This window comes from Pan troglodytes, chromosome 19 (genome assembly GCF_028858775.2).
Source record: "Pan troglodytes isolate AG18354 chromosome 19, NHGRI_mPanTro3-v2.0_pri, whole genome shotgun sequence".
In the NCBI taxonomy this organism is placed as follows: domain Eukaryota; kingdom Metazoa; phylum Chordata; class Mammalia; order Primates; family Hominidae; genus Pan; species Pan troglodytes.
Genome location: NC_072417.2, coordinates 36,685,990 through 36,751,904, shown reverse-complemented (window position 1 = coordinate 36,751,904; position 65,915 = coordinate 36,685,990). Strand labels below are relative to the sequence as shown.

Genomic DNA, 65,915 nt, shown 5'->3' with positions numbered 1-65,915 from the left:
GATGTTTAGGTACACAATGACATATGTAAATGTAGAAACTTTATTTGTGTGTGGCAACAGGTCTAGAGTGTATACCAACTCTAGGGAGTTGGAGGTGCTAGAGAAGGGAGGGCTTCAATTTCTTGCTTTATGTATCAGATTATTTGAAGTTTTTTCAACAAATATATTTCACTTTTAGATTATAGAAAATGTTTATGTTACAGAAAATATTTAATAAATACTTTTTTTTTTTTTTAAGAGATGGGGACTTGCTACATTGCCCAGTCTGGCTTCAAACTCCTGGGCTCAAGTGATCCTCCCACCTCAGCCTTCCAAGTAGCTGGCAGGCATGCACCAGTGATATTTAATACTTTGACATCAAAGAGACTTAGGTTCATAAAGAAGATATATTGAGGACCTCAACTAATGTAGACAATGGTAAAATGGACATCAAAAGATGGTCTGTCAAGTTAAAATATTGCAAAGTTAAAAAATGAGCCTGCTGGGCACGGTGGCTCATGCCTGTAATCCCAACACTTTGGGAGGCCGAGGCAGGAGGATCACAAGGTCAGGAGTTCGAGACTAGCCTGGCCAATATAATGAAATCCCATCTCTACTAAAAATACAAAAATTAGCCGGGCATGGTGGTGCATGCCTGTCTGTAGTCCCAGCTACTTGGGAGGCTGAGACAGGAGAATTGCTTGAACCCAGGAGGCAGAGGTTGCAGTGAGCCGAGATCATGCCACTGTACTCCAGCCTGGGCAACAGAGCCAGACTAGGTCTCCAAAAAAAAAAAAAGAGAAAAAAAAAGAGCCTATTAGACAAAGCTTGTTTGTTTGTTTTTGGGTAATAAGAGTTGAGCTGATGAAAGTCATCTTTTGGGGCTGGGTATGGTGGCTCACACCAGTAATCCCAGCACTTTGGGAGGCTGAGGCAGGAGGACTGCTTGAGGCCAGGAATTTGAGCCCAGCCTGGGCAACAAGGTAAGACCCTGTCTCTACAAAAAATAAATTAGCCGGGTATGGTGGCATGTGCCTGTAGTCCTAGCTATTCAAGAGATAGAGGCAGGAGGATTGCTTGAGGCCAGGAGGTGCTGCAGTGAACTGTGATTGTGCCATTGCACTCTAGCCTGTGTGATAGAGTGAGACCCTGTCTCAAAAAAAGAAAATCGGCTTTTGGAGGCAGTGTAGCAAACCACATTCTACTTAGAGAATAAGAGAGGACGATTCTATAAGCTGTATTATCAGTTATCTTTAGCTTTAATCTTTCTTTTTGAGACGGAGTTTCACTCTTGTTGCCCTGGCTGGAGTGCAATGGCACGATCTCGGCTCATTGCCACCCGGTTCAAGTGATTCTCCTGTCTCAGCCTCCTGAGTAGCTGGGGCTACAGGCATGCGCCACCACACCTGGCTAATTCTGTATTTTTTTTTAGTAGAGACAGGGTTTCTCCACTTTGGTCAGGCCAGTCTCAAAACTCCTGACTTCAGGTGATCCACCCGCCTCAGCCTCCCAAAGTGCTGGGATTACAGGCGTGAGCCACCATGCATGGCCAGCTTTATTCTTATAATAAGTACCACCTAGGAAAACCATTATTCCCTATTTTAACAATATGATAATAATGCAAATGTTTAGTATAGATAGTATTTGCTTTTAAAGGGAGATAACTTTGTTTCTTGTTTTGTCAATTTGGCATCTTACTGTTTCTTTTTTTTAATGAAAAATGTTTAAAAATTATGTGGTCTTGCTATGTTGCCCAGGCTGCTCTTGAGCTCCTGGGCACAAGCAGTCCTCCTGCCTCAGCCTCCCACAGTGCTGGGATTATCGGCATAAGCCACTGCACCAAGCCCCATGTTACTGTTTAACACATTAACCTGAGAGGCACAGAATCTCATAAAATGTTTATTGATTTGGTCTTGGCTTATTGTGTAAACCATTTAATAGCCAAAAGTCAGAATTTAAACATCTAAAATACACTGAAAATGTGTTCTTTTCCAATAACATGGATGTTCACAACAGTTGGTGTTACGTTAGAGCTAATAATTATACTTTAGCACATTAACCTCAGAATTCTAAGGCTGAGAGTCAAACACTGCTAATTCATAGAAGGCAATAGCTTGTAATAATGAATCATAAAGCTCTTCTACTCTTTGTAGTTCAGTAGATAAAAACATCTGTCTGTAGTGGACTATTTTATCTGATGGGAAGAACACCCGAGGATCCGCCTTCAGTATAGAATCGGAGAGAAACTGCTTCACTAGCTCTTTTCCACTAGTCCGGGAGTCACCAATCATCAGTTCAAAATGCTTCCCCACTGCATTTCGATTCATGCTCAGCACCTGATGCTGCCCATCCTGGGCAAAAGTTTTATTTAATAAGGCATACAGCATGGCTTCCATGATATGAAAATGTAACAGTATTGGAAACAGAGATGAGTTCTGAATGGAAAGTCCTGTTTTTTCCAGAACATAGAAATCTGCTTTAGGCATCTTTGAAATGATCGAGGAAATCTTTTAAAAAAAGACAAAATAAAGGAGCAGAAATAATTCATTACATTTTATGTTTGGTCCCCTCTCTGTCCCACTTCTATTTAAAAATATTATAATTAGTTAATTTATACTATATTGACAATTTTGAAATAACTGAAAAAGCCATTTTATGAGCAGTCTGGTTCTGGTCATGGTTATGTCACAACAACAGCTAAGCTAAGCTGTTTAGTCCTCCTAAGTACCAGTTTCTTGATCTGTACAGTGGACTTCATAATTTCTAAAATATGTATTGGCTTTAAGATTAGACAACTTAAAACTGTTTTACTAAACCTTCAAACATTTTCTGGGATAGAGCATATGGTTAGAATAACTAGCAAGAATCAATCACCTCTGCAACTGACTAATCACATCAGATGCTTGACTGAACCACAGATTTCATATGTATAATCAAGGTGGTAATTCCTGACCATTAAGGTGATAATTCCTGACCATTTCGCAAGGTTTTGAAAACTCAAATGAGACAATGTGATGGCATTTTGAAAAATAAGCTTTATAAATAAAAGAGTGATAATGTTCTAGAACATTTAGAATGAAATACCATTGATTTTCTCAGTATCTGCCTTTGATGCATAAGGCATTTCTTGAACTAAAGGTTGAATTTTTAAAAATCAAAGGTGATGGAAAACATAATAGGAATAAGTGAGTAACAAGTACCAGAAGAAAACCCATCTTTACTATTTTATTACATTCCTTTTGGGACCAGAAGATTCAACTACACAAGGAGCTCTAGCAGGTAGGAATCTGGAGGTGCAACTGCCTTACCTCTTCTAAATAGACTGATGATGAGTATATTCCTCTCATTAAACTCCAACGGTCACTTTGCTGCCAGTCCAGCACTGTCAATTTACGATCAAGGTGAGCCCAGGCAATTCTTCGAGTACCAAAAACGATAGATATGATACTATTAACTGCCTAAAAGAAAAGACTGATTTAATTAGAAGTATAAACATTTTAGTTTTTTCTTTTTTTGAGATGGAGTCTCGCTCTGTCACCCAGGCTGGAGTGCAGTGGTGCGATCTCAACTCACTGCAAGCTCCACCTTCTGGGTTCATGCCATTCTCCTGCCTCAGCCTCCCGAGTAGCTGGGACTACAGGCGCCCGCCACCACGCCCGGCTAATTTTTTAATATTTTTTTTAGTAGAGATGGGGTTTTACTGTGTTAGCCAGGATAGTCTCGATCTCCTGATCTCATGATCCACCTGCCTTGACCTCCCAAAGAGCTAGGATTACAGGCATGAGCCACCGCGCCTGGCCAGAAGTGTAAATATTTTAGATGCAAACATAATCTACAAATTCAGAATGCCTAACTAGTTTATGTAATATAAACTTATTTATAGTTTATAAACTGAGAATTATTAAAGAAATGCAGGAGTAATTATTATTTTGTTTGAGATGGAGTCTCGTTCGGTCACCCAGGCTGGAGTGCAGTGGCACAATCAGCTCACTGCAACATCCCCCTCCCAGATTCAAGCAATCCTTCTGCCTCAGCTTCCTGAGTAGCTGGGATTACAGGTACCTGCCACCACACCCAGCTAATTTTTGTATGTTTAGTAGAGACGGGGTTTCACCATGTTGGCCAGGCTGGTCTTGAGCTCCTGATCTCAAGTGATCCACCCGCCTCTGCCTCCCAAAGTGCTGGGATTACAGGTGTGAGCCACCAAGGAGTAATTATTATTAAAAGGTAACCAGCAGCAGTCAGTTTATAGATAAAGGACCTATACTCATTCTCAGCACCTTGCCCAAAGTAGGCATTCAAACTCAAGTGTAGCCAAGGTCTGCACTAGATACTAGGAAACAACAAACATAACTGTACATTATAAGAAATGCCACCATAAAACTATTGTAGAGAGAAGTGGTCAGGGAAGGTTTACTGGAGGACTAGGAGAATGAGACAGTAAATGGGAAGTTATTTCACCCAGATGTCTGGAAAGATAGGCTGTTTGACATCTCACACTCTGGCAGTAGAATAAAGACCGAATAGGAAAAGGGCAGAGGACAAGGCAGATGTCTATAAAGGTAAGTAACTTGCTTTATCCTGAGTGCTACAGCGGCCACTAAAAAAACAGAATTTTAAGGACTAACATAAGATTTACATTTCAGAAAAATCACTGATGGTGTAAAAGATGGGCTGGAGGGAACTAAAGGTAGGGATCTGTGTTAGGTACCTGTTACAACATGAGAAAGTGTTAAGAATTGAAGACAATGACAGAAGGAAAAGAAACAGATAGTGGGAGCAGAATAAATATATAGGTTTAACGAGGAGTCTAGAATAATTCCAGTTTTATATCAGTGACTGAATGGCATCATTAATGATGACGAAAATAGGAGTCACATGACCGAGGGAAGGTGGGAAGAAATTTTTTTGTTTTGTTTTGGTTTGTTTTTAATGCATTAAGTTTGGGTTGCCTATAGGGCTTCTAAGAGGAGATATATAATAAGTAATTGAATATTTAGATTTTGCTTACTATCAAGTCTGGGCTGACGATGAAGTACAATGCTATCACCTTTCCCCAACATGGCTCACTTAGTTATATTAACAAACTAATATGTTCTATAGATACAGAGGCAAATAAACAGGAACAATTAGTTGTATACCCATCTCCCTTTCATTGCTAAGGACTGGATAAATATCTTAAAGACAAAATAGTGTAGATGCCCAAAATACAGACTTCCTTTTGGTTTTCTTTAGCTCAGTGACTCTCAAGCTTTACTGTGCACAAGCATTACTGAACCAGACTACACACAATACTTAGTGGGCAATCGATTTTTTCTTAAAGGATTTTACTGCATGACTTTTATCTCCATAAAAACTGACTTAAAATCCAGCCCCCTAAATAAGATGCAACTCCACTCTAATCTGGGTATAAATAGTTTTGGCCATGAATTTGGGTGAGAATCCTCCCTGAAGAATTTGGTTAAAATATGTTCCAGATCAATTGCAGCAGTTCTACTTGGAGTCCATGAGTGGACTTAACAGAATCTGCCAGTCCTCTGAAACTGTGTAGTATTCTGTGTATATGTGCTATATCTTTTTCTATGGGAAGAGGGTCCACAGCTTTCATCAGGTTTTCAAAAGTACCCATATTCCTCAAAAAACTGGGACCCACTGGTCCAGAAAAAAAATGGTGCTTATGATTTTTATGAGATAATGATTATCAAGCAATGTTACACAGGACATGAGTTCCTCTAAAGTTTAATACTTGAGTGCTGTGGCCGGGCGCAGTGTCTCACACCTGTAATCTCAGCACTTTGGGAGCCCGAGGCAGGTGGATCACGAGGTCAACAGATCAAGACCATCCTGGCCAACATGGTAAAACCTCATCTCTACCAAAAATACAAAAATTAGCTGGGTGTGGTGGCGTGTGCCTGTAGTTCCAGCTACTCAGGAGGCTGAGGCAGGAGAATCGCTTGAACCTGGGAGGTGGAGGTTGTTGTGAGATCATGCCACTGTACTCCAGCCTGGTGACAGCACAAGACTCTGTCTCAAAAAAAAAAAAAAAAAAAAAAAAAATTGACTGCTGTGTCAAATATTTGTAGTATTTATTTTTTTAAGACAATGGAAAAAGAATTGCTTTTAGAATGGTTTTTTTTTTTTTTTTTTTTTTTTTGAGACAGAGTCTTGCTCTGTAGCCAGGCTGGAGTGCAGTGGCGTGATCTCAGCTCACTGCAACTTCTGCCTCCCAGGTTCAAGAGATTCTCCTGCCTCAGCCTCCCGAGTAGCTGGGACTACAGGCCCACGCCACCATGCCCAGCTAAATTTTGTATTTTTAGTAGAGATGGGCTTTCACCACATTGGCCAGGATTGCCTGGATCTCTTGACCTTGTGATCCGCCCGCTTTGGCCTCCCAAAGTGCTGGGATTACAGGTGTGAGCCAGCCGCTTTTTTTTTTTTTTTTTTTTTTAATCTTACCTATAGACTTGCATGATTCAAGATAAAATGCTTTTTAAAGGAGAAAAGGTACAGAAAATAATTTTAAATTCTGCCGGAAAGACTGGTATAATGTTCTAAAGTCACTCACTGGCCATAACCTATCTTTGCTCCTTAATTTCTCATTAATCCTAACATCATCCTTAGACACAGCCTAGTATCTCCAACGACACTCCTCTTAAATAAGCCTTGCCTAGACCTGCTTCTCAACATCAACTGTTCTTTCTACCTACAATGCCCTCCTCTCCCATCCAAAGGATCTCTCTTTTAAGATCTAAATTGAGTTCTTCCAGTAAACTTTCCACAACAGTCACAGCCCATTGTTTTCTCTCCTCTCAACTGCCAATTTACTATCTGTACATCTCATTATTTGGTAGTGATCATACACTTGCCAACTAAACCTGAAGAACCCTGTCTTAGCCACTTCCCAACCCAATGCCCAGAAGAGTGCTTTCTAGAGTAGGTTCTCAAATATTAGGCAGTATAGCAGACATGAAGAATATACCTTAAGTCTTTCTCTTTCTATGTCTGGTTTGAGGAGCTTTCTCAGGAACCGGTTTTCCGGTGACTTTCTTTTTTCCCGTCCAGTCTTTGGACAAAGTATGGAGTTACAAACTTGAACTGTACTTTTATACTTAAACAAGGGCACATTCATTAAACTCTCTAAATTCTGAAATGGCCCAAAGTTTTCTCTGTGCTCTACGATATTGATGGACCTTCTTCCACGAAGCAATCGGAAAGCTTCAAGTTCTTTAGTAGATGCTGTATTCAACACATGCAAGATGGAAGCCTGCTGTTCTGAAGAGAAGAGCTTGTCAAGTGCATTTTCGGGCTCCTTTGCATTTTCATCACAAAAAGTAACATTGGGAGTAATTTTCTTAGGTGTAGTGGATTTTTTCCGACAGCAGAAATTATGTAAGGCCCAGAACAGGGATGACCTCGACGGGGTCAGAAAGCATCTCCACCTTTCTAAAAGGAAAATTTAGCAAAACATAAGTTGGATGTCCTACTTCCTTTGGGGTTAGTTGCAAGCTTGACTAGATCCTTTGCAAAGTCACAAATACTTTCCTGGAATTTAAGAACTAGTAGAGGACAATATTAAATTGTCTTGGAGAATCATCTTTTTTTTTTTTTTTGAGACGGAGTCTTGCTGTGTTGCCCAGGCTGGAGTGCAGTGGCCGATCTCGGCTCACTGCAAGCTCCGCCTCCCAGGTTCACGCCATTCTCCTGCCTCAGCCTCCCAAGTGGCTGGGACTACAGGCGCCTGCCACCACGCCCGGCTAATTTTTTGTATATTTAGTAGAGACGGGGTTTCACAGTGTTAGCCAGGATGGTCTCCATCTCCTGACCTCGTGATCCGCCCACCTCGGCCTCCCAAAGTGCTAGGATTACAGGCGTGAGCCACTGTGCCCGGCCCGAGAATCATCTTTAAAAGAGGATTAGTTTTTAAACTATATTATATAGAGTTTTAAATAGAGCTTTTGTTGTTTTCAAGTCACGAGAGATGTCTTCCGATATTTATGGATCAGTCCGAAGTTTTACTACCTAGAAAATTGTATTTTATACCCATCAGGAAGCAAGTAGTTGAAATAATTATTCCAACTGCTTAAAGTTTCTGATATTTTTAATTTAGAGGAATCTTTTTGTAACTAATATTTCCTGTTAAGGTTTGTCTTAGGCCGGGCGCGGTGACTCACGCTTATAATCCCAGCACTTTGGGAGGCCGAGGTGGGCGGATCACCTGAGGTCGGGAGTTCGAGACCAGCCTGACCAACATGGAGAAACCCTGTCTCTACTAATAATACAAAATTAGCCGGGCGTGGTGGCACATGCCTGTAATCCCAGCTACTCGGGAGGCTGAGGCAGGAGAATCGCTTGAGCCCGGAAGGCGGAGGTTGCGGTGAGCCGAGATCGCACCATTGCACTCCAGTCTCGGCAACAAGAGCGAAACTCTGTCTCAAAAAAAAAAAAAAAAAAAGGGTTTTGTCTTCACTTCCATTTTCACATTTTAGTATCTCATCTGGTGGAACTAAATAAAATTAAATTTTATACGTTTATAAGAAATGTTTCAGCTAAGTGATAGATTTAAGGGCAGTTTTACTTTCTTCCGTACACTTTTCAAGACTTCTACATGACGTTTTTGCAAGTATGAGAAACACCATACAATGCATAACTTTGTAAAACCAGTGGGAAGTCACTCTAACATCGCAGCCACAGGAAAGTAATGCGGCCAGAGGTAAGCAAGCGGCTGTGAGAATCTGAACCATCCGCCCACTCTGAGGAGCCACCCGTGGACCCTGAGGCCGGGGAAGCACAAATGTTCCGAAAACTGCCTCGTCAGCTAGGCTGGGGCCCCAGGAGAGGGGCCTGAACAAGGGACATGAGGAAGGAAACACTCTAGGACATGAGGGACATGAGGAAGGAAACACTCCAGGTTCCTCCAGAATACCTCCAGCCGTATTCCATTAGCCTCTAGGGTCAGAGGCTAATGACAGACGGGAAATCACCCCAGTGTTCCAAGCACCCTACCTCCCGCCGTGAAGAGGACAGACCCGCTCATCTCCAAGTTGAATCAGTAAGTCCAGTCTTCCTCCATTGACTTCCGGTTCCTGCGTGCTGCGCCCAAAAGCGCTCGGCCTGCACTCGGCGGAAAGGTTGTTGTCCAAGCGGCGTTCCGGGGCAAGGCCCGAGTTGTGTCCCGCTGAGCAGTGGGGCGTCCGCGTCTGGGCTGCGGGCTTCCAGGCGGGCGCCTGCCGAGGCCCTGTCCCCGGATCCCGAGTCCCTGGCTGGCCCGCAGTCTTCTTCCACTGCACCGGGGAAACGTTCTTGCCCCTACCGACTCCTGAGAGCCGCTGGGCCGAATCTCCAGGAAGGCGATTCCGAGGCCAGTTTTAGTCTGTAGTGGGTAAAGTCCCTCCTTCGTGGAGACTCCCTGGGTTTCTCCTAGACACTTAGATTGAGGAGCTCCTGTTGGGGCCCAGCCTGTGGCGCCGGGAGCGGGATCAGGTAGGGGCAGCGTAGACAAGGTCCTCAAATAACCTTTTCACCAGGTAGACTGGAATAACGGGGAGAGATGCGAAGTGTTTGAGGAGCTCAGCGGGGAAACAGGGCAGGCAAGGGATTAGGTAAAGGCGAGGGAGGAGGAGATTGCGTTGGCGCTGGAGCGGTATTCCTCTTAGAAGGGATAAAGGGAGATGAATGTAGCGCCGAATTTAGTTGGTCCTTGAATAATGGGTGGAGCAGTTGAATACTCCACCAGATAGGAAGCCTGAAGTCCCCGAGGTTTATGATTTGCAGTCAGACTGGAGAGTGTTCCTAGAAAATTGGCCATATACTGTATAGCGAATGTGAGGCTGGATTGCAGGTGAAGAGCCTGGGAGCAATGAGAAGTCTCGAAGAGAGTGTATCTTCCCAGGTGAGAGGCAAGCGTAAGGAATTTTTTTTTTTTAACAGTCTTGCTCTGTCGCCCAGGTTGGAGTGCAGTGGTGCGATCTGGACTCACTGCAAACTCCGCCTCCCGATTTCAAGTGATTCCCGTGCCTCAGCCTCCCAAGTAGCTGAGATTACAGGCGAGCGCCACCACGCCCGGCTAATTTTTGTATTTTTAGTAGAGACAGGTGTCACCATGTTGGCCAGGCTGGTCTCGAACTCCTGACCTCAGGTGATCCGCCCGACTCGGCCTCCCAAAGTGCTGGGATTACAGGCGTGGGCCACTGCGCCTGGCCAACCGTAAGGAATTGAACCTAGGAGATGTAAGGAGAGTGGAAAGAAAAGAATTATTTCTGGAAGATGGGGAGCCAGTTTTGTGAAAAACGGGGAATTCAGGAGGGGGGGAAAGGTGATGAGTTTGTGTTTTTATGAGGCAGCAATGGGTTGATTGTTTGTGTCTGGAAGGCAGTGGGGATGTAGGGGAATTATAAGTATTAATAAAATGTGCTGGTCGGGAGCAGTGGCTCCCAAAGTGTAATTCCAGCACTTTGGGAGGCCGAGACGGGCGGATCGCTTGAGCTCATGAGTTCCAGACCACCCTGGGCAACATGGCGAAACCCCGTCTCTACGAAAAAATTAGCCGGGTGTGGTGGAGCACGCCTGTTATCCCAGCTACTCAGGAGGCTGAGGTGGGAGAATCACCTGAGCCCGGGAGGTAGAGGTTGCAGTGAGTGGAGATCGTGTCACCACACTCCAGTCTGGGGGACAGAGCCAGACCTTGTCTCAAAAAAAGAAAAAAAATTGCTCATAGGAAGTCTAGGAACCTTGGCAGTTTCTGGGGAACTTAGGAATCTAACAAGAAATAACATCAACTTTTTTCTGCAAAATCCTCCAAATCAGGAGGAAATAATTTCCTCAACTGTAGGGCTTATTCAGTTTACTGAGATGTTATGATTGAATTGCATCCCTCAAAACAGATTTGTTGAAGTCCTAACCCCCAGTACCTTATTATTTCCAAATAAGGTCATTGTAGATGTAACTAATTAAAATGAGGACAGGAAGGCCGGGCGCGGTGGCTCACGCCTGTAATCCCAGCGCTTTGGGAGGCCGAGGAGGGGGGATTACGAGGTCAGGAGATCGAGACCATCCTGGATAACACGGTGAAACCCCGTCTCTACTAAAAAATACAAAAAATTAGCCGGGCGTGGTGGCGGGCGCCTGTAGTCCCAGCTACTCAGGAGGCTGAGGTAGGAGAATGGCGTGAACCCGGGAGGCAGAGCTTGCAGCGAGCTGAGATGGCACCACTGCACTCCAGCCTGGGCGACAGAGCAAGACTCTGTCTCAAAAAAATAAGTAAGTAAATAAATAAAATAAAATGAGGACACGCTGGACTGGGGCAGGGACTAATCCAACATGGCTGCTGTTCTTATGAGAAGATGGCTCTGTGAATGCCATGTGAAGATGGAAGCGGACATTGGAATGATGCTTTCTACAAACCCAGAAAGGCCAAGGTTTGCCAATAGTCACTAGAAACTAGGAGAGAGGCATGGGCCAGAGTCCCCTTAGAGCCCTTTGAAGGAACAAGCCCGGATAACACCTTGATTTTGGGCTTCCAGCCTCCTAAACTGGAGAGAATAAATGACCAGTTTGTGGTCATTTGTTACAGCAGCCCTAAGAAACTAATACAAGAGGCCATAAGGATTCCTGGTGTTGCTTTCAGAGATGGTCTGGTTCGCTAGCAAGACACAGTTTATCACTTAGTAACTGCATCACCATAGTCAGTTTCTTATCCTCTCTGAACCTCACCTTCCTCATTTGTAAAACGGAGTTAATGGTACCTACCTCACAGGGCTGCTTGGAGGATGCATGAGAAACTGGATGCAAAGAACCCAGCATAAGATAAGAGTTCAATCAATGTGGTTTTGCCCAGTAAAGCATCCCCCCTCTTCCTGAGAAATGATTATGAATGACCTATAGGGGAATCACCCTCCTTCCTGAAAGCATTTATTCAGAAATATGCTTTGACCAGAGCCAGAAATACAAAGGAAAGAGACAACTATTGCCTGATTTACTGTAAACCAGAATTGATGCCTCCAAAATGAAAGTCACCGTCTTCCCCCAAAAACTAGCTCCTTCTCACTTCCCTCTTTTTGTCACCCAGATGCAGGTGTCTCTGGCTCTTTCTACTCCTTCCATCATTATGTCTAGCCTGTTATCTAGTTTCTGTGTTTTTAAAACTTTTGACTGATCCAGGATACATGTGTGAAACAAAAGTTTCATTAAAAAAAAAAAGGCCAGGTGTGGTGGTTCAACACTTGTAATACCAGCACTTTGGGAGAGCAAGGCAGGCAGATTGATTGAGCCCAGGAGTTTACGACCAGCCTGGGCAACATGGCAAGACCCCATCTTTACCAAAAATACCAAAAAAAATTAGCTGGGCATAGTGGTATGCGCCTGTAGTTCCAGCTACTTGGGAGGCTGAGGTGGGAGAATCCCTTGAGCCTGGGAGGTGGAGGTCGTAGTGAGCAGAGATTGCACCACTGTACTCAAGCCTGGGTGGCAGAGTGAGACCCTGACTAAATGAAAAACAAAAACAACCATTGTATTTTTGCATGTGATACAACCTGATATTTTCTATTTCCTTCTTTTTTTTTTTAAGTTAGGAGTGCAAAAGGTTTATTGAAAAAAAAAAAAACAAACTAAAATCTGTTTTGAAGCCTGCAGGACATCAGGGGGAGATGTCCAATAGATAGAGATGCACGTCTGAAGCTAAGGAGGAGCACTGAGCTGGGGTGTATGTTTGGAGGCCGTCAGCCTGTAGAGATGGTACTTTACTCATGAGAACAGATGCGAGGAGCCAGGGAGAGGGGGTAGGTGTGAGAAAAGCACAGTGAGATAAGGAGAGAACTCCTTGGGAGCACCACCATTAGATGTGGTTAGAGGATTCGGATTCCCAAGAAGATTGAGAAACAATGTTCACATTTAAAAGGAAACAGGAGGCTGGGCACTGTGGCTCACGCCTGTAATCCCAGCACTTTGGGAGGCCAAGGCAGGCAGATCACCTGAGGTCAGAAGTTCGAGACCAGCTTGGCCAACATGGTGAAACCCCATCTCTACTAAAAATACAAAAATTAGCCGGGCGTGGTGGTGGGCCCCTGTAATCACAGCTACTTGGGAGGCTGAGGCAGGAGAATGGCCTGAACCTGGAGGCAGAGGTTGCAGTGAGCCGAGATTGCACCACTGCATTCCAGCCTGGGAGATAAGAGAGAGACTCCGTCTCAAAGAAAACCAAAAAACAAAAAACACCACATTGCAATACCACTACACACCCATGAGAATAGCTACTGGAAATCTCATACATTGCTGATGGAAGTGTGGGTTGGTTAAATCACTTTGAAAAACTGGCAATATCTACTAAAGCTGAAGATTTGTATATCCTGTGGTCCTGCAGTCCAACCCCGGGTGTATATCCAACAGAATGCAAACAAATGTGCACTAAAGGACATGCAACTAATGGAGCTATATGTATAAAATTGCCAGTATTTGCCAGTTGTCTATTTGCAAAAATGGCAATTTCACATGGTTAAACCTGATTACAAGAATGCTCATAGCAGCACTATTTGTATTAGCCAAAACCTCAATGGCAGATTATTGTGTATATATTGAATAAACGTTTCACCCAGTAACATGGGTAAATCCCACAAATATGATGTTGAATGAAAGAAGCCACACAGCTATATATAAAGTACAAAAACAAGCCGGGTGCGGTGGCTCAAGCCTGTAATCTTAGCACTTTGGGAGGCCAAGGCAGGCAGATTGCCTGAGCTCAGGAGTTCAAGATCAGCCTGGGCAACATGGTGAAACCTGGACTCTACTAAAAATACAAAAAATTAGCCAGGTGCGGTGGCAGGAGCCTGTAGTCCCAGCTACTCGGGAGGCTGAGGCACAAGAATTGCTTGAACCCAGGAGGTGGAGGTTGCAGTGAGCCGAGATTGAGATCGTGCCACTGCACTCCAGCCCAGGCAAAAAAGTGAGACTCTGTCTCCGGGAAAAAAAACAGACTAAACTAATCTATCATGATAAACATGAGATTACCTTTGGGACTAGTCACTAAAGAGAGAATGGGAATGTTTTGGGATGCTGGTTATCCTCTTTTTTAAAAAAGCTCTATATGCTAATTAAACACGTGTGTGCACTTTGTAAAATTCATTAAGCTGCATACTTGTGATTTGTGCACTTTTCTGTATTTGTTATACTTCAGCAAAATATTACTTAAAAGTTTAATTCTTGGATGGGCATGTTGGCTCACGCCCGTAATCCTTACACTTTGGGAGGCTGAGGTGGGAAAATTGCTTGAGGCCAGGAGTTTGAGACCAGCCTGGGCAACATAGTGAGACATCGTCTCTATGGAAAAATCTAAAAATAGCCAGGTGTGGGCTGGGCACGGTGGCTCACACCTGTAATCCCAGCACTTTGGGAGGCCAAGGCGGGCGGATCACGAGGTCAGGAGATTGAGACCATCCTGGCTAAAACGGTGAAACCTCGTCTCTATTAAAAATACAACAAATTAGCCAGGCATGGTGGCAGGCGCCTGTAGTCCCAGCTACTCAGGAGGCTGAGGCAGGAGAATGGCGTGGAGCGGGGAGGCAGAGCTTTCAGTGAAACGAGATTGTGCCACTGTACTCCAGCCTGGGCGATAAGAGCGAGACTCCGTCTCAAAAAAAAAAAAAAAAAAAAAAAAAAAAAGAAAGAAAGCCAGGTGTGGTAGCACATGCCTGTAGTCCTACCTACTAGGGAGGCTGAGGTGAGAAGATACTTAAGCCCAGGATTTTTTTTTTTTTTTTTTTTGAGACGGATTCTCGCTTTGTAGCCCAGGCTGGAGTGCAGTGGCGCGAACTCGGCTCACTGCAAGCTCCGCCTCCCGGGTTCACGCCATTCTCCTGCCTCAGCCTCCCGAGTAGCTGGGACTACAGGCACCAGCCACCTCGCCCGGATAATTTTTTTTGTATTTAGTAGAGACGGGGTTTCACCGTGTTAGCCAGGATGGTCTCGATCTCCTGACCTTGTGATCTGCCCGCCTCGGCCTCCCAAAGTGCCAGGATTACAGGCGTGAGCCACCGCGCCCGGCCAAGCCCAGGATTTGAGGTTATAGTGAGCCATGACTATGCCACTGCACTCCAGCCTGGGCGACAGAGTGAGACCCTGTTTCCAAACATAAAAAATAGAAAAGTTGTCTGGGGCTTGGTGCAGAGGGTAATGCCTGTAATCCCAGCACTTTGGGAGGCCGTGGCAGGCGGATCATTTGAGGCCAGGGTTTGAGACCAACCTGGCCAACATGGCGAAACCCCGTCTCTACTAAAAATACAAAAATTAGCCAGGCATGGTGGTGCTCGCCTGTAGTCCCAGCTACTCAGGAGGCTGAGGTGGGAGGATTGCTTGAGCCCGGGAGATGGAGGCTGTAGTGAGCTGAGACTGCGTCACTGCACTCCAGCCTGGGCAACGGAGCAAGACCCTATCTCAAAAAAATAAAAATAAAATAAAATAAAAAATAAAAAAGTTGAAGTCTTCAAATTATTTTGAATTAGATTTGTATCATATAAGGTTTGAATGTTTATTTAGTGATATAGTCTACTTTATTTAGTCCTCAAAGTCATTCATCACCTTATATACAGACTCCCGAGAAAAGGGCTGCTGATCCTTGAATAGATCATTCGGGGTAGGGAGCACGTGATGTATTTCTCTGAGTGCTCCACCCCCAACTCTCAGGGATATTTTGTAAAGGAAAGATAATTGTCCTACTAATCTTCGTCTGGGAAAAGTTTTGGATTTTTTTTCCTGCTTTTATGTTACATTTTATTATTATTTTTTCAGTATTATACACAACTAAAATGATTAGGCAAATGATCAAAATAAAACACAGCACTCACAATTTGAGACCCAGAATCAGAAAACTTGGCTCATGCTCCAATATTGCTACATATTTTCTATGTATCTCAGTTTATTTCTATAAGAATAGTTTTGTCTTTTGCAAGACAAAATTCAAAGTACCCCTCTTACAAGGTTGTTACGGAAATAAAATGATGTAAAATAGAAAGTCTTATACAATGAGAGGTTTTTTTTTTTTTTTTTTTTTGACACAGAGTCTCGCTCTTGTCACCCAGGCTGGAGTGCAGTGATGCCATCTCAGCTCACTGCAACCTCTGCTTCCCAGGTTCAAACGATTCTCCTGCCTCAGCCTCCCGAGTAGCTGGGACTACAGGCACCTGCCACAGTGCCCTGGCTAATTTTTGTATTTTTAGTAGAGAAGGGGTTTTACAATATTGGCCAGGCTGGTCTTGAACTCCTGACCTTGTTATCCGCCCGCCTCGGCCTCTCAAAGTGCTGGGATTACAAGCATGAGCCACGGCGCCCGGCCAAGAGATATTGTTAATTGGCAAATTGATTCTATATATTAAAATGAGGTGTGACTGGCCAGGTGCGGTGGTTTACGCCCGTAATCCCAGTACTTCGGGAGGCTGAGGTGTGCGCATCACCTGAGGTCAGGAGTTCGAGACCAGCCTGGCCAACATGGTGAAACCCTGTCTCTACTAAAAATACAAAAATAAGCCAGGCATGGTGGTGCACTCCTGCAATTCCAGCTACTTGGGAGGCTGAGGCAGGAGAATTGCTTGCACCCGGGAGGCGGTGGTTGCAGTGAGCTGAGATCACGCCATTGCACTCCAGCCTGGACCCCAGAGCGAGACTTTGTCTAAAAAAAAAAAAAAAAAGAAAAGAAAAGGTGTGATTGTCTAAGAGGAAAATACCCAGATGCTTGGTAAGACAATCCCTTATATGATTTATTTTAGGTATAACTAAAGAAAATAGAACTTCTGGATTTTGGGTTTTTATTTTTATTTACTTATTTATTTTTAATAGAAACAGAGTTTTGCCATGTTGACCAGGCTGGTCTGGAACTCCTGGGATCAAGAGGTCCTCCCTCCCCGGTCTCCCAAAGTGCTGAGATTACAGGTATGAGCCACCATGCCCAGCCAAACTTTTGGATTTTTAAACCCAGTTTTAAAACTCAAGTTCCATAAAGGAGCACCCCAGTGTTCCAATCCAGTTTACAACAGGTGTCACTCTAACCCCTTCAATTACAGTTGTGCCTAAACCTCTATAACTAACTTCTCATTTAGTGTTGCAGGTAATGATGTAAAATGCAAATAATTATCTTGGGTCTATTTAGGACCTCTTTTCTGGCTCTTCAGTTTTCACAAATGGATACTTCATCTCTCTGGATCTCTATTGGGTCATTGCATTTTATTCAGAATGCAAACTCCTACAAACTCCTGGACTACCTGTGTAATGGGGGTCTCAATTCCACTCAGTTCACCACCATTTTAAAACATTGTTGCAAAATCCACATAACAAAAAATTCATAATTTTAGGGTTCAATTCAGTGACATTTAGTACATTCACAATGTTGTGCACCTATCCCCATTATCTAGTTCCAGACCTTTTTTTTTTTTTTTGAGACAGGGTCTCACTCAGTCGCCCAAGCTGGAGTACAGTGGCACGATCTCGGCTCCTAGCCTCCACCTCCTGGGTACAAGCGATTCTCCTGCTTCAGCCACCCGAGTAGCTGGGATTACAGGCGTGCGCTACCATGCCTTGCTAATTTTTGTGTTTTTAGTAGAGACGGGGTTTCACCACGTTGGCCAGGCTGGTCTCAAACTCCTGAGCTCAAGCAATCTGCCTGCCTCGGCCTCCCAAAGTGTTGGGATTACAGGCGTGAGCCACCACGCCCAGCCCTAGTTCCAGAACATTTTTAACACCCTAAAAGGAAACCTTGCCCATTAAGCTGTCTCTTCCCAGTCCCTCTGCCCCCAAACCCACTCCCTCCAGCTCCTGGCAACCGCTAATCTGCTTTCTGTCTCTATGGATTTGTCTGTTCTGGACATTTCATAAAACTGGATCAACCAAAATTTTTCAGGCCCAGCATTTGCTAGGCACCAAGGATACAAAGATCAATATGACAATCTGCTCTTAACCAAATCACTGCTGACTGGGACAAAACAAGTTAAAAAAGAAAAACAACCATAGTCCAACGTGATGATTATTGTAATGGAAATATGAACATTTTGGGAACATAGTTCAGGGGGATGAGGATGAGCTGGAAGAAGTCAGATTTCTTTGAGGAGTCTCGCTTTGTCTCCCGGACTGGAGTGCAGTGAAGTAATCTCAGCCCACTGCAACCTCCACCTCCCACGTTCAAGCGATTCTCATGCCTCAACCTCCCAAGTAGCTGGGACTACAGACACATGCCACAGCTAATTTTTCTATTCTTAGTAGAGACAGGGTCTTGCAATGTTGGCCAGGCTGGTCTCGAATTTCTGACCTCAGGTGATCAGCCCACTTCGGCCTCCCAAAGTGTTGGGATTACAGGCGTGAGCCACTGCACCTGGTCAAAAGTAAGCCTTGAATTTAGGCATGGAGGCAGGAGTTTGCTCCACCAACCAATGGAGGCTGGGCTGGATGATGTTGTAGAGGAGAGAGCTGGGGTAGGAGAAGGGGCAGCATGAGCGACATACAATGGCATGGAGTTGGATAGCTCTATGTTCAAAGGATGTGGACAGATCACACACCAAGCACATCCCAGGGCCTTTGCCCAGGTTGTTCTCTTCCCCTAGGACACTCCTCTCTCAAATTGCTGCTGGTTGGCTTGACCCCTTCCTGCAGATCTTTGCTTAAATGTTACCTGCTCAGAGAGGACTTCCTTGACCTCTCTATTGAAATAGCAACTTTCATTCCTCTCTATCCCCTCACTCTGTTTCTTTTTCTTTATAGCACGTATCACTCTTGCACTATATTGTATATTTGTTTCTCTGTTCATTTCTTGTCTCCCTAACTTGAAGGTAAGCTCCACAAAGGCAGCTATTTCCCCAGCTATGTGGCCATATCTCAGTACCCATAACAGTATCTGGCACATAGTAGGTGCCCCATAAATAATGAACGAATGAGCAAACCCTGAGGCAGTACTGCAGTGGGGAGTCCCTTTGAGATCTGAGTGGTTCCAGTTGCTGAAGACTAGGTGATATTAAACACACAAATATGTTGGTCAACTCAATCACATTATTTACTCTGCATGGCTCCTTATCAGCTGTTTCACTTGTCTTCAAAAGGAATTATTTCTTTCCTTCAAAAAGCAAAACACTTTGTGATCCCAAGTCCTCTCACTTTATTGATTATTATTTTTTTACCGATCCTCATTTCTTTGTTTTTTAGCAAACATTTGTTGAATCCCTGCTATGTGGCATGCAGGTGCTAGGGATACAACAGAGAACACAACTGACCCTGTCCTCATGAAGCATAGAAGTGTGACAGACCAGTAAACCAGCAAGCAATTACAGTAGAGTAGTAGAGTATAATGCTTGAAAATACAGTTTTTTGTTTTAGTCTGTTTTGTTTTTTGAGACAAAGTCTCACTCTGTTGCCTAGGCTGGAGTGCAGTGGTGTGATCTCGGCTCACTGCAACCTCTGTCTCCTGGGTTCAAGCGATTCTCCTGCCTCAGCCTCCCGAGTAGCTGGGATTACAGGCACACGCCACCATGCCCAGCTAATTTTCTTTGTATTTTTTTTTTTTTTTTAGTGGAGACCAGGGTTCGCCATGTTGGCCAGGCTGATCTCAAACTCCTGGCCTCAGGTGATCTGCCTGCCTCAAACTTATGCCTGTAATCCCAGCACTTTGGGAGGCTGAGGCAGGCAGACCACTTGAGGCCAGGAATTCGAGACCAGCCTGACCAACATGGTAAAACCTCATCTCTACTAAAAATACAAAAATTAGCTGGGCGTGGTGGCACATGCCTATAATCCCAGCTACTTGGGAGGCTGAGGCACAAGAATTGCTTGAACCTAGGAGGCAGAGGCTGCGGTGAACCAAGATCGTACCACTGCACTCCAGCCTGGGAGACAGACAGAGGCTCTCTCAAAAAAAAAAAAAAAAGGAAGCATAATGTTAGGTTGAACTTTATGGCATTGCTATTGCCATTTTTGTAAGTCAGTTTCATGTGGTTCAACCTAATATATTGGTGAAAAGAGTCCAAGGCAAACTTGAATTCAAATCCCAGCTTCAGTATGCATGATTCAGTATACAACATCTCAGTTGTGTAACCTTGGACAAATGTACTAACCCTCTCTCTGAGCCACAGTAGTCTCATCTGTAAAATGGGTATAAACATAGTCTGTACCTCAGGGTTATGGCTAAGATTAAATGGAATAATGCATGTAAGGGGTCTGGCGCACTGCAATCCCAGAATAAATGGTGGCCATAATTGTGGGTGGTGGTTTTTTCTTTAGTTACTGTATTTTTCAAATTTCCTATAATATAGCTTTTTTTAATTCTAAAGCTAATAAACATAATTATTTAATTTTTTTGTTTGTTTTTGTTTTTTGAGATGGAGTCTCACCCTGTCACCTAGGCTGGAGTGCAGTGGCACAATCTTGGTTCACTGCCACCTCCAGCTCCTGGGTTCAAGCAATTCTCCTGCCTCAGCCTCTCGAGTAGCTGGGATTACAGGCACCCACCACCACGCCTAGCTGATATTTGTATTTTTAGTAGAGACGGGGTTTTACCATGTTGGCCATGCTGGTATTGAACTCCTAACCTCAGGTGATCTGCCCGCCTCGGCTTCCCAAAGTGCTGGGATTACAGGTGTGAACCACTGTGCCCAGCCAATTATTTAATTTTCAAAGGAATTGTGTTCTATGCCCTGAAGATCTTGAGTGGGGACCTTGAGGCTGTTACTGGGAATGTGGTTGAGGGCTTTCTTCCAGCCCTGCTGTGGCTTGGCTTGGCTGGACAAACACAGTGACCTGAGAACAGGGCTAGATGTTTCTTCTTGGTGGGACCCTGGGAGCTTTATTTACAAAGGACATTCTGTCCCACGGCCCAAATTGCTCCCTCACTCCAGCATCTGCTGTATTGACTGAGCCTTTTAGAGAGGCTGCTTTGACCCATCCTGTCCCTCAAACTCTGGGTCACAGTGCTCAGTGTCCACCTTGTTCATGACAGCCTTTGGCATGGTCCTCTTCACTTAGAAGTAGCTTCTGGGTCCTGAGCACAGAAGCTGAGCTCAATTTTCATAATGTTCAGTATCCAGGAGTGGGCTACAGAGTTTTGTTTTATTTTTGAGACAGAGTCTTGCTTTGTTGCCCAGGCTGGAGTGCAGTGGCGCGATTGTGGCTCACTGCAACCACTGCCTGCTGGACCCAAGCGATCGTTCCACCTCAGCCTACTGAGTAGCTGGGACTACAGGCATGTGCCACCACAGCCAGCTAATTTTGGTAATTTTTGTAGAGACAGGGTTTCACCGTGTTGCCCAGACCAGGGCTACAGTTTCTGTTTAGGTTGATGCAAAAGTTTTGGAAATAAATAGTGGAGGAAATATAGGGTACAGACTTTCAATTATAAGAAGAATTCTGGGGATCTAAGGTGCAGTACGGATGGGGATGGATGTGTTCATTAATGCGATTGTGGGAATCATTACACAATGTGCACATATGTCAAATCATGTACACATTGAATATATACAATCTTTCTTTGTCAATTAAATATTTGTTAAAATAGTGGGGATAATTGCACAACATTGTGAATATAATTGAATGCAATCAATGACATAATATTGTACACTTAGAAATGATTAAGATGGGTGGGGCATGGTGGCTCATGCCTGTAATCACAAAGCTTTGGGAGACTGAGGCTGGAGGATTGTTTGAAGCCAGAAGTTGGAGTCCAGCTTGGGCAACAAAGCAAGCCTCTGTCTCTGTGAAAATAGAAAAATAAAAAAATTAGCCGGGTTTGGTAGTATTTCCCATAGTCCCAGCTACTCAGGAGGCTGAAGCAGGAGGATCACTTGAGCCCAGGCATTCAAGGCTGCAGTGAGCTCTGACTGTACCACTGCACTCAAGTCTGAGTGACAAAGTGACACCCTTGTCTCTAAAGAAAAAAATGGTTAAAATGACAAATTTTGTGTTTAGATTTTATCACAATTTTTAAATTTATATATTTTTTTCTTTTTTTTTCTTTTTTTTTGGAGCAACCTTATTAACCGAACCACAATTTAAGTAAAAAAAGAAAAAAAAAAAAGTCCAGAATGCACTAAAGGGAGGTTTCATGAAATCACCTGGGACTGACTGAGCCACAGTAGGAGATCTGGATTTAGGCCCTGTTCCGCTTCTTATTTGGCTCCATGACCTTGGGTAACTTAAATCCTCTGAGGCTCAGCTTTCTCTTCTGCAAAGTGGCCTGATATGATGCTGCCCTCTGAGGGTGTCATGAAGCTAAAATATGATCAAATGTGTGACGCTCTTGTAAAAAAAACACTCAGTAATTGTTCATTAGCATTGTCCTACAACCACCACCATCAAAAAAAAAAAAAAAAAAAGAAAGAAAGAAAGAAAGAAAAGAAAAAAGAAAGGAAAAGAAAAGAAAGCATTATAAACAAAATACCAGAGTACATTGTTTTGCTCTGAGGATGCCTGAAATGCCACATTAAGGCTGTTTGATGGGAACCTCCAGAAACAAGGAAGGGAAGAGGGGAAACTAAAGGAATCTCTCAATCTCTGGATCCTCACTATGAATGAGATACTGTATGTTCTCTTGGATTGGCTATTTTTTTCTTTTTCTTTTTCTTTTTTTTTTAAATTTTTTTTTTTTTTTTTGAGACGGAGTCTCACTCTGTCGCCCAGGCTGGAGTGCAGTGGCGCGATCTCGGCTTACTGCAAACTCCGCCTCCTGGGTTCATGCCATTCTCCTGCCTCAGCCTCCCGAGTAAATGGGACTACAGGCGCCCGCTACCACGCCTGGCCATTTTTTTGTATTTTTAGTAGAGACGGGGTTTCACCGTGTTATCCAGGATGGTCTCGATCTCCTGACCTCGTGATCCGCCCACCTCGGCCTCCCAAAGTGCTGGGATTACAGGCGTGAGCCACCGCGCCCGGCTTTTTAAAAAATTTCTGAGATTCAACCAGAGCCTACTTAGAACTGGGTTGGCTTTTGTGGGACCTACAGGGAGGTGGCAGTGAGACCTAAGGTGTCAGAGAAGCAAAGGAGCACAGACTGGTGAAGGCTCGGGTGCCGAGGAAGCACCCCCAGCATCACAATTTTGTCCCAGTGTTGGGCAGAGGAGAAATGTCCTTAGCTTGTCTCCTCTTCTCCCTCTCTCCCTCTTTCCTCTGCCTTCATACCTTAAGTTGACTTTCCCATCTTTCTCCTGGGAGATTTATTTCTGTCCCTTTTTTCATCTAAAGCAACGGAAATGAATCATCTTTCAGCCGGTTTAATAAACAGCCCCATGCCCCCTGACCCCAGCTGACTCTCTCACTGGTTCCTCTGTGGCTGCTCCTGGGCTAGGCCTCACCCCCTCACAGGCAAGACCCCCTCATGGCTGGCTATTCTTGGTAATACTCTCCACCCTCCCTTCCTGCTCAGTCCTGGCAGCTTGACCTCCTCCACCCCAGGGATGACGGGAATCACACACAGCATTCCAAGCGACAATTCCACAAGCTGACCATAGGGGCAGGGGAAGCAAGGAGGCCACCATGTTTGGAGGGTTTCTTTGTGCCATTTCAATGACCCTATTAGTGGATCTTACACTCTCCATTTAACAGTTGAGGGTTTGGAGGCTCAGAGAAGTGAAGGAACTTGCCCAGAGACGAACAGTTGGGAAATGTGGAAAGGAGTCAACATTTAAAGCCTGAATTTCTGGATTCCTGAATTCATTCCATTACACCATATTGCTGTGCGTGTGTGTGCACGTGTGTGCTTGCGCCCGCATGTATGTTGAATGGGAGTGTGGGCAGGTCAGCTAGAACATCAGCTGCAATTCACCAGGATGGAAACCTGATTTTATCCTGAAGGTTAACACCTGTCTATCATATGCATATGGCTTAATGCATCTGTATGCATTAAGGCATTAACCTACACAGAAGATGGCAAGTATGTACAGTATGTATTTCACCAGGAGGCCCATGAGTCATTGCAGATGATGTCAAGGAGTAACGAAGATGATGTCAAGCAGTAACAAAGATGGGAGAGAGGGAAAGAGGAAATGAAATGCCCACATTTAAGACCACCTATACCCTGCCTTCACCTCGCGGTGATGGAACTTCACAGGTTAAAGTGCCTGGCTGTGTCCACCTTGGTGAAACCACACTTTTCTGGTGAACAAAATCATGCAACTATTAGTTGGACTTCTAAAAATGTGCAGGTATCATTTATAGGAGCAATATGGAATACAGACATAAAACTGCTGACGTCAAACTCCCTGGTGTGGACATGTGTATGTGTCTGCGGTCAGAGAGTGGAATTAACACAAGCATATAAATAACCGTGATGCAAGGTAGATAGAAAGTGCTCAGGTCCAAAACAAATGGACAGATACTACAACAGTATTCTTGGAGACCCAGAGGCTGGAAAGATTACTCCAGGCAGGGTATCACAGAAGGCTTCCTGAGGAGGTGGCATTTGCATGTAAATACGTCTCCAAATAGATGTAAGATCTTACATTAACAGAACGCTTTAACAGAAGTTAGATTCTGGTTAATTTTCCAAGAAGCGCTGAGATGCAGATATATGCCCTTGTTCCTCTTTCATAGACGTGGAAACTGAGACCCACAGAGGTTGAATAGGTTGTCCACAGTCTCGTAGCTACCAAGTGACAGGCCACGATTTGATCTCAGGCCAGTGTGTTAAACTCCAATTTGCGTGCTCCTGTCCCTCCCCGCGCGTCGGCGGAGCTCGGGGCCGGACTGGACCGGCCGAGGGAGGGGCGGACAGTCCTGACGGTGCGGGGCGGGGCTGGCGGCCGCCCAGGCCTGGCTGAGGCGCCGCGGCCGGGTCCCTCTCCACCTGCCGGGCGGAGCGCACGGGCCATGGGCTGAGCCCCGCTGAGCCCGCCGGGCCGGCCATGGGCGATCGCGAGCGCAACAAGAAGCGGCTGCTGGAGCTGCTGCGGGCGCCGGACACAGGCAACGCGCACTGCGCCGACTGCGGGGCGGCAGGTAAGGGCGCGGCGGCGCGGGCAGCGCAAGACCCCCGGCCGGACCCCAGGCCCACCCGACTCCTCCCCTCGGCCCCACCGGGTCCCGCCCTCGGCCCCCTGGACCCAGACGTGGCACCTGCGGGCCCGGACGCCTCCCACCCACACCGTGAACCTCTCACCCGAGCCCCGAGGGCCGTCTCCACCACACCCTGCCCCGGCCTCTACGAGCCCAGGCTCTGCTCCCCTCGCGGGACCAGATGCGCATCTTCCCACGTGCTTGGACCCCGACACGAGAGCCGGCAGCCTAGAGCCCTTCCAGTCCCGCTCTCTTCCCTGGCCAGGCACCCGACCGCCCGAGTCCGGGCTCTCGATGTCTGCGCACCCAGGCGCGCCCCACGCCCTCGGACTCAGACATCCCAGCCAGGGCTAAACGTCGGGCCCAGGCCGCCGACAGTCCTGTGCCCCCTGCCCGCTCCCAGACGCCCCCCGAAGGCCTCCCCAGCGCCCCACCTCGGGGACGCCGAGGGCCCACTAACTCAGCCTCCCCACCTGCAGCTCCGCGCCGAGCCCCGCGGTGCGCCCCCCGCGCCCTCCTCTCGGTTCCTTCTGAGTCCCTTCACTTCCACGTCGCGCAGCCTCAGACTCTCTCCCCGGGCCCTGAACTGCCTCCAGGATCTTCACCCCGGTCGCCGCGCAGCGGCCGGTGGGCTAACCAGAAGGTGCCAGGCTGGCCGCTTAGTTCGCCTTAGGTGGGAGAAGGGGCGCCCCACCTGCCCCAGCGCCCCGAGCCCAGCCCTGGTTTCTTCACCGCGCTTTCCGCTCAGCTCCTCTCCTGCCTCATCCCCTGCAGATCCCGACTGGGCCTCTTACAAGCTGGGGATCTTCATCTGTCTCAACTGCTGCGGCGTCCACCGTAACTTCCCTGACATCAGCAGAGTTAAATCTGTGCGACTTGACTTCTGGGACGACAGTATTGTGGAGGTAGAAAGGCATGCCCGTGGAGAGCCATGGAACTGCGGGACTGGAGTAGAGGCAGCGGGCAGGGGGCTCCCATTCTACAGAGGGGGAAACTGAGAACCAGAGAGGGGCAAGTCTAGCCAGAGGAAACACAGCTTATAAGATGGCAGTTTAGACAGAGGCCGAGAGTTCAAATTCTGGCTCTATCATTTGCTTACTTTTTTTTTTTTTTGAGACAGAGTCTCGCTGTGTTGTCCAGGCTGGAGTGCAGTGGAGCAATCTTGGCTCACTGCAACCGCTGCCTCCCGGGTTCAAGTAATTCTCCTGCCTCAGCTTCTCAAGCAGCTGGGATTACAGGCGCCCGCCACCACACCCGGCTAATTTTTTTGTACTTAGTAGAGACGGGGTTTCACCATGTTGGTCACGCTGGTCTCGAACTCCTGACCTCAGGCGATCCACCACCTCAGCCTCCCAAAGTGCTGGGATTACAGGCCTGAACCATCCTGAACCGCTCCTGGCCATCATTTGCTTACCTATAAGCTGGGAGGCCCTGAGCTAGGTACTTTGACCTAGCTGTGGACCCTCAGTTTCCACATCTGTATTCAAGGGATACCACCACCATTTCTCTTTTTTTCTTTCTTCCTTTTTTTTTTTTTTTTTTTGAGACGGAGTTTCACTCTTGTCGCCCAGGCTGGAGTGCAACGGCCAATCTCGGCTCACTGCAACCTCTGCCTCTTGGGTTCAAGCAATTCTCCTGCCTCAGCCTCCTGAGTAGCTGGGATTACAGGCACCCACCACCATGCCCAGCTAATTTTTGTATTAATTTTTAGCAGAGACGGGGTTTTGCCATGTTGGTCAGGCTGGTCTCGAACTCCTGACCTTGGGTAATCCACCCTCCTCGGCCTCCCAAAGTGCTGGGATTACAGGCGTGGGCCACTGTGCCTGGCCACTACCACCACTGTCACAGCACTGTTGTGAAGATGATTGTAGGCTCAGTCCAGACACAAAGAAAGCAGTCAGTTAACAGTTGCTGTTGTACGGGTGTCTTGGCTCACACCTATAATCCCAGCACTTTGGGGGGCTGAGGCTGGTGGATTGCTTGAGCCCAGAAGTTCAAGAGCAGCCTGGGCAACATGGTGAAACTCCGTCTTTACAAAAAATACAAAAATTAGCTGGGTGTGATGGCATGCGCCTGTCGTCCCAGATACTTCGGGGGCTGGGGTGGGAAGATCACCTGAGCCTGTGAGAGTGTGGCTGCAATGAGCCGAGATCGCACCACTGCACTCCAGCCAGGGTGAGAGAGAGACCCTACCTCAAAAAAAAAAAAAAAAAAAAAAAGTTGCTGTTATCATTAGTGAAGTCTTGGACTGGGGGAAGGGAAATAACCTGATTTGTGGTCTAAAGTCCTCCTTTCCCCCTAGGCAGAAAGAGGACCACTTTGCTCTCCTGCCCTCTGGGGGTGGAGGATACCCTCAGCCTGCATGGTAATTCCATTTTGGTCAGAAAACCTCCAGAGAGCAGGCAGTTCTGCACTGTGCGGGTTGGCTGAGGGTTTCCAGGACTACTGGGGAAGCAGGCTGACATTTACTGAATGCCCACTCTGTGCCAGGTACTGTTCTAGACAGCACAGGACTGGAGGCTTTAGTGTGACCTTACTAAGTGCTGGGTCTTGGGAGAGAACAATGAACAAGATAAGGTCCCTGGCCATACAGAGCTTACATTCTAATGCGGGAGAAAGGCTGGAAACCAGTAAACCAGCACATAAACCTGAAGGATTTTATTTGCACCTTATAACTCCCATGTTATATTTTCTTTTTTCTTTGTTTTTTTTTTTTTGTTTGTTTGTTTTTTTGAGACGGAGTTTCACTCTTGTTGCCCAGGCTGGAGTGCAATGATGCGATCTTGGCTCACTGCAACCTCTGCCTCTGGGGTTCAAGCGATTCTTGTGCCTCAGCCTTCTGAGTAACTAGGATTACAGGCATGCACCACCATGCTCGGCTAATTTTGTATTTTTAGTAGAATTTTTACTAGAGACAGGGTTTCACCCTGTTGGTCAGGCTGGTCTCAAACTCCTGACCTTAGGTGATCCACCCGCCTCGGCCTCCCAAAGTGCTGGGATTACAGGTGTGAGCCACCGTGCCCAGCATTTTTTTTTTTTTTTTTTTTTTTTGAGATGCAGTCTCACTCTGTCACCCAGCCTGGAGTGCAGTGAGTGGCACGATCTCGGCTCACTGCAACCTCCACCTCCTGGATTCAAGCGATTCTCCTGCCTCAGTCTCCTGAGTAGCTGGGATTACAGGCGCCCGCCACCATGCCCGGCTAATTTTTTGTATTTTTAGTAGAGATGGGGTTTCGCCGTGTTGGCCAGGCTGGTCTTGAACACCTGACCTGAGGTGATCCACCTGCCTTAGCCTCCCAAAGTGCTGGGGTTACAGGTGTGAGCCACAGCGCCCAATCCTGTGTTATATTTTCTTCTTCTTCTTCCTCCTCCTCCTCTTCTTCTTCTTCCTTCTTCCTTCTTCTTCTTTTCTTTTCTTTCTTTCTTTTTTTTTTTTGAGACGGAGTCTCACTCACTCTGTTGCCCAGGTTGGAGTGTAGTGGTGTGATCTTGGCTCACTGCAACCTCCTCCTCCTGGGTTCAAGCAATTCTTGTGCCTCAGCCTCCCGAGTAGCTAGGATTACAGGCGTGCACCACCATACCTGGCTAATTTATTTATTTATTTGAGAGAGAGTCTCGCTCTATTGCCTAGGCTTGAGGGCAGTGGCAAAATCTCGGCTCACTGCAACCTCTGCCTCCTGGGTTCAAGCAATTATCCTGCCTCACCCTTCTGTGTCCTGGCTAATTTTTGTATTTTTTTAGTAGAGACAAGGTTTCACCATGTTGGTCAGGCTGGTCTCAAACTGCTGACCTCAAGTGATCCCCAGCCTTGGCCTCCCACAGTGCTGGGATTACAGGTGTGAGCCACCGTGCCTGGCCATTTTCTTCATTTTTACAGGTGAGATTCCAAGGGTCACTCATCAAATAAATGGTAGTCAGGATTTGAATCCTGCTCTGTTGGGATCCAAAGCTGGCGACACAGCCTAGCGGCCCCTGAAGAGGAGAAGAGGAGCAATGCTCCTCTCCTGCAAAGGAGATGCCCAAGCGATGTGAATTGAAAACCTGGTGTTTCTTCCCACTTCTGCCCTCACCCTAGCTATGCCACTGCTGCCAGGGCCACTTTTGGTGCATCAGCCTCTGGGTCTCTTGGGTGCCAAAGGGCCCTACTAATCATCCTGACCTATGCACTCCATGAGGCCAGCACCCACTTCTTCCATCCTCCAGGTACATTTATCTCCTGCAGACTTTCAGGGCTGCTAGGGGTCCTGGCCATCTGTGGAAGGCATGATAGGAAGAATATGAGCTTTGGAGTCAGGTCTGGGTTCAAATCCCAGTTCTCCACTTATAGCTGTGTTTCCTTGAACAAGTAACCTAACCCGTCTGAGCCTCAGTTGACTCATCTGTAAAATGAGTACAGTGATATGAAAATGGCTGAGAGGACCCAGTGAGCTGATGTGTGAGCACTGTGGAGTCCTGTGCCCATATGAGGCATGGTTATATCTGCCCGTGATTGTTACAGGCTGGGGCTTCCCAGCAGTATGGATGACCAAGCCCGGTGGGACATCTCCTTCTTGGAGGCAGTTTCTTCTGACTCAGCCTAAGTCAGTGGCCTCATAGTTTCATTTCACGTTTTTTCAAGTTCTAATATTACCTCAGGTTGCTGTTGTCTTGCAGTTTATGATCCACAATGGAAACCTCCGTGTGAAGGCCAAGTTCGAAGCCAGAGTCCCAGCTTTCTACTACATCCCCCAGGCCAACGACTGCCTGTGAGTGGGTGATTCCTTCGGGACTGGGTGAGGGGTCTGTCCTGGTTCCACCTCCTCCCCCTCTCCATCTTTGGTGTCTTCATCTGTGGTGGTCTCTTCTATGGGCCTGGTGCGCAGGTAGATCCAGGAAAGCACTGGATACCATCACAGAGAGCACATGGGAAGACTGGTATAAGCCTCTTTCTGCCTCTGTTGCTTGGGTGTGTCTCTTCCTTTCTCTGGGCCTCAGTTTCCACAGCTCTTAAATGGAGGATTTTTCTGTATGATCTCTATGATTTTTCTCTATGATCTCTGCCTGTGACATTCTTGTAGCTTACAGATGGTGGCTAACTTGATAAGAGGGGGTAAACACTAGTATCTTACTAGACCAAGTGTGTTTCAGCTACTTCCTTTAGAGAAATATGTCTAGGGCTGGCCAGGCACGGTGGCTCAGGCCTGTAATCCCAGCACTTTGGGAAGCCGAAGCGGGCAGATCACGAGGTCAGGGGATCGAGACCATTCTGGCTAACACGGTGAAAGCCTGTCTCTACTAAAAATACAAAAAAAATTTAGCCGGGCGTGGTGGCGGGCACCTGGAGTCCCAGCTACTTGGAAGGCTGAGGCAGGAGAATGGCGTGAACCCGGGAGGCAGAGCTTGCAGTGAGCCAAGATGGCGCCACTGCACTCCAGCCTGGGCAACACAGCGAGACTCCGGCTCAAAAAAAAAAAAAAAAGATAGAAATATGTCTAGGGCTCTGCCACCTAAGCTCGGGCTGGCTCTAAATAACTTGCCTGAGCTGCAGATCCCTAAATAATAACCATAAAAATAAGAATAACAGCCAGGCACAATGGCCAGTGCCTGTAATCCTAGCACTTGGGAGGCTGAGGTGGGAGGATCGCTTGAAGATAGGAGTTCAATGTCAGCCTGAGCAACATAGGAAGACCCTGTCTCTACAAAAAATAAAATAAAATGAACTTAGCCAGGGCATAGTAGCACATGCCTGTAGTCTGAGCTACTAGGAAGACTGAAGTGGGTGGATTGCTTGAGCCCAGATTGCAGTGAGCTAGGATCACATGTGTCACTGCACTCTAGTATGAGTGACAGAGTGAGACCTAGCATTAGAAAAAAAAAAAAAAGTAGCTACTGGCTGGATGCGGTGGCTCATGCCTGTAGTCCCAGCTACTCAGGAGGCTAAGGCACGAGAATTGTTTGAACCCGGAGGCGGAGGGTGCATTGAGCCAAGATCATGCCACTGCACTCCAGCCTGGGCAACAGAAGGAGACTGTCTCAAAAAAAAAAAAAAAAAAAGCCGGATGCGGCGGCTCACACCTGTAATCCTAGCAATTTGGGAGGCCGAGGCGGGTGGATCACTCAAGGCCAGGAGTTCAAGACCAGCCCGGCCAACATAGTGAAACCCCGTCTCTACTAAAAATTAAAAAATTAGCTGGGCATGGTGGCACATGCCTGTAGTCCCAGCTACTCGAGAGGCTGAGGGAGGAGAATCGCTTGAATCCGAGAGGTGGAGGTTGCAGAGATCGCACCACTGCACTCCAGCTTGGGCAACAGAGTGAGACTTTGTCTCAAAAAAAAAAAAATTGCTACTAATATTATTGAGCTTTGCTTAAGTACTGCGCCCTGTGCAAAATGCTTATGTGCATGTATTTATTTAATTCTTTCAACAACCCTACAAGTACTGCTACTATCCCTATGCTATAGATGAAAAAACCTGAGGTTTGTGGAGGCAAAACTGGTCTAGCCTGTCTGACACCAGGGCCAGGGTGACTGTTTCATGGCATTGGGATAATTTAATATAAGAGGGGGGCTTTGAAGCAGCAGGAGGGTTCAGGTCCCCTGGAGGTGAGGGTTAGTGTGGCACTGGTACCTAGTGGCCCTGGACCTCTGCAGATCTGACTGCCTGAGCCTGCGACTCCTTCCCAGGGACTTAGACTCCCCACCAGGGCTGCTAGACAGTGCCTTGTGTAAATGGGGAGAAGGAATCCCTTTAGGCCGAACCAGCCTCATAGCGGGTATGTCTGGCAAACAGAAAGCAGCTGCATTTCAGCTGCCGAGCCTCAGCAAGGTGCTTTTGGGCAGTACACAGACTATATAACCATACCTAGTGGTCTTGTAATTTCTCAGTGCTTAGACAATTAAGAGCTAGTAATGTACTCTGGAGTGGCTGGGGAGGCACAGCTTTCTACTTGGAAGACCTCAGTTTTGTTTCCTAGCTCTACTGTGACCTAGCTGGGAGGACGTGGGCAAGTCAGCAAATCTCTCTGATTGTCAACATCCTCATCTCTGAAATGTAGGCAATGATGCCTGCATCATAGCATAGTTGTAGAGATTACATGAGATAACTTATGTAGAACCTTTCACATGCTACCCGACACACTGGTTTGAATCCATTTCACTGTGTCTGCTTCAGAATGCTACCTGTCCATGGCCAGCTATGGGGTGTGCTGACTCAACTTGAGAGGGCCTGTCTCATCCTGGCTCGCTGCTGCCACTCTGTCCTTTGCTCCAAGTGCTCAGTAAACACGTGCGCTGTGCTAGGCTTCCTGCCGGCACTAAACAGACATTACCCACCATGACTCCAGCAGCAGCCCTGCACTTTAACCCTTTTTATCTGAGTACTAATGGCCACCTTCAGGACCAACATGGGTGGCCCTTGGTCTCCATTCCTTCTCCCTGCTCTGATCTTGTGTCCCAGGGTTTCCACCCTCATGGTGGGCCAGGTGATTCTCCTCAGTGATCTGTGGGCTGTGCACTAGGAATGACTCTCTCTCTCTCTTTTTTCTTTCTTTCTTTTTTAAATATAGAGACAAGGTTTCACTCTGTTGCTCAGGCTAGAGTTCAGTGGCACAATCATGGCTCACTGCAGCCCCAACCTCCTCGGCTCAAGTGATCCTCCCACCTCAGCCTCCCAAGTAGCTGGAACTACAGGTGCATGCCACCATGCCTGGTTAATTTTTGTATTTTTGTTTGTTTTTATTTTTGTAGAGATGAGGTTTCATCATGTTGCCCAGGCTGGTCTCAAACTCCTGAGCTGAGCTCAAGCCATCTGCCTGCGTTGGCCTCCCAAAGTGCTGGGATTACAGGCATGAGTTACCATGCCCAGCCTGGACTCTTGACTGTAAGCGACAGAAACCTTATTTATTTATTTATTTATTTATTTATTTATTTATTTATTTTTGTGACAGAGTCTTGCTCTTTCACCCAGGCTGGAGTGCAGTGGCACAATCTCAGCTGACTGCAACCTCCACCTCCTGGGTTCAAGCGATTCTCCTGTTTCAGCTTCCCAAGTAGCTGGGATTACAGGCACGTGCCACCATGCCCAGCTAATTTTTGTATTTTTGGTAGAGCCGGGGTTTTGCTATGTTGGCCAGGCTCGTCTTGAACTCTTGACCTCAAGTGATCTGCCTGCCTTGGCCTCCCAAAGTGCTAGGATTGCAAGTGTGAGCCACTGCGCCTGGCCAGAAACCCAGTTTAAACCAGCATTAAAAAAAGAGGATTTTATGGGTTCTGGGGATCAGACTACCTGAAGGACAGTGGTGGAGCTGGCCTCAGGAAGGACCAAGCCAGGAGCTCACACACCATCAGGTCTCTCATACTCTCTCTGGCTCTCTTTCCTCTTTCTCTCAGCCAGGCTTCCTTCACACAGCTGGCAGCAAGGCCACAAGCAGGTGCCAGGCTATACCTTCCAGCGTGACTCTGGAGAAAGCTCCATCAATCTCTCCTTCACTTTTGACCCTCTCGGTCCACACAGCCCAGAGCAGCAAAGAGCTCTGAATGACCAGGTTGGGCCAGATGCCCAGCTCTAGGTCATTCCTGTGGCTATGGGGTAAGGTCATATATACCTTGGAACACTTCCCTGGAAAAGGTGAGCAGGAACCAAACAATTAAAATAACTCCACTCTCAGCTGCATGGTTTTTCTGCAGGACTCACGGATGACAATCTCTGATTGAGATCACATTAAACACTTACTATGTGCTGAGTAGGTGCTAGGCCCTTTATATACATTTAAACCTCTCAACAACTCTGAGGGCTAAGTGAGTATAACAATAGAGGTCTATTCCCCAAATTCAGAGGAGTTGGGTAACTTGCTCATGGTCACACAGTGGATAAATGATAGAGTGAGACCAGGTCCCAGGTGGTCAGATCCTAAGACGACTGCTCTGTCCAGTGTAGCCTGCCCAGACTTCATGGGCAGGTACAGGAAGAGGCTCCTGGACTCTCCTGCCTAAGCTGATGAACACACAGTGGGAGTAGGTGGTGTAGATAGTCCAGGGGAGCCAGTATCTGTCTCATTGACCCAGAGAGCTGATACTGGGATTGGAACAACTCAGTGGTTCTCATATAGCCCACTGGGAGAAATATTTCCCCCAGAGGACATTTGGCAATGCCTGAAGACATTTTTGGGTGCCACAACTGGGGAGGGGGTGCTACTGGCATCTAATGGGTAGAGGCCAGAAATGCTGCTAAACATTCTGTGGAGCATGGGACAACCCATAAGACAACACAACAAGGAATTATCCAAACCCGAATGTTAACAGTACTGAGGCTGAGGAATCCTAGGTAGCTGGAGCAGGCAGTGAGGCACTGCTGTGATGTTCCCACCCTCAACTGCAGGGTCTTGGAAAAGAATGCATCAGTCCAGGCATGGTGGTAATCCCAGCACTTTGGGAGGCTGAGGCAGGAGGATAGCTTGAGCCCTGAAGTTCAAGACCAGCTTAGGCAACATAGGGAGACCCCCATCTCTACAAAAATTTAAAAATTAGCCAGGTGTGGTGGTGCCTGCCTGTGATCCCAGCTACTTAAGAGGCTGAGGTGGGAGGATCGCCTGGGCCTAGGAGGTCTAGGCTGCAGTGAGCCGTGATCACGTGATCACACCACTGCACTCCAGCCTGGGCAACAGAGGGAGACCCTGTCTCAAAAAAAAAAAAAAAAAGAGAATGCATCAAACGCAGCTGACCTCAGGCTCTCTCTTTTTAGGGTCTTAAAGGAACAATGGATTCGAGCTAAGTATGAGAGACGGGAATTTATGGCTGATGGGGAAACCATCTCGCTCCCAGGTAAAGTTATTTCCATCACCTTTTGAAATCTATGTTTTAATGAGCTCTAGAAAAACCAAGTGCCTAAATATTAGGAGCAAGATCCATCCAAGAGATGCCTGCTGTTCTCACTGTGGCCGCAGAGGCCAAGGTGTGGGTTCTTCTGACTCTGAAATAACAACACATCAGCTGGTGGGGCTTTATGCTCTGAGCAGCAGAGAAGCTCAGAGCTTCTCTGGTCTTTGTCTCAGGTCTTTGCAGGGTCACAAGTGTGTACAGACTCTTTTTTTTTTTTTTTTTTTTTTTGAGACAGGGTCTTACTCTGTTGTCCAGCCTGGAGTGCAGTGGCACTATCACAGCTCACTGCAGCTTCAATCTCCCGGGCTCACATGATCCTCCCACCTCAGCCTCCCAACTAGCTGGGACTACAGGCACATGCCACCATACCTGGCTAATTTTAGTGGCTTTTATTTTTTTATTTTTATTTTTTGTAGAGATGGGGTTTCACCATGTTGCCCAGGCTGATCTTGAACTCCTGAACTCAAGTGATCCTTTCGCTTTGGCCTCCCAAAGTGCTGAGATTACAGGTGTGAGCCACTGTGCCCAGCCAGACTCTTTTTCTTTTTCTTCTTCTTCTTCTTTTTTTTTTTTTTTTGAGACAGAGGCTTGCTCTTGTTGCCCAGGGTGGAGTGCAGTAGCATGATCTCAGCTCAGTGCAGCCTCTGCCTCCTGGGTTCCAGCGATTCTCCTGCCTCAGCCTCCTGAGTAGCTGGGATTACAGCATCATGCTTGGCTAATTTTTGTATTTTTAGTAAAGACGGGGTTTTACCATGTTGGCCAGGCTGGTCTCGAACTCCTGACCTCATGATCCGCCCACCTTAGCCTCCCAAAGTTCTGGGACTACAGGCATGAGCCACCACGCCCAGCATCAAACACTTAATATAAATTGCAGAAAGACTCCTCCACTGGACAGACCAATTAGGAAAAGATATCCCTGCTCCTGGTGAGCTTTATTCCTGGTGCAGCTCAAGACTTGGTGAGGAGGATGGGCTTAAATTCAGCCTCCCTTTCGACCACTGTGCAGGGTACAACCTCTTCTGTGGCCCTGGACCTGTGACAGTTTCACCCCCACGGTCCTGAGTCCAAGCTGACTCTGACCCAGACAGTAAAGTATAAAAAATCATTCTTAGAGGGCCAGAGGCAGTGCTCAGCTATCCTGGCTACCAGGACCACAAATTATTCTATTTATTTATGTATTTATTTATTGAGTCAGGGTCTCACTCTGTTACCCAGGCTGGAGTGCAATGGCGTGAACTCGGCTCACTGCAACTTCCACATCCCAGGTTCAAGTGATTCTCATGCCTCAGTCTCCCGAGTAGCTGGGATTACAGGCATGCACAACCACACCTGGCTAATGTTTATATTTTTAGGAGAGTCAGGGTTTTGCCATGTTGGCCAGGCTGATGTCAAACTCCTGACTTCAAGTGATCTGTCTGCCTTGGCCTCCCAAGGTGTCAAGATTACAGGTGTGAGCCATTGCACCCAGCCCATAAATTATTCTTCAAACCAGCAGATGCCTGGAGGGAGTCTCACTGTGTCACCCAGGCTGGAGTGCAGTGGCACAATCTCAGCTCGCTGCAACCTCCCCCTCCCGGGTTCAAGTGATTCTCCTGTCTCAGCCTCCTGAGTAGCTGGGATTACAGGCACGCGCCACCATGCCCAGCTAATTTTTATATTTTTAGTAGAGACGGGGTTTCACCATGTTGGTCAGGCTGGTCTTGAACTCCCGACCTTGTGATCTGCCCACCTCGGCCTCCCAAAGTGCTGGGATTACAGGCGTAAGCCACTGCGCCCAGCCTTACTTCTAAAGTTTCATTAGGTTGATGTCAGCATGAAGTTGGGCAGGACCATATGTATTTAGTATGTATTTAAGTGTCTTTCAGAATCAGTCCAGTTTCTCAGGACTTTGCCTTCTTAAGGGTCTTCTTATGAGACAGCCTGATACACAGAAAGTCAAGGAAGAAAGGTTTTAGGCAGTGGGAAGTGCCCCTGAAGTGAGAAGACATCACAAAGTTGGCCCCAGATGGGATCCTTGTGTTCTGCGGCTGAAATAGGGAAGTCTGAGTGGAGATACTTTGGCAGCAGATGGAAGGCTTATTCCACCCTTGAGAACCTCAGAGGTTCCTGAGCTGCTTGTGATCTTAAGGTCACGTGTGTTCACGCTTTGTCATCCTTGCTGCTTAAGGTAACCGAGAAGGATTCCTGTGGAAGCGAGGAAGGGACAACTCACAGTTTCTGAGAAGGAGGTTTGTACTTCTGGCAAGAGAAGGCCTCCTGAAGTACTTCACAAAGGAACAGGTAAGATGCCAGACCAACGAGAGCAGGTCCCTTCCTGAGCACTCTCACCCGACTAAGGTCTACATTCTAATCAGTGGTGCCCTTTTCTTGTAGATAATCTCAGCCCCTGAGAGTTAGGCACAACATTTGGCTACTTTTCCTTGGCTATACAGTAAATCCAGTCCACCAAAAATCATACTTTCTGTCCACCTAGAATCAGCTTAGATAGGTCCATGTTTAAGCCTTTGATGACCACTTGGTTTTGCTTCATTTATTCATTCACTTAAGAAACATTTATTGAGTACCTACTGTGTGCTAGACATTATTCCAGGCACTGAGGATACAGCAGGGAACTAAACAAAACTCTTGTTCTCAGGGAGCTTTCAGTCTAGTGAAAGGAAAGAGCTCTGTAATCAAAACATCAATATATAATATACCAGGAGGCAATAGTTTTATAAAGTAAAATAGAAGTGGCTGCGCACAGTAGCTCACACCTATAATCCCAGCACTTTAGTAAGAGATTGAGGCAGGGGGATTGCTTGAGTTCAGAAGTTTGAGATCAGCCTGGGCAACATGGTGAAGCCCCATCTCTACAAAAAAATACAAAAATTAGCTGGGTCAAGCACATACACCTTTGTATGGTGGCACATGCCTGTAGTCCCAGCTACTAGGGAGTCTGAGGTGGGAGAACTGCTTGAGCATGGGAGGTCGAGGCTGCATTGAGCCGAGATTGTGCCACTGTACTCTAGCATGGGTGACAGAGTGAGACCCTGTCTCAAAAAACAAAACAAAACAAAAACAAAAACAAAAACAAAAACCGGGCACGGTGGCTCATGCCTGTAATCCCAGCACTTTGGGAGGCCGAGGCAGGTGGATCACTTGAGGTCGGGAGTTTGAGACCAGCCTGACCAACATGGAGAAACCCCATCTCTACTAAAAAAATATAAAATTATCTGGGCGTGGTGGCGCATGCCTGTAATCCCAGCTACTCGGGAGACTGAGGCAGGAGTATCACTTGAACCTGGGAGGTGGAGGTTGCAGTGAGCTGAGATCGTGCCATTGTACTCCAGCCTGGGCAACAAGAGTGAAACTCCGTCTCAAGAAAAAAAGAAGTAAAATAGCGGAGAGTGAGAAGATAGAGAACAATGAGAGTGTGTTAGGGAGTCAGGGAGTGCTGCTGCAGAGTGATCAGGGAAGGCCTCTCTGGTGACATTTGAGCAGATAACTGAACAAATGTGAGCACTGAGTTACATGGCTATGTGGGGGGAAGAGTAGAAGAAAGGGGAGGAACAGTATGTGCAGAAGCCCTGAGCACAGGTATGGTCAAACACATACACCTTTGTACTGATTTGAGAAAGAAGATCCCTTTAAGAGGGTGCAGCCCCTGGGCCCCAGTCTCGAAAATCAGAAGCCTGGTTTGCAGTTACCAGTCAGCTAGGAGCTTTTTATGCAGTGCACAAACTACTTAACCATAAGCTGCAACCCCGGCCCTGAGCTAGAAGTGTGTTTGGTGGGTATAGGGCATCAAGGAGGGCAGAGCGACTTGTGCAGAGTGAGCAAGGAAAAGTGTGGAGGGAGATGAAGTCACATGGTGGAGGGCCTTGTAGGTCATAGCAAGACTTGGGATTTCTTTTGGTAACAGTTTATTGAGATACAATTCACATACCATATAATTCACCCATTTAAAGTATGCAGTCAATTGGCTTTTAGTGTATTCACAGAGTAGCACAACTATCACCACAATTCAGTTAAAAACTTTAAACACCTTATCCCTTAGCTGTAATCCCCCACCCCACTCCACCACTAGCCCTAGGCAACCAACAACTTACTTTCTGTCTCTATGGATTTGCCTAATCTGGTTATTTTTATTTTATTTTATTATTTTATTTTATTTATTTTTTTAGAGACAGGGTCTTCCTCTGTTGGCCAGGCTGGAGTGCAGTGGTGCAATCATAGCTCACTGCAACCTTAAATTACTGGCCTCAAGCGCTCCTCCTGCTCCGGTCTCTCAAAGCACTGGGATTGCAGATGCATACCGCTCCACCCAGCTAATTTTTATTTACTTATTTATTTTTGTAGAGATAGGGTTTTGCTTTGTTGCCTACGCTGTTCTCAAACTCCTGGCTTCAAGCAATCCTCTGCCTCAGTCTCCCAAAGTACTAGGATTATAGATGTGAGCCACTATGCCAGGCCCATATCTGTCTTTTTTATAATAGCCATCTTCGTGGGTATGAAGTCGTATCTCATTGTGGTTTTGATTGGTGTTTCCCACATGGCAAATGATGTTGAGCATCTTTTTAATGTGCTTATTGGCCATTTGTATATCTTATTTGTAGAAATGTCTATTCAGATCCTTTCCCCATATTGGCCGGGCGCGGTGGCTCACGCCTGTAATCCCAGCACTTTGGGAGGCCGAGGTGGGCAGATCAGGAGGTCAGGAGATGGAGACCATCTTGGCTAACACAGATCCTTTCCCCATATTTTAATTAGGTTATTTGTCTTTTTATTAGTAAGTCGTAATAGTTCTGTATATATTCTAGATACAAGTCACTTATACATGTAGGATTTGCAAAAATTGGGCTTTTGGATTTTACTGAGTGAGATGGGAAGAAATTGGAGGATTTTGAGCTGAGAAGTGATATTATTTGACTTAAGTTTTTGATTGATTGATTGATTTGAGATGGAGGCTCGCTCTGTCACCTAGGCTGGAGTGCAGTGGCGTGATCTCGGCTCACTGCAACCTCTGCCTCCCAGGTTCAAGCAATTCTTTGCCTCAGTCTCTCGAGTAGCTGGGATTACAGGCGCGCACCACCATGCCTGGCTAGTTTTTGTATTTTTAGTAGACAGGGTTCCACCATCTTGGCCAGGCTGGTCTTGAATTTCTGACCTCGTGATCCACCCACCTCACTCTCCCAAAGTGCTGGGATTACAGGCGTGAGCCACCGCGCCCGGCCTATTTATTTATTTTTTGAGATGGGATTTCACTCTATTGCTCAGGTTGAAGTGCAATGGTGTGATCTCGGCTCACTGCAACCTCCACCTCCCGGGTTCAAGCGATTCTCCTGCCTCAGCCTCCCCAGTAGCTGGGACTACAGGCATGCACCACCACACCCGGCTAATTTTTGTATTTTTAGTAGAGACAGGGTTTCACCATGTTGACCAGGCTGATTTAGAACTCCTAACCTCATGTGATCTGCCCGCCTCAGCCTCCCAAAATGCTGGGATTATAGGCATGAGCCACTGCGCCCAGCCTGACTTAAGCTTTTTAAAAGCAACACGCTGGCTGCTGCTAGGGTGAGTAGGGAGGAAGGAGGCCAGAGCAGAGGCAGAGAAATTAGTCAGGAAGCTGTTGCAATAACCCAAGTGAAGAAGAATGGTGGATCCGACCAGGATGGTTAGAAGTGGTCAGATTCTGGATATATTTTGGAAGTAGAGGCAATAGAATTTATTGAAGGATTGGATGTGGGGTGTGAGAGTAAGAGGAATCAAGGATGATTCCCAGATTTTTGCTCTACAAAACTACAAGAATAGATTTGCTATTTACTGAGGTGGCAAAGACTTAGACCCCTAAGGGGATGCTCAAAAGTCCTTTTTATTTTGAGATGCCTATTAGTCATCCAGTAGAGACATGGGGAAAGAAGTTGGATGTATGTTTCCTGAATTCTAAATCCAAGTGACAGAAGTTGGATGTCTGATTTGGAGGCTTGGAGAGAGTTTGGAACTGGAGTCGTCAGCATGTAGACTGGTTTAGTAATGGGACTGGCTAGGATCACCTAAGCAGGAAAAAGGTGTTCAGGGACTGAGTATTTTGGTTATGTGTTGCTGAGTAACAAACCATCCTAAAACTTAATGGCTTAAAATATCAATTTACTATTTCTCACAATCCTATGGGTCAGGAATTTGAGGAGGCCTCGGCTGTTCTGGTGTACTCCATGTGGCATCAGCTGGGCTACTCTGCTGCCCTTAGCTGGCCAGAGACCCAAAGAAGCTTTCACTCATGTCTAGTGCCTTGGTGTACTCTATATGGTGGCTCTGTCTTCCTCATTCAGGAGTCTAGCTTAAGCTTTCTTGTGGCTTGGCTGCTGACTTTCCTAAACAAAAGCAAATGCTACCAGACCTCTGGAAGGCTAACCAGGAGCTGCATTCTGTTGGTCAAAGCAAGTCATGCAACAAGCCCTGATTCAAGGGGAGGGGAAATAGATTCAACCTCTTCATGGATAGAGGGTCACATATACACTGGGAGGGAAAGACTGGGTGAGCGCCATCTTTGGAGACCATCTACCCCATTGAGCCCTGGGGCATTCCAGTATTTAAAGGATAGAAAGATAAGAAATTTTCAGCAAAGAGAATGTGAAATTGTGGCCAACAAAGTAAGAGAAGGATAAGCTCTGAGCACTTCAGCCTTCACCTTACTCTATTTCCTATATGTAGAATTATTATATATTCCCCCTGTTGCTTTTCTAGGCAGACCAGAGCAATGCTAAAAGGTCTGTCTATGGGGAGGAGAAGGGAGGATGAAGGGAAGTGGGTTAAGGGGTACAAACGTTGTAAGATGCGAGGAATAAATTCAATATTTGATACCAGAGTGGGGTAACTACGCTTAACAAAAATACTCCGGTGACCAACACCCTAAATATCCTGGCTTGATCACTACACATTATATACATGTAGCGAAATTTCACACGTACCCCATACATTTGTATAAATAATAATATAAAAGGTCTGTCCAATGTGGCCACAGTCTGGGACCAAGTAAAAAATGTTAAGGGATGAAGAATCTTTACCCTCCAAGTTAGAGGAAGATTTTTTTCCCAGTCTTCAATGTAAAGCACTGAAAAATGTGGCTTTTTCAACATTTTTGCTGAAATGGTACAAAAGGCCGGAAGAGAAAGCGCTACTGCAGTTAGGAAAGGTCACCAAACCCCAGCAGCTGCTGCGAGTTGGTCTCTCGGACAGGGCCTCATCATTGGTTGAAAAAAGTTGATCTGTTTTTCAGTCCTATGCCAGTTCAGTCTAGAATAGTCCAAAAATAGAATAGGCTCCCTATGTTCTTTTTTATTTATTTCCCAAAGTGGATATTTTAAAATCATAAAGGTGACTAATTTTTAGGTAAAACTTTTGGGTAATACAAAAAAGGAAATGAAGTATAAAGAAAGTGAAACTGAAAAAAAAAAAAAAAAAAAAGCCCCAAGCTCTATACAAAGCACTTCAAAAAGTTCTTGGAGGCCAGGCTCGGAGGCTCACACCTGAAATCCCAGCACTTTGGGAGGCCGAGGCAGGCAGATCACGAGGTCAGGAGATTGAGACCATCTTGGCTAACACGGTGAAATCCCGTCTCTACTAAAAATACAAAAACTTAGCTGGGTGTGGTGGCAGGCGCCTGTAGTCCCAGCTACTCAGGAGGCTGAGGCAGGAGAATGGCCCGAACCTGGGAGGCGGAGCTTGCAGTGAGCCGAGATGGCGCCACTGCACTCCAGCCTGGGCGAAAGAGCAAAACTCCATTTCCAAAAAAAAAAAAAAAAAAAAGGTATTGGACAAATGAGATTAAAATTAAAGATATAAACTTTATTTCTCAACATAAGCTCCATCAAGGTCAAGACACTTTTATAAGTGATGACACCAGCCATTTAGTCCATCCCCTAGCAATTGAGGGTCCTGGGAATTTAACCATGCCAATGCAGTCTTTTTTACATTTTGTTTTTTTTTGCTGTTTTCTGAGACAGGGTCTTGCTCTTTCACCAAGGCTGGAGTACAGTGGTGCAATTCTAGCTCACTGCAGCCACAACCTCCCAGGCTCAAGCGCTCCTTCCACCTCAGCCTCCCGAGTAGCTGAGACTTCAGGCACACACCACCATGCCTGGCTAATTTTTGTATTTTTTGGCAATGACAGGGTTTCGTCATGTTGCCCAGGTTGGTCTTGAATTCCTGAACTCAACCGATCTACCAGCCTCAGCCTCCCAAAGTGCTAGGATAACAGACATGAGTCACCACGCCTGGCCTTTTTTTTTACACTATTAACTGAAGAAAGATGGGTACCCTTTACAGATTTTTTTTTTTTTTTTGAGATGGAGTCTTGCTTCATCGCCCAGGCTGGAGTACAGTGGCACGATCTCGGCTCACTGCAACCTTCGCCTCCCAGGTTCAAGTGATTGTCCTGCCTCAGCCTCCCCAGGAGCTGGGATTACAGGCGTTGGCCACCATGCTGGGCTAATTTTTGTATATTTAGTAGAGACGGGGTTTCACCATGTTGGCCAGGCTGGTCTCGAACTCCTGACCTCGAGTGATTCGCCCGCCTCGGTCTCTGAAAGTGCTGGGATTACAGGCGTGAGCCACCATGCCTGGCCTCCTTTACAGATTTTTTAAGATTAGAAAACAAAAAGAAGTTAGAAGAAGCCGAATTCGGACTGTAAGATGATGCATAATCACTTCCCATTGAAACTCTCACAAAATTGCCCTTGTTTGATGAGAGAAATGTAGTTGAAGCATTGTCGTGGGGGAGAAGGACTCTCTGGTGAAGCTTTCTCAGATGTTTTTCTGCTGAAGCTTTGGCTAACTTTCTCAAAACACTCTCATAATGAGCAGATGTTATTGTTCTTTGGCCCTCTAGAAAGTCAACAAGCAAAATACCTTGAGCATCTCCCAGAAAACTTTACCACGGCCTTTGTTCTTGACTGGTCTGCTTTTGCTATGACAGGACCACTTCCACCTCTTGGTAGCCATTGCTTTGATTATGCTTTGTCTTCAGGATCATACTGGTAAAGCCATGTTTCATCTCCTGTTACAGTTCTTCAAAGAACTGCCTCAGGATCTTGATCTCACTTGTTTAAAATTTCCATTGAAAGCTCTGCTCTTGTCTGCAACTGATCTGGGTGCAATGGCATTGGTACTCATTGAGTGGAAAGTTTGCCCAGCTTTAATTTTTCAGTCAGATTTGTGTGAGCTGCACCAACTGAGATATCTGTGGTGTTAGCTATTGTTTGTGCTGTTAATTATTGCTTCTCTTCAATTAGGGCATGAACAAGATGATTTTTTTCATTGCAAATTGATGTAGATGGTCTGCTGCTGCAGGCGCCATCTTCAACATCATCTTGTCCCTCCTTAACAAGTTATCCATTTGTAAACCGCTAATTTTGTTGGGGATTTGTCCCTGTAAACTTTTCTGAAAGCACCAGTGATTTCACCATTCTTCCATCCAAGCTTCACCATAAATGTTGATGTTTGTTCTTGCTTCAATTTTAGCAGAATTCATGTTGCTCTGAGAGGGGCTGTTTTCAAGTTGATGTCGTATCCTTCTTAGTGCCTCAAACAAAATCCCACTCAGACATGTTATAACAAATTAGTATGAGTTTATTTTGGTGCAAAACAATTTGAAATCCATGCATAGCTTTTTCATACTATGTGTTTTCCATGAACTTTTCTAAGTCGCCTTGTATAAGAGTATTATATGATCTCATTTATATGAAATTTTAGAACAGGCAAAACTGTACTGATAGAAGACAAATAAGTGGTTATCTGGTGTTGGAATGGGGTAGAGATTCTGCGAAGGGGGATGAGTGAAGTCTTTTGGGGTGACATTTAGGATGATAAGTAATGTTTCATATCTTGATTGTTGTGGTTACGTGGGTATATACATTTGTCAAAAATCAAACTTTTTTTTTTTTTTTTTTTCGAGATGGAGTCTTGCTCTGTCACCAGGCTGGAGTGCAGTGGTGTGATCTTGGCTCACTGCAACCTCTGCCTCCTGGGGTCAAGCGATTCTCCTTCCTCACCCTCACTAGTAGCTGGGACTACAGGTGTGTACCACCACTCCCAGCTAATTTTTGTATTTTTAGTAGAGACAGGATTTCACCATGTTGGCCAGGATGGTCTCGATCTCTCAACCTCGTGATCCACCCGCCTCGGCCTTCCAAAGTGCTGGGATAACAGGTGTGAGCCACAGTGCCCGGCCCAAACTATACTCTTAATACGAGTACAGTTTATTGTTTCTAAACTACACCTCAATAAGTGTTGATTAAGTGAAAATTAACAATGAGATACAATTCCATACCCATCATATTGGCAAAAATTTTGTAATCTGGTAGTGTCAAGTGTTGGTGAGTATATGGGGAAAGGGGAACTATTCTATTTCATTGATGGAAGTAAATATTGGTACAATCACTGTTGAGCCATTCAGCAGAATAATTTGGCAGTCTCTAGTAAGTGAAGATGTATATAACTGTGATCCAGCAATTCCATTTCTAAGCATACGCTGTGACCTACAGATGCACTCACATATGTGTACCAGGTGCACAAACTGACTGCAACATTACTTATGATAGCAAAAAATCAGGAACAATCTCAATATATATATAGGAACAATCTATTAACAGAAAATAGATTGATAACTTTTGGTATAGTCATTTACAAGAGCAAACTAGACTGGTGTATCTCAGCATGGGTAGACCTCAAAAATATAATGTTGAAAGCAAAAAGAACCTCATTAAAATGGGCAAAAGATGTGTAGAGACACTTCTCAAAGAAGACATACACGTGGCCAACAAGCAAATGAAAAAATGCTCAACATCACTAATCAGAGAAATGTAAGTCAAAACTACAATGAGATACCATCTATACCAGTCAGAATGACTGTTATCAAAAAGTAAAAAAGTAACAGATACTGGTGAGGTTGTGGAGAAAAGGGAATGTTTACACACTTGTGGCAGGAATGTAAATTAGTTCAGCCATGGTAGAAAGCAGTTTGGAGATTTCTCAAAGAACTTAAAACAGAACTAACATTTGACCCAGCAATCCCATTACTGGGTATATACCCAAAGCAATAGAAATAATTCTACTATAGGCCGGATGCAGTGGCTCATGCCTGTAATCCCAGCACTTTGGAAGGCAGAGGCCGGCGGATCACCTGAGGTCGGGAGTTCGAGATCAACCTGACCAACATGGAGAAACCCTGTCTCTACTAAAAATACAAAATTAGCCAGGCGTGGTGGCGTATCCCTGTAATCCCAGCGACTTGGGAGGCTGAGGCAGAAGAATTGCTTGAACCCAGGAGGTGGAGGTTGCAGTGAGCTGAGATCACTCCATTGTACTCCAGCCTGGGCAACAAGAGTGAAACTCGGTCTGAAAAAAAAAAGGAAAGAAAGAAAAGAAAAAAGAAATAATTCTACTGTAAAGACACATGTACATGTATGTTCATCGCAGCACTATTTACAATAGCAAAAACATGGAATCGGCCTAGATGCCCATCAATGGTGGACTGGATAATGGAAATGTGGTACGTAAACATCATAGAATACTACACAGCCATAAAAAAGAATGAGATTGGCTGGGCACAGTGGCTCATGCTTGTAATCCCAGAACTTTGGGAGGCCGAGGCAGGTGGATCACAAGGTCAGGAGTTCAAGACCAGCCTGACCAACATGGTCAAACCCCATCTCTACTAAAAATACAAAAATTAGCCAGGCATGGTGGCACGTGTCTGTAATCCCAGCTACTCAGGAGGCTAAGGCAGGAGAATGGTTAGAATCTGGGAGGCAGAGGTTGCAGTGACCTCAGATCACGCCATTGCACTTCAGCCTGGACAACAGAGCAAGACTCTTTCTCAAAAATAAATAAATAAATAAATAAATAAGAACCAGATTGGCCGGGGGCGGTGGCTCACGCCTGTAATCCCAGCACTTTGGGAGGCTGAGGCGGGCAGATCACCTGAGGTCAGGAGTTCGACACCAGCCTGGCTAACATGGTGAAACCCCGTTTCTACTAAAAATACAAAAAATTAGCTGGATGTGGTGGCACACGTCTGTAATCCCAGCTACTCGAGAGGCTGAGGCAGGAGAATCGCTTGAACCCGGGAGGCGGAGTTTGCAGTGAGCCGATATCACACCGTTGCACTCCAGCTGGGCAGCAAGAGCGAAACAAAACAAAAATAAAAACAAAGAAAAGAATGAGATCATGTTCTCTGCAGCAACGTGGATTGATCTGGAGAACATTATCTTAAGTAACTAACAAAGGAACAGAAAACCAAATGTTCTAACTTATAAACGGAAGCTAAACATTGAGTACACATGGACACAAAGAAGGGAACGATAGGCTGGGCTCAGTGGCTCATGCCTATAATCCCAGCACTTTGGTAGGCCAAGGCAGGTGGATCACCTGAGGTCAGGAGTTCATGAGCAGCCTGGCCAACATAGCGAAACTCTGTCTCTACTTAAAAATACAAAAATTAGCCAGGTGTGGTGGCTAGAGTGCAGTGGCATGATCTCAGCTCACTGCAACCTCCACCTCCCAGGTTCAAACCACTCTCCTGCCTCAGTCTCCCGAGTTGTTGGGATTACAGGTGCCTACCACTACGCCCAGCTAATTTTTGTATTTTTAGTAGAGATGGGGTTTTACCAAGTTGGCCAGGCTGGTTTCAAACTCCTGACCATAGGTGATCCACCCACCTCAGCCTCCCAAAGTGCTGGGATTACAGGCGTAAGCCACTGCATCTGGCCAGTATCTATGAATTTTGATATGAGAGCAAGAACATTTAAAACCCATATATTTACAGATTGATGCTTGTTTGCATGAAGGCCTTGGTGAAGGCTGACCAGAAGTCACCCTGTGGACTGTCAGCATCTTTCTTTCTCTTTCTCTCTTTCAGGGTAAAAGCCCCAAAGCTGTCATCAGCATTAAGGACTTGAATGCCACCTTCCAGACAGAGAAGATAGGGCACCCCCATGGGCTGCAGATCACCTACAGGAGAGAGGGCCACACCAGGAACCTGTTTGTGTATCATGAAAGTGGGAAGGTGAGATGCCTAGAGTTGCCACCTCCGCCTCCAGCTCGCACCCCAGGACTTGGCAGGTGCAGCTCACCACCTCCCCTGCTCACTGGTGCTGTGCTCAGCTGCCTCTTGAGATTTTCTGCTACCATTTGCCTTAATCTATCATTGCCTCCCAGTCTGAGATAAACATATGAGGAGGGCAGGGTGAGATCAGGGAGAGGAACCTGGCAAGTACCATGGCTATATCTGGACAGTGCACAGCCACCAATGAAAGTCCAGTTACAGAAGGGACTATGCCCAGGGATGCAAAGCCAGGTAGGGCCAGAGGTTCTGAATATGGGGGAGGAACTGATGGACAGTCAGGCAGCAGTGCACCCCGGGACCCTGCTTCTCAACATGTGGTCCTGGCCCAACAGCATTGGCATCACCCAGGAGCTCAAGGCTGAGCATGGTAGCTCCTGCCTGTAATCCCAGAACTTTGGGAAGCCAAGGCAGGTGGATCACTTGAACCCAGGAGTTCGAGACCAGCCTGGTAGCATAGTAAGACCCCCATCTTTACCCAAAAATACCCCCAAAATTAGCTAGGCATGGTGGCATGCACCTGTAGTCCCAACTACTTGGGAGGCTGAGGTGAGAGGATCGCTTGAGCCTGGGAGGTCGAGGCTGCAGTGAGCCATGATCACGCCACTGCACTCCAAGCCTGGGTGACAGAGCAGGACCCTGTCTCAAAAAACAAAACAAAACAAAACAAACCAGAAAGAAAGAAAGAAAAATAGAGCCTGAGGCCCACCCTGGAGCTACCAAATTAGAAACTGCATTAAAAAAAAAAAAAAAGAACAGGCCAGGCGCGGTGGCTCATGCCTGTAATCCCAGCACTTTGGGAGGCCAAGGCAGGCGGATCACGAGGTCAGGAGATCGAGACCATGCTGTCTAACACGGTGAAACCCTGTCTCTACTAAAAATACAAAAAAAATTGGCCGGGCATGGTGGCAGGTGCCTGTAGTCCCAGCTACTCAGGAGGCGGAGGCAGGAGAATGGCGTGAACTCAGGAGGCAGAGCTTGCAGTGAGCCGAGATGGCGCCACTGCACTCCAGCCTGGGTGACAGAGTAAGACTCCACCTCAAAAAAACCAAAAAAACTGCATTTTAACAGGATCCCAGGTGAGTCTTGTGCACATTAAAGTTTGAGAAGCACTATTTTTTTTTCCTTTGGAGATGGAATCTTGCTCTATTGCCCAGACTGGAGTGCAGTGGCGTGATCTCGGCTCACTGCAACCTCCACCTTCAGGGTTCAAGTGATCCTCTTGCCTCAGCCTCCCGAGTAGCTGAGATCACACCTAGCTAATTTTTTTGTATTTTTAGTAGACACAGAGTTTCGCTATGTTGGCCAGGCTGGTCTTGAATTCCTGACCTCAAGTGATCTGCCCACCTTGGCCTCCCAAAGTGCTGGGATTACAGGGGTGAGCTACTGCGCCCGGCTGAGAAGCACTATTTAATAGTCCAGGAAATCTGTCCAGTCAGAGATGAATAAGCCAATATAACAGAATAAGCTGGGTCAGGTCCTGAGCAGGGTCACATAACTAGGCAGGGGACAGAGATGCTGAGTAGGGGTGGATGAAGGTGGGTGCTGACATTTTGGACATTTTGTGACCATCTATTAACTCCCCTGGGCACTGCTTTTGGTGATTGCTGTCCATCATTTCTTAATCCTGAAAATAAGCCCCACATTATTGAGTCATGTTAGTAACTTGCTCAGGGTCACAGCCCTGCACCCACTTTACCCGCCATGTGCCTCTGCTGTAGGGAGGACCCTTGGCAGCAGGAGCCAGGAACCAGATGCAGGGACTAGACCTTCCCAAGGGGCCCCTAGCACCATGGCCCTAGCCCCCTCTCCATGCCAATCACTGCCATAAGGACTTTTACTGAGGCACCCAAGGTCTCTGGCACTTAGGATACCCAGCTCCCTCCTATCTGCCCAGTATGGTGCATCTGACAACCTGGGTCTGGCCATTCTTCTCTTTTGCTTGATGCCCCAGCCTGTCTGTTAGATGGGCATAAATGAGGGCTCCAGATTCCTGCCTGCAGGAGTCAGGGGGTGATTTAAAAGCTAAATGGACAGGCATAAGGGATGGGGAGGGGGCTGTGGCAAACAGGAAAACCTGAATGGAGGATTGAAACAAACAAAACTTTAGGAGCCAAACAGACATGTATGCAGGTTGGATTTGGCACCAGGATCACCAGATTATGACTGGAGAGACCTTCCAAGGTGAAGGCCTAGGTGTGTCTTTTCTGGAATGGCCCCATTCCCTTAGTGTCTGAGACATAAGGTTTTTTTTTGAGACAGAGTCTCGCTCTGTCACCCAGACTGGAGTGCAGTGGTGCAATCTCAGCTCACTGCAACCTCCACCTCCCAGGTTAAAGCAATTCTCCAGCCTCAGCCTCTCGAGTAGCTGGGATTACAGGCATGCACCACCATACCCGGCTGATTTTGTATTTTTAGTAGAGATGGGGTTTCACCATGTTGGTCAGGCTGGTCTCAAATTCCTGACCTCAGGTGATCCACCCGCCTCGGCCTCCCAGAGTGTTGGGATTACAGGCGTGAGCCACTGCACCTGGCCAGAGGGTCCTTAATGAACCCCAGGACAAGAGAGCACAGATCCCTGGAATACTAGGCCTGTGTGCTTCGCCTATGAGAGAGAAAGAGAAATGGTTTCATTCCTTTTAAACCATATTCAAATGACTTTCTCAATCACCACATTATATCAAAGTCACAAACTACCACTATTTGAACAAGCCTTTAGCCTCTCAATTCCAAATTCCTGGGAGAAGGAATCTGATAAGCCCAGTCCAGCCTCTGTATTGCTCCAGGCCTGGTCCAGTTGCTGTGGTTAAGCAGGGGCAGGATCACAGCAGTAAATGGGGCTGCAACTGGGGTTGGGTGAAGATAGGCGGGGTAGTTCTCACAGAAGCAGGGCTTGGGCTGAGCAAGCACCAAAAATCTATCTATTACAACATCAAAACTAACCTGCAGGATAAGTGGAATGTTTTACGTAAAAGGTGTGTGTGGGATGGAGCGGGCTAAGCAGAATGTCCCGAGAGGAAGGAACAGTAGGTGTTGGGAGAATTGCAAATAGTTTTGCATGGAAGGAGCTCAGACAGCAAAATCATAGTAAAGAACTTAAGACTTTTTTTTCTGAGGGTAGTAGACAGGACTCCAAGCCAGACTGATTAGATTTGTAATTAGAAAATCACTCTGGCTACAGGCTGGGCGCGGTGGTTCACGCCTGTAATCCCAGCACTTTGGGAGGCCGAGGCGGGCAGATCACGAGACCATCCTGGCTAACGTGGTGAAACCCTGTCACTACTAAAAATACAAAAAAAAAAAAAAAAAAAAATTAGCCGTGTGGTGGTGGGCGCCTGTAGTCCCAGCTACTCGGGAGGCTGAGGCAGGAGAATGGCATGAACCCGGAAGGCGGAGGTTGCAGTGAGCCACGATCGCGCCACTGCACACTCTAGCATCGGCGACAGCATGAGACTCCATCTAAAAATAAATAAATAAATAAAGGAAAATCACTCAGGCTGCCATGAGAGGGCCAGTTGGAGAGCAGCTGATCAAGGCCAGCTAGATACATGGTTGTCTACGTGGGAGATGAAGGTGGCCCAGGCTGCTGAGGGACATGTTCTCTCAGAGTGACAGCAGAAGGGGCCAAGCCAGCTTTGGCCTAAGTTGCCATGAGCATCCTCATTAGAGGAGCATCCCCAGGCATACCTGCTCCCCACCCAAATGCCAATCTTTGACATCTGAGGACAATGATTTCCTAGAGCCTTGCTCCTTAGAGTGCATTCCACTGACTAGCAGCATCATATCACCTGAGAGCGTGTTAGGAATGCAGAGTCTTGGGCCCCCTTCCAAACCTACTGGATATGCCTCTGCATTTTAACAAGAGCCTCAGGTGATTTTGCACGCATTAGAAGGTGAAAAGCACTGTCCGAGGCCATTGCAGAACTCCCGTGCAGTTCACCCAATCCTTTTCCAGGGCTCTGGTATCCCTGTCAGAGGCTTCCTGCTTGCCCGGGTTAGCCCACGAGGCTCTGACACAATCCTCCCTGGATGCCCCTGAGCCGAGCTGTGGGGTGTGTGCAGGTGCTGAATATATGTGCCCCACACCCAATGCCCAGCTAGCTTCCCGCCACCAGAGGTAGCTCCCCACCCACCCCATCTCACTGCTGTGTGTGTGTCCTGTGCACTTCTCTCCGCAGGAGATAGTGGACTGGTTCAATGCCCTCCGAGCAGCCCGTCTGCAGTACCTAAAAATGGCCTTTCCTGAACTCCCAGAGTCTGAGGTGAGCTAAATGCGGACCCCAATTTCTGAATCTCCTCTTGGCCATCTCCTTCTTTCCCTGTCTGTTGACCTCGAAGACACTCAGAAGCCAGACTAGGGCTGGGCGCGGTGGCTCACGCCTGTAATCCCAGCACTTTGGGAGGCCGAGGCGGGCGGATCACGAGGTCAGGAGATCGAGACCATCCTGGCTAGCATGGTGAAACCCCATCTCTACTAAAAATACAAAAAAATTAGACGGGTGTGGTGGCAGGCACCTGTAGTCCCAGCTACTTGGGAGGCTGAGGCAGGAGAATGGTGTTAACCCGGGAGGCGGAGCTTGCAGTGAGCCCAGATGGCGCCGCTGCACTCCAGCCTGGGTGACAGAGTGAGACTCCGTCTCAAAAAAAAAAAAAAAAAAAAAAAGAAGAAGCCAGACTAGGTTTGTTTGCAAGCAAGACCTCGAGGTTGAGGGCTGGGCTGCTCAGAGGGAAGCCCAAGGCATTCTCCAGGGGAGCCTGCGGGGGTTACAGCCTCACATACGACAAGGCGGCCTCCCAAAAGCTGGTCAGTGTCTCCCCTTCAGAAGAGTGTCAAGGGGCTCAGCAATTGGTCATCTCTTTCTGAACCCTTCTCCCTCTAAAATGTAGAAATGATCCCTAACATACTGCTTACAGAGTGCTTTGAGCCCATTTTGTCTTGTGAAATGGCAGCCAGGCAGGGGTGATTATTTCCATTTCACTGATGAGATATACAGTCCCAGGAAGGGCAGGTGAATAACCAAAGGTGTGCTTCCCTTTCTAAAATCCCCTCTTTGCCCTGTGATGCTCTGGGCTTGGGAAAGCCTGGGATCCTCTCCATTACAGTTGTAACAGGAGCAGGTATGCCCTTCATGGCCAACATCATGGGGAGCCGAGAACTTCATTTTGATTGTCTCCAGACTTCTGGGGCCTTCATCTCCCTATCTCAGGCTGGGCCAGGGAGGCCCGCATGGTGTAGGGCAGAGGATGCTGTCTCAAGCCAGGAAGCCTGGGCTCTCAGGGATGCGCTATTGCTCACTTGCTGTGTGACCCCTGCAGGTCCTGGCACCCCTCTGAGCTTCTATTTCCATATAAGTAAGATGGCGGTTAGTCCAGGTCATCTTCAGGGTCCCTTCTGCCTCTGAGATTCTATGCTCTGGTCCTCTTCAAGAGGCTCCCCTCCAAGAGGATTTTATAAGTGATGGGGCTGGAAAACCATTTTAATGCTGGGATTTTCTTAATCTCAACCATTAGAGTTTCCTTGAAAGCCTAAATGCTCCTAAATTCCAAGGTTTGTAGGGAGCCAGTTGTCTGGAATAGGGTCCCCTCCAGGCCCAGGGATGTGCTGAGATGGCAGCTCTCTGGGAGCAATTCCAGCAAGGCCCGAGTCAGAGCCCTTGAGTCAGTCTGCTGAGTTTGCACCCAGAACTGGTTAATGCTGGCTCCCATGGGTGGGGAGTGGAGACTGCTGACTGCTGACTATGAGGAGGGAGGACAAAGTGCAGATGCTCAGCTTTATTTAATCTGGGCAAGCTGCCCATCTTTGCTGACATATGTAAAGGAAATTGCTCTTTGGTCAACATCCTCAATGTTCCCCTGCCTCTCTCATCCACTGTCGGTACCTGATATCCATCCCGTGTCTTTCCTCCCATTTAATGTCTGTGTATGGTGTGAGGTTCTGAGCAATCACCAGGCCTGGCTCAAGCTTTAGGGGTCCACATGTTGGAAACCCAGGGCATCCCAGTGGGGTTTGTGGTCCTGTAATAAATGCATATGGTCTCTTGGACTTCAGAGAAAGTAGGTTTTGTCGCCATGGTGATAGATGAGTGCATCGAGGCTCAGAGAGGTGAGGTGACTTGCCTAGGTGATAGTACCTACTTTCTAGGGCTATTGTGAGACTCCAGCGAGCCAAGGCATCAGAAGTACAGGAAGCAGTGCTCCAGCCATGTGACTTTCCTTTTTTTCCCAATGGTTTCCCTAGGCCTCTGCTTGCTCTGTGCTGGCTCAAATTCCGAATATTGAGCAGTTCGGGACTCCATCTGTTTTCTCCAAATGGAACAATTAAAGCCTAGGGAATGTATTTTAGGAGAAGGGGAGTAGTACAGTTTATATCTTCTTTCTTACGTTAAAAAAATTTTTTTTATTTTTTATAGAGATGATGTCTCACTTATGTTGCCCAGGCTGGTCTTGAACTTCTGGCCTCAAGCAATCCTCCTACCTCGGCCTCCCAAAGTGCTGGGATTACAGGTGTGAGCCACTGCATCTGACCAATATTTTCTTTTCTTTTCTTTTCTTTTTTTTTTTTGAGACGGAGTCTCGCTCTTTCGCCCAGGCCGGAGTGCAGTGGCGCGATCTCGGCTCACTGCAAGCTCCGCCTCCCAGGTTCATGCCATTCTCCTGCCTCAGCCTCCCGAGTAGCTGGGACTACAGGCACCCGCCACCGCACCCGGCTACTTTTTTGTATTTTTAGTGGAGACGGGGTTTCACTGTGTTAGCCAGGATGGTCTCGATCTCCTGACCTCGTGATCCACACGCCTCGGCCTCCCAAAGTGCTGGGATTACAGGCGTGAGCCACTGCGCCCGGCCTAATATTTTCATTTTTGGCTCACAAATTTCCCCCTTTTAAACTTCCCATAGCTGTTCCCCAGACCTCACTTCCCCTGTGCCTCTGCCCTGGGCCCTGGAGCTCTGGAGAAGCCTCTCTGTTCTTTGAAGCCTGGACTGTCATTTGAAGCTCTAGACTTTCCAGGTTAATGCCTAAGAGCATAGGAGGCCATCATCAACCCCTGGAAAAGTCTCTGGGCGTAGGCTGCCAGGCTGGAAGGGATGCTGGGGATCACATGATCCAGGCTGTTTATCACACAGGGGAGACATAAGGCCTCGAGAGACAGAAGGTCTTAACAAAGGTAATGCAGCTGATGGAGGCCAGAACTGGAATTAGAACCAGGTCTCCCGACTTCTGCTTCAGAACTTTCTCTGTCCACTCTGGCATCATTTTCTTTTCTTTTTTGTTTTGTTTTGTTTTGTTTTGAGATGGAGTCTCCCTCTGTCACCCAGACTGGAGTGCAGTGGCACTATCTCAGCTCACTGCAACCTCTGCCTCCCAAGTTCAAGGGATTCTCTTGCCTCAGCCTCCTGAGTAGCTGGGATTACAAGCGCGTGCCACCATGCCCAGCTAATTTTTATATTTTTAGTAAAGGTGAGGTTTCGCCATGTTGGCCAGGCTAGTCTCAAACTCCTGGCCTCAAGTGATCTGCCTGCCTTGACCTCCCAAAGTGCTGGGATTACAGGTGTGAGCCACTGCACCCAGCCTCTGGCTGTTATTTTCTTGTTGCTTGGTGTCAGAATCCTGACCAGGCCTTTCCCAAGGTCCTGCTCAGAGGGCCCTGGCATATTTATACTTTAGCACCTAGTGTAGTGGTAGGAGTACAGTCTAGTGTCATCGGCCCTGGGCCTGAATCTCAGCTCTTTGTGCTACCAGTGATGTGACTTTGGGAAAATCCCCATCGCCTTCTCTGTGGCCTGGTTTCTTCAGATGTGTAATGAGGCTGGTGATACCCACCTCGCAGGGTGATTGAGAATTGCACCTGGAGCCTGACGCAAAGTGGACCCTCAGAACATGTTGCCTGACACCAAGAGGGTCTCTGCAGAGCCTTGCCTATGTCCACACCCTGGGGTTACTGAAGGAATCCTTAAACCAAAACTCGGCCGTGCCACTAAGCTCTGCAAACATCTGGGGTGCTGTCGACTGGCTTTGTTGAAATATTAATATTACGACCATTGCACTTTCCAAATATAATACTGTGAGCCATGAGCGTACATCCTTCCCCATTTCAAACTTCCCCTTTGTCGGGAGCCAAGCTCGGCGGGAACCTGGAGCCTTGGGGTGTGAGTTGGGGGTCAGTGTCTGTCTCTCTTCCCCAGCTCGTGCCATTCCTCACCAGGAACTACCTCAAACAAGGCTTCATGGAAAAGACTGGGCCAAAGGTACCTTCTACCACTCCCTGGGGAACTTAATATGGTTTAATGTATATAGAAGGTTTCATGTGTTTATGGGATGATTGTTAAGAGGACAGTGAAAGGTGTTAGGCCAAGCTTGTCCAACCCACAGCCCATGGGCCACATGCAACCCAGGACGGCTTGGAATGAGGCCCAACAGAAATTCATAAGCTTTCTTTTTTAAATTTTTTTGAGACAGTCTTGCTCTGTCACCCAGGCCAGAGTACAGTGGTGTGATCTCGGCTCACTGCAACCTCCGCCTCCCGGATTCAAGCGATTCTCCTGCCTCAGACTCCTGAGCAGCTGGGATTACAGGTGCCCACCACCATGCCCGGCTAATTTTTGTAATTTTAGTAGAGATGGGGTTTCACCATGTTGGCCAGGCTGGTCTCGAACTCCTGACCTCAAGCGATCTGCCCGCCTCAGCCTCCCAAAGTGCTGGGATTACAGGCATGAGCCACCATGCCCAGCCAAATTCGTGAGCTTTCTTAAAACATTATGAGATATTTTTGCGATTTTTTTTTTTTTTTTTTTTTTTAGCTCATCAGCTATCATTAGTGTTAGTGTATTTTATGTGTGGCCCAAGACAATTCTTCCAATGTGGCCCAGGGAAGGCAAGAGATTGGATATTCCTGTGTTAGGCAATCATGAAAGCAAGCCTTGGGCAGGTGGAAAAAGCAGTCAAAGGGTTGTTTTCAGAGAGGCGCAGGCCCTCCGCCTGGTTCTTGTTGCTGGGCTTTCTCTCCCTGACCTAGGTTAGAATTTGGCCAAGGCCAGCACTTTCAGCCTTGCCAAGCAGTAGCCACTTCTGATTTTTTCCAACTTCCTTTTTCTCCGGCTTCTTTGTCTACAGCCTGAGAAAGAGGAAGGTGCCTCTTCCAAGTTGAGGCAGCAGGGTGAAGCTGGCAAAGGGTATGGTGGGGTTGGAAGGGGAATGGGCAGAACCTTCAGAGCCTGAGGGCTCCTGTCCAGGCCCCAGGGAGAAGCACTAGGATGTCTGACTGAGGAGGCTGGGCTGGAGAACCAGTGGGACTGGCCAGCTCCTTTGGTTTGGGCTGGGCTGGCCCCTGACCTCTATCCTCAGAAACTGACTTGGTCATCTGTGGTAAGAAGTTCCCTCTTTTGCAGCAGAAAGAACCTTTCAAGAAAAGGTGGTTCGCCCTGGATTGCCATGAGCGGAGGCTGCTCTATTACAAGAACCCACTGGTAAGAGCCACTCCTGCTCCCTCCCCAGGGCTTCCTCAAACAGAGCTGGGTGGTGCTTGTCTGGCACTATGTGAAAGCTACAGATAAACACATCTCCCAGAGCCCCAGAGCTAGAGAAACCTTGAGAGGAAAACCTCTACCCCTTGTTTTTGTTTCTCTTGAGTAATCTCCTATGGCATGAAGCTTCTCCTCGCTTTCAGAAAGTCTATTATGAGTATCCAAAATGCTGCCCATGGTAGTTAAATATGGTGTATCTCTTCCTCTAGTCTCCAGGGCTCACTTCTAACCAAGAGGCCGTGACGTGTAGTAGTTAGGAGTGTGGTGGACTCTAGAACCCCACTGTCTGGGCTCTGGTCTCAGCCCTGCCACTTGTAGTAGTGTTGCCTTGAGCCGTGTACTTAGCGCTCTGTGCCTCGGTTTCCTCCTCTGAAAAACAGGCTTAATAAGAATGCCTTCCCCAGAGGTTGCCATGATGGTTATTTAAGTTACTATATATAAAGCATTGTAATTCCTGATGCTGATTTTAATAAGTGCTCCGTAAATGTTAGGTATCACTTATTTTTTTTTTAGAGACAGAGTCTCTCTCTGTCACTCAGGCTGGAATGCAGTGGCACAATCACAGCTCATTGCAACCTTGAACTTCTGGGCCCAAGTTATCTTCCTGCCTCAGCCTCCCAAGTAGCTCAGAATATAGGCATGCATCACCATGCCCAGCTAATTAAAAAAAAAAAATTTAGGGCTGGATGTGCTGCCTTTTGTCTGTAATCCCAGCACTTTGGGAGGCTGAGACAGGAGGATCGCTTGAGCCCAGAAGTTCGAGACCAGCCTGCGCAACATAATGAGATCCCATCTCTACAAGAAACTTAAGGCCAGGCACGGTGGCTCACATCTGTAAACCCAGCATTTTGGGAGGCTGAGGCGGGGCAGATCACGAGGTCAGGAGTTCGAGACTAGCCTAACCAACATGGTGAAACCCTGTCTCTACTAAAAATACAAAAATTAGCTGGACGTGGTGGTGCGTGCCTGTAAGCCCAGCTACTCAGGAGGCTGAGGCAGGAGAATCGCTTGAAACTGGGAGGCAGAGGGTGCAGTGAGCTGAGATCATGCCATTGCACTCCAGCCTGGGTGCAGAGTGAGACTCCGTCTCAAAAAAAAAAAAAGAAAGAAAGAAAAAAAAAGAAACTTAAAAATTAGTCAGGTGTGGTGGTGCATGCCTGTAGTCCTAGCTGCTTGGGAGGCTGAGGTGGGAGGATTGCCTGAGCCTGGGAGGTTGAGGCTGGGATGAGCCATGATTGTGCCACTGCACTTCCAGCCTGGGTGACAGAGTGAGGCCCTGTCTCCAAAAACAATTCATAATAATAATTAATAATTTTTTTTTGTAGAGAAGGGGTCTCACTATGTTGTCCAGGTTGGTCTCATATTCCTGGCCTCAGGCAATCCTCTGCCTTGGCTTCCCAAAGTGCTAGGATTACAGGCATGAACTACCAGGCCCACCCTCAGTATCTTTTCAATAGATGATGTGTATGATTTATTTTAGGGTTTTGATCTTTCAAATTCTGGGTCCCACTTAGCAGAAATCCCAGCAGGGACCTCATACCCCTTTCCCAAAATAAAGCTTGGAGGCTGTCAGGGCTGCAGGGCCCCTCTGCCCTGGGGGCACCCTCTGATGACCCTGTATTCTCCATTTTCAGGATGCCTTCGAGCAGGGCCAGGTTTTTCTTGGGAACAAGGAGCAGGGATATGAAGCCTATGAAGACCTGCCCAAGGGCATCCGAGGAAATCGCTGGAAAGCCGGACTCACCATTGTCACCCCAGAGCGGAGATTTGTCCTCACTTGCCCCAATGAGAAGGAACAGCAGGAATGGCTGGAAAGTTTGCGGGGTGTCCTGTCCAGCCCCTTGACGCCCCTCAACCGGCTTAGTAAGAAGCAGGAACTGAGGGGTGTTCTTTTGGCCAAGGGCAGAGGACAGAAAATTGCTTCTTCACTTAGGTTCAGCTTTGATGCCACAAAAGATTCCTGATTCCTGAGTATGCTCTTTTCGTTGTCTTCTCTTCCTGCAAAAGAAAAGCACAGACATGCCATTATTGCCAAAAAGTCTCCTCTGTCCACTCTGGGTTCCCCTAACCGAGCCCTTCCCCAGGAGCTTTTAGAGGAGTTTGGCCCTGGCAGAACCCCTGGGTGCTGTCCGTACCCCTCGCGGTGTGGGGGCTGAGCAGCTTCTCTTTCCCTCCACCGTGCTCTATGCTGATCTTTTTTCTCGTGAGAAAACCCTGGCCTGTTATTATTAGCTAAGGTCACACCCGCTGGGCAGCTCCTGGGATTTTTGGATTCCTCCCCACTCCAGAGCGAAGGCTATTTCTAGTGGCTTCTTTTCTCTGAGTCCTCCCTTCTGTCTGCCTCTCTCCTGTTCCTCCTCTTTACCAGTAGGGCTTCCTCAATGCCGACAGCCCTGTGAAAAAAGAGGAGACATGCTGAGCTCCGGCAGGAAACTGCTGGCCCAGGACCTGGCTTCTGGGGCACAAAGGAGAATTTCTGTGTTTGGAAAAGTACAGACTGAGCAGGTGACCCCCGCACAGCCCCTTGGGGGAAACACTTGTGCCCTTTGAGTCTGACAGATATAAACACAGACTCTCTTGACTGTCCCACAAAGGCCAAAGCCAGAGAACCTCAGAAAGGGACTTGCAAATTGTGAGTGAGGCATATCAGCTGGTGCTTTCTTTTCTCTGTGGGCTGCCATTTATGAATCTCTTGGTTTCTCTCTGTCTCTGTCCCTCCACTTTTCTCTCCTTTGCTGGTGTGTGCATTCCCTCTGACGCCCTGGCTCTCACTCTTTCACTCTGTTTTTTGTTCTGGTTCCCTCTGTCTTTGTGGTTTTTTTTTAATTTTCTTTTTTTGAGGTGGGGTCTTGCACTGTCACCCAGGCTGGAGTGCAGTGGTGCGATCTCAGCTCACTGCAACCTCTTCTTCCTGGGCTCAGGCAATCCTCTCACCTCAGCCTCCCAAGTAGCTGGGACTACAGGCTTGTGACACCACGTCTAGCTAATTTGTTTTGTATTTTTGGTAGAGACAGAGTTTCACCATGTTGCTCAGGCTGGTCTCGAACTCCTGAGCTCAAGTGATCCACCTGCCTCGGCCTCCCAAAGTGCTGGGATTACAGGCATGAGCCACTGCGCCCGGCCATGGCACCCTCTGTCTTTGTACGCCTGTCCCTTTGCTGTCCCTCTCCTCCACAGGACAGCATTGGCATGGCCACCTCCCTCAGCCCTCTTCATTTCCCTTGTAGCTGCATCAACAGAGAGTGGCCGCAGCAGCAGGTGACCCATTAACTGAGGAACTGGCTGCCACTGAACACCTGGAACTCCTTGTGGGAAGAAGTTTGCACCTCAGCCCTGGCTGCCCACCATCAGTGCCCCGCAGTCAGCAGCCATCCCTGGCAGTGAACTCTGCCAGGACTGAAGCTGTGGCTTTATCCATCAGCTCCCTGGGCCTTCCCCGCAACCCACCCTGGGGATCTGAGGATCTGGTGCATAGATGAACATCTATCCCCTCCTCCCCCATACACACCTAGGCTTGAAATGCCCTACCGGCCCAGAACTTTCTCACATCTGAAATGGAGGCATTGCAATGAAAAGGCACCCACAGCATCATGCAAATGGCATCTTGTAAAAAAAAAAAAAAGTTTAATCTGAATCTAACTATGAGGAAATAATCAGACAAATACTAATTAGGGGCATTCTGCTAAACATCTGACCCAGACTCTTCAAAAATGAAGAGTGAAAGATAAAGTAGTCAATGGCCGGGCGCAGTGAGATTGCGCCATTGCATTCCAGCCTGGGTGACAGAGTGAGACTCCGTATCAAAAAGAAAAAAAAGGAACTGAATGAAATCTCAGATGGCTGAAATGTTACAGAAACAGAGCACCAAGTCCCCTGCTCTGTGACTCGTTCCTTTCCTCTGTCTTCAAGCAACACGCAGAAATACACTGGATGTTCTCTCTTCACTTCAATGGAGACCCAAGGAGCTGGGAGCGTCTCTTAAGAGATTCTCTGTGGCTGGGTGTGATGGCTCATGCCCATAATCCCAGCCCTTTGGGAAGCTGAGGCAGGAGGATTGAGACCAGGAGTTCGAGAAGAGCCTGGGCAACATAGTGAGACCCAATCTCTACAAAGAAAAAAAAAATTAGCTGGACATGGTAATGAATGCCTGTAGTCCCAGCTACTCTGGACGCTGATGTGAGAGGATCACTTGAACCAGGGAGGTCATGGCTACAGTGACCCCTCATTGCACCACTGCACTTAGCCTGGGTGACAGAGTGAGACCCTGTCTCAAAAAAAAAAATCTATGCATTGTATGGGACTTTCCTTTGGATCCCCCAATCAAAGGATAAGCAATGCATAAGCCTGTGTCCTTCCTGAAGCTTCTCGACTGCCCAGATAGGGAGGTGAGTCCTCTCTATCTCCTCTGGCTCTGGAAGCACCTTGAAAATGTGCATTTTCAAGGACACTTGCTGGGCTGTGCATTAAGGGCCAGTTTACTTGTCTGCCTCTTTGACCACCTGTGAACTCTGTTGGGTGTACTCTGCTAAGTTCTGGGGATGAGGAAATTAATAAAGGTACAGTCTTGCCCTCAAGGAACTTATGGTCTAGAGGAGAAGAACGAGAAGTATAGATAGGCAGTAACAAAGCTACTTGAAGAGGCCAACTGGGATTCTAAGGGTGGGAAAGAACAGACACAAGAGATAAAGTCCTAATGAAATGGAGTGCTTGGTTTTGGATGATTCCTTCCTCAAGGAAGAGTATGCTTCTATACTCTTATATTAAATCCCTTTTTCCCTTTTTGGCTTGTTAGTGCTAGGAAGTTTCTATTACTTGAATCAGTCCTGACAGATAAAGTTCTCTAAAAGAGATGATACCTATGCTGAATCCTGAAGAAAGAGTAGAAGACAGTTGGGTTGGGGTGGGAGGAGGCAGAGAAAGAAGCATGTGTAAAGGCTCAGAGATATCAGGTGTGCACGTGCCTGTAGTCCTAGCTACTGGGGAGGGTGAGGTGGGAAGATCATTTGAGCCCAGGAGTTCTGGGCTTTAGTGCACAATGCTAATTGGGTGTCCACACTAAATTTGGCATCAACATGGTGACCTCCCAGGAGTGAGGAATCACCAGTTTGCCTAAGGAGGGGTGAACTGGCCCAGATCAGAAATGAAGCACTTCCGTGCCGGTCAGTAGAGGGATCATGCCTGTGAACAGCCATTGCACTGCAGCCTGGGTAACGAGCGAAGCTCCGTCTAAAAAAAGAAAATAGCTAGGCATGGGCACTGTAATGCATGCCTGTAGTCCCAGCTACTCAGGAGGCAGAGGTGGGAGGCTTGCTTGGGCCTGGGGGGTTATGCACTCCAGCCTGGGTGACAGAGTGAGACTCCATCTCCAAAAAAAAAAAAAAAAAAGAAAAGAAAATTTGAATCACACTTCCCTTGTATTAGCGTTCTCCAGAGAAACAGAACCAATGATATACATATATATATGGCTATAGAAAGAAATTTATTGGTCGGGCACGGTGGCTCACGCCTATAATCCTAGCACTTTGGGAGGCTGAGGCAGGCAGATCGTGAGGTCAGGAGATCAAGACCATCCTGGCCAACATGGTGAAACCCCGTCTCTACTAAAAATACAAAAATTAGCTGACTGTGGTGGCACGTGCCTGTAGTCCCAGCTACTCAGGAAGCTGAGGCAGGAGAATCGCTTGAACCCGGCAGGCGGAGGTTGCAGTGAACCAAGATTGCGCCACTGCACTCCAGCCTGGCGACAGAGTGAGACTCCGTCTCAAAAAAAGAAAAAGAAAAAGAAAAAGAAAAAAAAAAGCCAGGCATGGTGGCATGTGCCTGTAGTCCCAGCTACTCGAGGCTGAACTCCCACTTAAGCCTGAGATTTCAAGACTGCAGTGAGCTATGGTCTCACCACTGCACTCCAGCCTGGGTGACAGAGTGAGACTCTGCTTCAGCGAAGAACAGTTATGTCACACCCCAAAACTCCCTTGTAGCCACACCCTTCCCCTGCCCCATGGCAACCATTGATCCGTTCATCATTATAGATTGTACTTTCAAAAATGCCATATAAATGGAATCATTTAATGTGTAATTTTTATTTTATTTTATTTTATTTGTTTTATTTATTTATTTTTTTGAGACAGAGTCTCGCTCTGTTGCCCAGGCTGGAGTGCAGTGGCGCAATCTTGGCTCACTGCAAGCTCCGCCTCCTGGGTTCACGCCATTCTCCTGCCTCAGCCTCCCGAGTAGCTGGGACTACAGGCGCCCGCCACTATGCCTGGCTAATTTTTTGTATTTTTAGTAGAGACAGGGTTTCATCATGTTAGCCAGGAGGGTCTCGATCTCCCGACCTCGTGATCCACCTGCCTCGGCCTCCCAAAGTGCTGGGATTACAGGCATGAGCCACCGCGCCAGGCCTGTAATTTTTAAAGACTGGATTATTTCACAGCACATGATACCTTTGAGATTCATCAAAGTCACTGCATGTGTCAATATGTCTTTCCTTATTGCTAAGAAGTATTCCACTATATGGCTATACCATACCTTGTTTATCCAATGGAATGCTGCTTAGCAATAAAAAGGAACAAATTATTCATACATACAACAGTCCCCAGGTATGGGGCTTCTGGTTCATATTGATGCAGGGTAGGTAGTCAAGGAAGTAACCAGGGTCTCAGGATACAGCAATCATGCTGACCATTCAGTCAACCCAATAAGCCTCAGCATTCACAATGCAACTGAGCTAATTCAAGCAAAGCTAACTGCAGTAGGGAATTTCCCGTGTAAACAGCATGCAAACTTTGGGGTTCACCTCCCCTCCCCTCCTCTCCCCTCTCCTCTCCTGTCCTTTCCTTTTTCTGAGATGGAGTCTTGCTCTGTCAACCAGGCTGGAGTGCAGTGGTGTCATCCCGGCTCACTACAACCTCTGCCTCCCAGGTTCAAGCAATTCTTCTGCCTCAGCCTCCTGAGTAGCTGGGACCACAGGCACATGCCACCATGCCCGGCTAATTTTTGTATTTTTCTGTAGAGATGGGATTTCATTATGTTGGCCAGGCTGCTCTCTAACTCCTGACCTCAGGTGATCCACCCACCTCAGCCTCCCAAAATGCTGGGATTACATGCGTGAGCCACCGCGCCCGGCCCTGACAGCATGCACACTTTGATTTTACCTGGTCTCAAACTGACCCTTTGCTTATTTTAATAGTAAAAAATACACCCCTGGGTGGAAATTTAAGATGGTAATGAGACATGTGTGTATGAACAAGCATGTAAACTACTGTGCATGTGCACCCAGAAGACCACCCAGAACATGCTTACTAGTGACTCCTCTTTCCACTTCCTTATGAATAATCACGTAAGACTCCCATAAAGGCAGTCTCCTTAGTGCCAGTTTTTGCTGTCTCATCCTTAAACGAGCAGCCTACCCTGAATCCTCTCTCTCAGAGTGTGCTCCCCATTCTGCACTTAATTTTCAAAATCCTATTTCTCCTTTACAATAAATAACTCTTACTCTATGCTGCACTTTTTTTTTTCCCCGAGATGGAGTCTCTCTCTGTCGCCAGGCTGGAGTGCAGTAGAGTGATCTTGGCTCACTGAAACCTCTGACTCCCTGGTTCAAGCAATTCTCCTGCCTCTGCCTCCCAAGTAGCTGGGATTACAGGCACGCACCACCACGTCCAGCTAATTTTTGGTATTTTTAGTAGATATGAGGTTTCACCATGTTGGCCAGGATGGTCTTGAATTCTTGACCTCATGATCCGCCCACTTCGGCCTCCCAAAGTGCTGGGATTACAGGCATGAGCCACCGTGCCTGGCCTATGCTGCACTTCTTTTGCTGTGTGTCTCTTGTTTCATTTTTTTTTTTTTTGAGATGGAGTCTCGCTCTGTTGCCCAGGCTGGAGTGCAGTGGCACGATCTCGGCTCACTGCAAGCTCCGCCTCTTGGGTTCATGCCATTCTCCTGCCTCAGCCTCCCGAGTAGCTGGGACACAGGCGCCTGCTACCACGCCCGGCTACTTTTTTGTATTTTTAGTAGAGGTGGGGTTTCACCACATTACCCAGGATGGTCTCAATCTCCAGAACTCGTGATCTGCCTGCCTGGGCCTCCCAAAGTGCTGGGATTACAGGCATGAGCCACCGTGTCCGGCCTAAATTCTTTTAAACTAAGAAGACAAGAACCAGGGTATCACAATAGCCATCAACATTTGTTTAGATATATGCTTAATTTTATAACAAACTTTCCCGGTGGCTGTACTACTTGACATTTCACTAGTGATGTATGAGAGTTCCAGTTACTCTATCACCAACAGTTGGTGTTGTCGGTATTTTTTATTTTAACTGTTCTGATAGGTATGGAGTCGTATTTTATTATGGTTCTAATATGCATTTCCCTAGCGGTTGACAATGTCGAAGACCTATTATGTACTTATTGGCCAATCTTATATCTTCTTTGATGAAGTAACCATTTGATTCTCTAGCTT

At 47.0% G+C, this 65,915-nt stretch overlaps 2 protein-coding genes across 13 annotated transcripts; one reads left to right on the top strand and one right to left on the bottom strand.

Annotated features, from left to right (window-relative positions):
• Positions 1-1,865: 1,865 nt before the first annotated feature.
• TEFM (transcription elongation factor, mitochondrial) lies at positions 1,866-9,374 on the bottom strand. Its single transcript, XM_511389.8, has 4 exons — positions 8,983-9,374; positions 6,959-7,422; positions 3,288-3,437; positions 1,866-2,486 (listed from the first exon to the last, which is right to left on the bottom strand). Exons 1-4 carry the CDS (start codon positions 9,011-9,013, stop codon positions 2,049-2,051), a joined length of 1,083 nt encoding a protein of 360 aa, XP_511389.2. The 5' UTR covers positions 9,014-9,374; the 3' UTR covers positions 1,866-2,048.
• A 10,463-nt stretch (positions 9,375-19,837) lies between these two features.
• On the top strand, positions 19,838-62,025 carry ADAP2 (ArfGAP with dual PH domains 2). 12 transcript variants are annotated; one of them, XM_054670087.2, is made up of 11 exons: positions 19,840-24,921; positions 25,753-25,883; positions 29,614-29,723; positions 34,697-34,776; positions 37,001-37,113; positions 47,729-47,875; positions 52,111-52,194; positions 56,114-56,176; positions 57,317-57,394; positions 59,086-59,422; positions 60,679-62,025. In XM_054670087.2, exons 1-10 carry the CDS (start codon positions 24,828-24,830, stop codon positions 59,413-59,415), a joined length of 1,230 nt encoding a protein of 409 aa, XP_054526062.1. In that variant the 5' UTR covers positions 19,840-24,827; the 3' UTR covers positions 59,416-59,422; positions 60,679-62,025. The 12 variants fall into 12 exon arrangements, with proteins under 12 accessions (XP_016787534.1, XP_063654808.1, XP_024206440.1 ...); XM_024350673.3 differs by having other exon boundaries at positions 19,841-24,921; positions 29,632-29,723; positions 57,320-57,394; positions 59,086-59,314; XM_016932044.4 differs by having other exon boundaries at positions 19,841-24,921; positions 59,086-59,314.
• Positions 62,026-65,915: the final 3,890 nt, after the last annotated feature.

What these genes read in the sequence shown, in the direction of transcription:
- TEFM (XM_511389.8), bottom strand. Translation starts at nt 9,013, where the DNA reads ATGAGCGGGTCTGTCCTCTTCACGGCGGGAG. An exon ending in TGTCCTCTTCACGGCGGGAG is followed by an intron (nt 7,423 to 8,982) that starts GTAGGGTGCTTG and finishes TTTTCCTTTTAG; the next exon opens with AAAGGTGGAGATGCTTTCTG. An exon ending in CATCAGTCTATTTAGAAGAG is followed by an intron (nt 2,487 to 3,287) that starts GTAAGGCAGTTG and finishes TTTTTTTAAAAG; the next exon opens with ATTTCCTCGATCATTTCAAA.
- ADAP2 (XM_054670087.2), top strand. Translation starts at nt 24,828, where the DNA reads ATGGGCGATCGCGAGCGCAACAAGAAGCGGCTGCTGGAGCTGCTGCGG. An exon ending in CTGAACTCCCAGAGTCTGAG is followed by an intron (nt 52,195 to 56,113) that starts GTGAGCTAAATG and finishes TCTCTTCCCCAG; the next exon opens with CTCGTGCCATTCCTCACCAG. An exon ending in TCTATTACAAGAACCCACTG is followed by an intron (nt 57,395 to 59,085) that starts GTAAGAGCCACT and finishes CTCCATTTTCAG; the next exon opens with GATGCCTTCGAGCAGGGCCA.